The sequence below is a fragment of the Schistocerca cancellata genome, chromosome 1 (assembly GCF_023864275.1).
Source record: "Schistocerca cancellata isolate TAMUIC-IGC-003103 chromosome 1, iqSchCanc2.1, whole genome shotgun sequence".
Classification (NCBI taxonomy): Eukaryota; Metazoa; Arthropoda; class Insecta; order Orthoptera; family Acrididae; genus Schistocerca; species Schistocerca cancellata.
Window position 1 is genome coordinate 333,729,815 of NC_064626.1, and position 72,089 is coordinate 333,801,903.

General features: G+C 40.3%; 1 protein-coding gene across 1 annotated transcript; it reads left to right on the forward strand.

The window, feature by feature from the left end:
• Positions 1-902: 902 nt before the first annotated feature.
• On the forward strand, positions 903-29,076 carry LOC126173395 (G-patch domain and KOW motifs-containing protein). The gene is made up of 7 exons (XM_049920953.1): positions 903-1,632; positions 1,718-1,887; positions 23,070-23,155; positions 23,285-23,388; positions 25,069-25,225; positions 28,155-28,268; positions 28,797-29,076. Exons 1-7 carry the CDS (start codon positions 1,490-1,492, stop codon positions 28,860-28,862), a joined length of 840 nt encoding a protein of 279 aa, XP_049776910.1. The 5' UTR covers positions 903-1,489; the 3' UTR covers positions 28,863-29,076.
• Positions 29,077-72,089: the final 43,013 nt, after the last annotated feature.

The following is a 72,089-nucleotide window of genomic DNA, read 5'->3' on the forward strand; positions in this document are numbered from 1 at the left end:
TATTCAAAGTGGGGAAAGCAACTGCCAAATAGTGGCAGAAATATGCTTAAAACATTATAATGAGCTGATTCCATTACATTTCACGAAAAACCAAATATTTGAATAATTTTCAAACAATGTCTGTAGGCACTTTCCTTGTCCCATAATAGTTTCGCTCGATCTGCACATTCTGACACTTCATACGCTTTTGTAAGACATGAACAGCTGCACTTAATCTAACCACTTTATCGTCAAAGCACGTCTGTGGTGACGATTCGCACGAATCTGGCACTGATACATGGAGAGCTGAACTGGCTGCTTCTGTGTCATACGACTGTTTTACAGCTTTAGATTGACTGTCGAATCTTTGTGGGAGTTTCCTCTTCATCGTCAGTTGAGGTGGCTTATTTAGGATGTCAGTGTGGGTACTGCATTCCACACGAGTTTGTTATTGTCTGCGTTCATGAACTGGTTTTCTTCGAAATGTAGCGGACAAAACCTAATATTATTACACAGGTAAACTGGGTCTTTCTTCATAAGGTCTTCGCGTCTGCTATTAACAAGCCATTTTCTGCTCCTAAAACGATACATTCATCATTTATACACATATAGTTTGCAAGTGAATCCTGACGATACAGGTTAGTAATATGATGGTATATACCTCTCAGGATCCTTAGGAAACCTACAAAGAGACAGCTGTGGTGTCTTCTTCCTGTTGTTGCTGCAATTTATTGCGCTACAAACGCTCCCGATGGTAAAAACCATTGTATAAATCAAAATAATCAATCACTATTCGCTTTCACGATCGCGCCGAACTCACAGTTGAACCTACCAGCCGCTTGGGGCGCTGCTGGCGCTGTAGGCAACAAAATCGAGGCGAAGTGCCGCGACTGTTTATGTTAGACTGTGGTTCTAACCTTGATTCTAAACTCTTTGAATAAAAATGCTCCTACGAGTAGTGAGTGCATCTTTGAGTTATAAAGTATAAACAAACAAAAAGGTAAACACGAGTTACAGGACGTGTGTGTTGTTAGAAAAAAATGAGGAGAAACAGTGTTGCTTGTTTTGTGATTATGCTGATTTGCGTAAATGAATCATTATTGACAGGTATTTTGTCCCATCATTCTTAAGCCGATGACAGTGTTAAACACATTCGTTTGGGCGACAACCATCGTGAAGTTTCAACTAAATATTACTAATATCAGTGGAAGTTAAATAGCAGTACAGGTATTTACTTCTAACTAACTATACGCGTTAGAGCCTTTGTTCGTCTTGTGTATGTTGACACGTAGGGATTTGAGAAGATAGTGCGTGTCCCTACAGTTAACACCTGATGCTCATCGTTAATTTGCTAGTAAATAACAACCTTATGTCCAGTATTGCTTTCATCTCTCACCATGAGTAATTGATATTTAAGTGTTCACGAGGACTCCATAGACAAGCAGTGTGATAGTTTGCAATACACCACTTTGACCATCGCACTGTGTGTAGAATTAACACTACAATCAACATGGATGGCGCAGCTAAGAAAATATCTTTCGGATTTTCAAAACTTCAAAAACCGTCAGCGCTGAGCAAACCGAAGTTTCAGAAATCCGAAGACAAAGTAGAGTATATTGACTGTTTAGAAAGTAAAACGATCAAAGTGAAAAGGTAATTGTCCTTTCTTCGCTAGTTTAGAAACTTACAATTACGGGTTGATCTTCTGTACATATTTTTAAAACTCAGTATGTTTTAGTGGTACAGGGAAGTCAAGTGACGTCGATGATGTAGAAAACGATAAAAATGAAGTGAAAGTCATTCCACTTCGAAAAAACACCATCCGGTTATTCCCAAAACAAGAAGAAAGTGAGAAGGTGCCCGTCGATGACTCATTGGAAGGTATAGCGGCAAGGGAGATTTTAGAAGGTTTGTATCAGCAGCTTGCTTCACCCGTCTTTTCTTAGCTGAAGGAATTACATACCATAGAATGCTTTTTAGTTACAACTCTGTACATGGCATGGTGTGTCAAAAATCACAATTCTGTACTGTTCCCACTATTGTTGTATTGAATAGGGAATTTGAATAAGTGTACATGTGTCATTGGTCTCCTCTAATAAACTTAAAGGTTGCCATAACCTCATGTCTTTCTTAATGTGAATATCATACATGATCAGTTTATTTATATGACAGTAAGAACGCAAAATAATCAAATGTTGCATAGCCTCAGGCATCGATTTGTTGTCATCAATATTTGCTCAAAATATAATATATATCAGTATGACTTCATGTGAAACCTGCTTTGTGACTGATTCAACCATTGCTAATTTTAAATGTAACTCACCTCATTGCCATCATTGCATCTGTGCTTGATATGCTTTTCAGAAATGTTGTACCACAAACTATAAAATTCCCTGCTAACTATTTTCACACAAATTTTATATATTACCAAAATATTGATTATGAAAAACACCTGGAAGGGAGGGTCATAGTAACTTTTACTGTAGGGTGAAGTGGGGTAAGTGTAACCACATTTTGGCATAGTTCAACTTTGACACCAAATTGCCAACTTGTTATTGAAGATATGATTTTGAAATTTTTCATGCTTAAAGTTTAACTTATTGACTTTTAAACAATCTACATTTTGTTTTTGAAAAAATAAATTATATGGTCAATTAATTGTTTTCAAAATTTTGTGTTGTGAGGTTACACTTGCCCCACGGTTCGGGGCAAGTGTAACCCCGCATTGTTGTACCCATACAGAGCATTGTAAAAGAGACTTGGGGTAAGTGACTTGATTACCCAATTTTTACTGAACTTGAGGATTTTTAAATTATTAAAATATCTTAAATTTTACTCAAGATATGAACTTTTTTGCACACGCCTCTTTGTATATTATGAAATACACAGAAAATGTTAGCTAAACTAAAAAATAAGTGTTAGCCTAAACTGTAAAACACTAAAACAGAATGCTTCATAGATGATTTATTTTTGTTTTAGGCCAGTAATTTATTAGTTTAAATTCTACAAAAGTAATATTTTTTCTTTAGTAGGCAATTTAACAAAAATAATAAAATATCTAGAATCAAGAGAAAAGAAAAATTCACTTTACAAGTTCACTTTCTATTATTTTTCATGGTAATTGAACTCAAGTTGTTGGCAATTTGTGTTTAACACTAAACTGCCCTAATTCAACTTATTATATTCACACTTAGGCCCTAACTGTTATTTAGTCACTGAATCTTGTATGAATAAAATGTAACACCAAATGTCAGGTCTCCCCTGCGACTCAAAGTAGGCTCAGGCAGCACTGGAATGACGTCAGAGGATGGAACTTCCGTCTCATCTCTTCTATCAGGCCAGTAGAATGTGGTGCCATGCTTTGTCTTATTTTTGCATCTGAGGAAAATCACTTCTGCATCTCCTAAATCACTAATTTTGGTAACATGGCCAATAAAATGAACCTTCTTACATTTTGTTGCGAAAGCTACCAGAACATAGTTTCCAACTGTAATTTTATCTTTGACTTCAAAAAAGTTTGCCTCTTTCTCTTCTTCACAGTTTATCATTTCTTTCCTGAGATCGTCCAGTGTTATTATGGTCCCATTTTCTTCATATTTCTTGTTACCCACATGAGCAATCAGGGATTTTTTTCTACAACATTCCGAAATGCCATTTCAGATAAAGTAACAGCACTTTGTTTGGAAGATTTACTTTTCATTACCAAGCCCTTTTATATGTCGATAATGCTCTTTCATTTTGCTTTCTCCTTATTATTCTTGTTTCCTTTGAAATCTTTTTCTTTATAGATGGCATCTTGAAAAGTGATAACTTCAGCTCCTGGTGCAATTCTTTCCTTCTTTGTTTTACCAGTGGGACTACACTGTCGAACTGTGTCATATTTTATAAAAGGAAACGTGGTTTAAAAATATAGTAGACTTAAATAAAAAATAAAATATATCTCACACAAACTCCATATGTACAGGAAGGCCAGTTTAGTTGATCTAGTGTGATAGCAAAAACAAGGTTACAGCTTAATACAGCTTAAATAAATAAATCTGTTCCGGTAAGTTTGTTTGGGGCAAATGAAGTGTAACCTCCCCCCCCCCCCCCCCCCCCCCCCCCCCCCCGGTTACACTTGCCCCAGCTTGTTGGTTACACTTACCCCACATAGGAAAACGTTGGGGTAAGTGTAACCATGCCTGGCATATCAAGAGCTTTATCAGTAGAGTAAAATGAATCTCATATTTGAAATTTTCATGCAAAAGTTAGTTTGTAACCAGAAAATTGTGCAGTTATCTTTAAAACTGCAAGAATGACAGACTATCAAATTCTGAGCGTGTCACTCACTCGCAGAGTGAAAATGTAGATGTCAATTCAAGTCCAAAAATTAATTACCAATTTATGTCAGATTTGACAACTTATGGTTAAATATAACAAAGAAAGGAGTAAATTAATATGTGTGATAGATCAGAGGTAAAAATACAGTTTTTTAAGGCACCATAAGCCGTCGTTACACTAACTCCATGGTTACACTTACCCCACTTCACCCTACTTCAATGTAGTCAGTCATATACTTGCTGTGTACAGGTTCCTGCCACACTTTTCTGCCCATGACTGTGCTATCCATTCACTATTTCTCTTCAGTGTCTTTGTTTATGTTGTCCTTCCGTCTTACTTGGTGCGCTCTTCATCCCCTGCCATTATCCACTGCCCCCTTAAATGGGTTTAGCAGTGTTCTGGCTTCATATTATATGTAGCGGAAAAAATTCTTTTCATTGTCCTTCTAGTAACCCCACTGGATTTGCCAACGTGGGATACAGATGTATCAGTATGTGTCATGTCACATATCTGTTGAGGGCACCTGTGATGGGAACATGGCCGATATTGTATGGTGGTCATATATGCTTTTGTAGTGGTCAAATGTAAGGCCACCCTCTGAAGCTCTCTTCCTCAATTGCTGTTGTCTGACGTGGTTTCCAAAACTGTTTATCTTTATGGAGCTGTGATTATGAAATGCATGTTAATCTGCTAAAGAGTATATTCAACTAATCTGAAACCATCTCATATAATTTCTATCGTGGCTCAGATAAATATTTCACCAAGAGCTATTTCTTTTAGTTTTGCGGATTAATAGACAATTTTGTGTTGTTGTTGCAGAGTTGATTTTTGGTGAATAAACATTATTGGCCCTAGTAAGAGTTACAACAATCCTTATGTTACCTAATTTCTTGTGAGTGGTAGCACTTGTCATGCCCAGAGTCTGTGGGTATCTAGAATATTTTGTTATTTGTATATTATTGTTCACTACTTGATGCAGTCTGTAAGATTCTATCTCGTTTATTGCTAAACTGCTTGAAACCATAGACAGAAACTATAATTGATATTTATTAAAATTGTTTTTGCAGAAGTAGATCAGCTATTGACAATATATTTGCAGTCAGGACAATAAATGAAAATGTATTGGAACGTAAACAAAAAATACATTACTTGTTCATCAATTTTATGAAAGCTTATGATAACCAAAACAGTGTTTAGCAAAATGGGACAAAATCTGATCATTTTAAAAATAGAACTGGAGTAAGACAACCGGAATCTCTTTTCACTTACCTCTTTTATGTAGCCTTGGATCAAGTTGTCATGAAAATCAAATTAACACCTGCTGTGATCCTCCAAAGAAATAAAGTTAAGGTTTTACCATATGCACATGATATTGAGCTCATTGGAAAAATTGTAATAGAGGCTAGGCAGTGGCTTGTGGAGATTGTAGAAGAAGCATCCAAACTTGACCTAAAAGTAGACGACGACCAAAAAAGAAAATACTTGATAGTTCAAAGTTGTAGATATGCATGAAACAATCAGTCACATTTAATAATTGGCAAACATAAATTTGAATATGTTGAATAGTTCAAATTTCTAGATGCTGTCATAGATTAACAAAATCAGAGACAAACAGAAAAGTAAAAATGAGACTGCAAAATGCCAATGAGCCTACTACTCGATACAAAAACTTCTAGCACCACAGCTACTGCCAAGAAAAACTTGAATGAAGCTATATAGCACAGTTATCCAGCCAGTCCTAACGTATGGTGCAGAAATATGGAGTTTAACTAAAATGGTGGAACACCAGACAGAAGTAACTGAAAAAAAGTTTATAGGAAAACCTTTGTGGTTCATAGTATGATAATGATTCACAGAACAGGAAGAGGAGCTACAACACAGAAACCCATATTCTTCCACAACAAGCAACAGTAGTAAGCATAATAAATTGTACTGTAGCTTTTTATGAAAATAAAGTAAGAATAAGAATCTTTATTAGCCTTTCAGTATTTTCTTATACAAAGGTCTTATCGGATAACATTCTCTTTTAATTCCATTATACAGTGTGTGAGCATTATAGACTACATCCTTTGGGGCTATAGTTCCTAGTTTATTATAGTGTAGAACTTGTGAGGGTTTGAGTTCTCTAATTTATTGCGCAGGTCTTTTGTCTGTATATTTTTGTACATTCACAGAATTTAGCACATGCATGTGACTGTATTCTTGCTGCTATTACAGTGCTGCTCATCTTTTGTTACCTGCACACAAATTTTGTTTGCATCTGAATTTTAGGCTGCAAAAACAACTAATACCAGTAGTCTTTGTTGTGCTAACAGAATGAGTTTCAATTCCTTCCTTCATGTATTGGCTTCAGGCACCTATTTTTCCTACATCTCCCATTTTATGGATTTTTACATTGTGTTTACAAGTCCTAGCAGTGCTTTTCGAAAATACATTCTTGATTACCTCTCTATGTAGTTTCTAAACTCATCTGCCTTCGGCTACAGAACCTTGTTCCTAGTGTCCAATAATGAACTTATCAGACTGTCCCCACCACTGTGGTATTATGTGCATGAGAGACTGTTTGACACCAAAGTTGTCTTAAGTTACCTGGTGAAAATAGTGAGATCACAGATGCAAGCAGTGGGAGATGGACTCTGAACTCGTTTGACAAGGGAATAAGTTTAAATGTAAAATGTATAGATCTTATTGATTATCTGGTATTGCTAACAAAATATATAAAATAAACTTTAAAAATGCTGATTTAAAAGATATTCTTCTTGCCGTCTCAACCATCTGTGGGTGACACTCTTTCAACTCTGCTATTACATTTCCTTCCATCTGGACTTTGACTTTAGCCTAGTATTCCCACATTTGTTGTATATGGTGGTCCTTTCTCACATCAGTTCATGGTTTGAGAAATACAGAATGCAAACATAACAAAGAAACAAACAAACAGAGAGAGGCAAAGCTCACAAACAGAGAGAGAGAGAGAGAGAGGAGGGGGTGGGGGGGGGGGGGGCGACAGGGAACTGAGAGGATGGAAGTGATGTCCAGTTGTCAAGAGGAGTCTTTATGGTGGTAGGTGAAGGCATTACACCACAGTTGCCAAGTTGAGATGACTCATTTGGTCAAAATGTCTGATACCAAACAAGAAGTCAAGAAACTAAAAGGTGAAAAAAAAAAAAAAACTGTTAGATAAGGTGGCTAGGAACTGAAAAAGAAATAGTATTTTATGAACTAAGAGGGGAAAATGAAGATCAATATGTACCGACAGAGAAGATAACATATACAGGTCACAAGAGAAACCTGTACTTTATTGTGTACAAATGAAATAGCATGTACTGCTGAAGAAATTTTTTCAAGTGCATCCCATGCAGAAAGACCAAGAAATTATGAGCTGGAATATTATACAAACCATCAGGCTTTTTTGTCCATGCTCTTTGTAACCCTTGTGTAAATGTGAAATGAATGCAGAAACAGGTATCTTCTGCTGTATAATATAATGGAATAGTTTGCTTATACACATTTCATTTCTGGTTGGATCTAGAAAGATCCTCTAATTTACTACAGAGTAAATTTACCCACAATTTTCAATTCTCTGCGTGTACTGTGAACAACTCTTATGGTCTTTTCACTGTAATTTCCACAGTGACAGCAGGACAATGCAGAATTGTAAATTTGGCTGTATTGCCTCGAGTCTTTGCAACTTATTTGATGTCTCTACCATGTTTTATTTACAAAAGGGGTCAGCAGAAGAAAGTGCCAACCAGAAAGAGCATATTGTGGGTTATTGTGTGCTTGGTCAAATTCAAACTCACTTTTAACTCGTGTATCTCAAAAGGGTCTTAAGATACTACTTGCATTAACTATCACATGAAAGAACATATTCTTCTCAACAAAATATCAAATTTCCACAAACGCTATTTTTCCTTAAGGGTGTATAATTAGGCCTACACCTTAAAGCAGGGCCAGCCAGAAATTCTGCACGGGTGCGGTGCTCCTGCACATGTGCAACTTCCGGGTCACAGTGTGCATGCCGCAGCCGTCAGTGTTCATGTAGTGCATGTTTCTACCCACAGATGTCGCTTTATCCACTTGTTGGGATACTCTGTACTGGCTCATTCCAGTGCTCTTTCCACAGCTTGCAAGCCAACCATGGGAAGGTATTTCACGTATTAAACATTTAAAATACTGTCACAGTCTACTCATTGAAACGTCTAGTTTTATGTTAACAATTTAACCCAGTAAGACAAGTAATGCAGTTAACAACCATGGGTTTTTATTAAGCCAGCTTGACTGATGGCACGTAAATATGTGCAATGTTTTTGATCTAGTATTTAAGAAAGAGAGCACTTAGTGACTTCCAGTGAACCTTATTCATGATTTCAAATAACATTAAACTAATGCAAAGTTTCCTATATCTAATTCTCAGTGCCCTCAGTTACAGCCACACTGTCTCACTGACCTCTGAACAAAATGATAACCACAGATATCTCGATGATCACCTGTTATTTAAATACCATTATTGCTATATCTTTCATCAGTTCCATCTGGAATCTGCATAATAACTGACAATTAGTTGAATGTTATGTTTTATCGACTTCAGCTGAGCGTAGCCGTTCACACATTAAAAAAAAAAAAAAAAACCTAAATGTAAGTATACATTGGAACAATCGGTTTAATGATCAATTTTCCTGATAATAATGTAACATGGAGCAGAATGAGGCAATAATGCACAGTTAGTAAACAATAATTTTTAATTATGAAACGAATAAATCCAAACACTTTTATAACTGGTCATAAGAATTGATATGGTTAATATCGGGCTCAAAAGCACGGCTCATTGACAAACGCAAGCAGTTGCAAAGATTTTCATCACTTATGCTTGATTGAAACCTTGATTTATTCATTTTCATCACCGAGAAAAATCTTTCACAAACATATGTCGACCCAAACATGGACATAACTCTTGCGGCTTCTTGGTGCAGGCGTGGAAATTCTTGTTGTGAAAAATTTTGTAGAATTCTTTTGTACTTCACACTGCAAAGAACTTGTCCTTCAGTCTTGTACTGCACTGTAGGTCGATCAGTTCCATCTGTAGATCATTCGGAGCATCTTCAACTGACGACGAGAACGGTCGAGCAAAGAGGTGAATGACAGGAGACAAACTCGTAACATCTGCAAATTGTGCTCGAAATTGTTCCGTAATTTTTACAATTATTGACACGTATTTTTTAAATCTAGCACTTTCATGGACCAGTCCAAGAGTCGGGAAATGTGACCAGTCCAAGAGTCGGGAAATGTGACCAGTCCAAGAGTCGGGAAATGTGCAGTGTTTTCTGTCAAAAGCTGGCTCTCCCAAAGTGCAAGCTTCCTTTCAAAGACATTTACTTTTTCCAACATGACAGAAATTAAATTATTTTCACCTTGCAAACTGACATTCAAGCTTTTCATGCGAGATGTAATGTCCACGAGAAATGCAAGGCCTGATATCCAAGTGTCTTCCAACATAGGTTCACTTTTTCCCTTCTCATGTAAGAATGTTACTATTACCAAACGTAAATCAAAAAATATTTTCAGCATTTTACCTCGACTGAGCCAGCGTACTTCGGTACAGTAAGGTATGTCGCCGTACTCTGCTCCTAATTCCTCCAAGAACTGTCGAAACTGGTGATGTGTAAGCCCATATGTCTTCAGATAGTTTACAGTATGCACAAAAATTTGCATGGCGTTTTCTAATGTTACTGATTTTGCACAAAGCGCCTCTCGATGCAGAATGCAGTGAATTCCATACAACGTCTCGTCTGTGCGCCCTAGCTTTTTGCGCATCCATGCTATGAGTCCTCTCTGATGGCCTTGCATTGATGGTGCTCCATCTGTGGTCACTGAGATTAACCGATTCTAGTCCATACTGACACCATCAATCGCTTGCTCGACAGCTTGGAGTAAGTACGCACCTGTAGTAGTCCCTTTCAAAGGTACTAAGTCCAAAACGTCCTCTGCTACACAAAGTGCGTTATTGACACCTCGTATGTATATCACAACCTGGGCTGTATCTGTAAGATCTGTTGCTTCATCGAGCGCAACAGAGAAAGCAACAAAGTCTTTAGCCTTATTTATTAGCTGCATGTGCACATCACCGGCCATAGCACTGATATGTCTTGTCACTGTTTGTTTGGATGGACTAATTTCTTGAAACCTGCTAATGTTCGTGGGACACAGAAGTTCTGCAACATCAGTCAGACACCCTTTCACAAACTCCCCTTCGGAAAAGGGTTTCCCAGATTGTACAATTCTTAATGCGATTTTAAAACTTGCTTGCAGTGAAAATTTAGTGTGGTTGTCATTGTGGAAAATTGAAAACAGTACATTGTGCAGCGTACAGTAAAATAGACATAAATGTAACACAAGAAACTAAGAGTTCAAGTGCCGCGCAGGATTAGCTGAGTGGTCTCAGGCAGTGCAGTCATGGACTGCGCGGCTGGTCCGGCGGAGGTTCGAGTCCTCCCTCAGGCATGGGTGTGTGTGTTTGTCCTTAGGATAATTTAGGTTAAGTAGTGTGTAAGCTTAGGGACTGATGACCTTAGCAGTTAAATCCCATAAGATTTCACACACATTTGAACATTTAAGGTTCAAGAAGTATCAGTTATTTTGACGTACAGTAAAATCGAGTTGATGTGTCTCATCCATTTTCTTAAGGACATTTAATTTTGCTTGGTGTTCTTCACTGTTGAGTACACTACACTCGTCTTTATGATATGTATTGTAGTGTCTTTCAATTGAAAACTTACGCTGGCCACCTATTATTCAGCGCACAGCAAACACTGTGAGTTTTCGCCAATGGCTACAAAAAAGAATTGCAGTTCCCAGTCATTTTTAAACGACTGAGAGTATAGATCTCCCATCCTTTGCTTTTTCACAGTACCTGCTGTTTCTCAGTACTTCTCTGTTAAGTTTACGGTCACCAGGGGTAAACGAGACTGGGTATGTTGCACTCTTGCTTGTACCACAAAACAGGGATGTGGAGCCGCCGCCATTCATTTAGGACTCATGTGTAATAACAAATGTCGCACATGTGCACACATGTGCAGCACTTCTGCACGTCTGCACACTGTGCAGCGTTTGGCCGACCCTGCCTTAAAGGATCAGATAACAAAGGATTTTTAAAAGCAGTGGTCAATCATGGTATAATTAACAGCTTGTGTTGGTCCATGGTGATTTTTTGTCACTGTTGGTTTGTAAAACACTGGCATCAATATCACAGGGTCACACCCAATAGCCAGGCATGTTCAGTGACAAGTGGAGGACCTTTCCCATTCTCCCAAGCCTCACAATGGTTTGCTTAAATAAAGATTTTCAAGCCTGGGAGTGTGTTTCTTAAATAGTTCCCAAGCCTTTGGACAAATTAGCAGAGTTTCTCAAGCTTCATCTTTTGATATGTTTGTGGCTCTCAAGCTGACTTACTGACACATCAGAAAACAGCGTTAGTACTGTGTTGATGTTAATTTTGCTTTAATTTTAGTAACAAGTGTTTTTGGGGAACAGTATTGCTGACCCACTGTTGTTGTAGGTGCCACAGGTAGACTTGTGAGTGTGTGCTAATCAGAGATGTGGCGTGTATATTTTTCAAGCAGTGAGTGAAACAGTCTCTAAGGACAATAAGGATGTATGAAATCTATGTGCACCATTCTCCTGAGATTTCAAAGACATTGCCATAGTTACGGTTTTGAAACAACAAATTCTGGGGAATCATCAGTTGGTTCTGCTATTTTGGTAATAAATAACGAGAAAACCAGTGGCAACCTTTCCACTTTGTTTTCAATTTATTTGGAATAAACTGGCAGTATTCTCTTGTTCTGGCAACTCTTGAAAATATATATATATATATAATAGAGGGAAACATTCCACGTGGGAAAAATATATCTAAAAAGGAAGATGATGAGACTTACCAAACAAAAGCGCTGGCAGGTCGATAGACACACAAACAAACACAAACATACACACAAAATTCTAGCTTTCGCAACCAACGGTTGCCTCGTCAGGAAAGAGGGAAGGAGAGGGAAAGACAAAAGGATTTGGGTTTTAAGGGAGAGGGTAAGGAGTCATTCCAATCCCGGGAGCGGAAAGACTTACCTTAGGGGGAAAAAAGGACAGGTATACACTCGCACACACACACGTATCCATCCGCATATACTCTTTGCCTTTACAAATGTCTGCTTGTGTCTGCCAGCGCTTTTGTTTGGTAAGTCTCATCATCTTTCGTTTCATATATATATATATATATATACAGCCCGTGTTACTTTAAAATCAATTTCCTTGTTAGGTTAGGTTAATTTCTTATCAGTTAAGGTAGATTTTCTATCCTTATCTATCCCGTGAGATTTTTTTTTTTTAAATAAATGATCTTGAATTTTATATTAATATTATCTTAATTTTTTTAATATCTTATATATATATATATATATATATATATATATATATATATATAACTTTCTTCCTGAGAAGCTCTGGCTAATTCCATTTTGACATTTTCAGCAAAAATGAATTCAAGTTTTTCTCACAGTTTGTGTGTAAACACAAAAATGTGAGAATTTGGTATTCCTTTAGGCATTGTAGGCTAGTTTGCACAGCCAATCTCTTTCGAGTGGCCACAATTCCATAACTTGCAGACTTTCCTGGACTTGTTGCAAAAAAGTTTCACTCAGCATGTACACTAAAGTCATTGAGGCAGTAGCACTGGTTGATGAAAGTCTTGAAAGTTTGGTGCTGCGCTGTGGACCAATTGCTGAATTGTATTATTTTCTGCACGTTTGTCACTTGTAGTTCCAATAAACACACAACTGGTGATTTATCTGGTAATAAATATGCAACCATTCGCTTTTTTAATTCTTTGATACATTTTATTGAAACATAAACATGTTTTTGAGGCACTGCAGATCATCGTCAGGTGGAGGTTTTACAAAATGACTATGCTGTGGACCAAGTGTAGCTAGCTGCAGTGCTGACACTGCTGGTGTAAATGATGGAAATTTAGTAATCAGTGACAAACCGTTTACAAAACTGTTTGTTTCTTATATTTTAGGTACTTGTGGTGCACCGCCTTGTTGTATCTGTATCAAAGCACTTCCTATTATGTACATTATTAAGCTATGTGCACAAATATATAGATATAACTGTTAATGTACATTAAAATTATGTTGCCAATATAAAAACACTCCTGCAGCCATTAGAATTTACTGAAATATAATATCTGTACTATAATACAATGTATCTCATGCCAAACACCACAATGTGGTAAAGTGTAATATCTGTTGTGTCCATATTCTGTGTAAAAGCATCCTGTGTTTAGTTTCTGTGAATCAAGTAAAACCAAGTGCAGCTAAATACTGTGATATTTGCGCACATAGCTGAATGGTGTACATTATAGGAAGAGTTTTGATATGGATGCCACAAGGCAGCACATTGTAAATGCCTAAAACATAGAAACTTTTAGTTTCGTCACCAATTACTAAATTTCTGTCAATTCCACCAGCAGCATCAGCACTACATATAGCTACACTTAGTCCACGGCATAATGTTCTTGTAAGCCTCAGCATAATGTTCTTGTAACACCCCCATCTGATGATGAGCCTACAGTGGCTTGAAAATGTCTTTATGGTTGAATAAATCATATCAAAAAATTTTAAAAAATCAAATGGTTGCATATTTATTACTAAGTAAATCACAAATTTAAACCATAGTCGCAGTTCATAATCCACAATGGATATACTGAAACACACAATTTTTGTCATAATGACATGAACTGCACTTGTGCCATATCGTAGAGTACCACTTTTCTTCATCTTCTTTTTATTTTTCCCCTGGCATTCATCCAGTGTAGAATGCAATCCACTTTTTCAACATTTCGCAAATTATATGTTGTTATTTAACTTTATGGCCATATGCCATTCTTGACACCACAGTCATCCGGGTAACCTAAGGGTGAAGTAGTGTGCACTATCTGTCTGCGAATCATTTGTTCCAAGTATTATTATACAGTATGTTAACTGCTTGCATATTGTGTTCTCTGGGATGGAATTTGGGTACCAGATCAATAATTACCTAAATGAGCCTGGGAAACCACCTAAAAATCACACTCATGCTGGCTGCTGTACGAGCCTATGGCCGTCAATCCAGAATGCAAAAGCATCTGGCCCGCACCTCTGCTCACAAGCTAGCACACTGCACTTTACACTATATGGGCTGTATGTCTTAGGCTGTCACTAATTATGCAAAATCTTTTGTGTTGTATGTGCTCATTTTTGATAAAATGGACAACAATGGGATGCACAGTAGTTTGACCATATTCCCATTGAAAACTTTGGACAGCATCCTGGAAATGAAAGAGTGATTCTCTGCAAACTCAAGCGTTGCAATGATTTCACCAAGCTTAAAATTTTGCTTCATAGTTTTGAGATATTATGTTTGATTCTTTGAAACAAAGTATTGAATGGTGAGGTCAGAGATTTTTGATTCCATCTCTGTGATGAAATATTCTACCATCAGTTGCTTAGTTTCAAGTGATGCATGATCTGTTTGAATCCACTGTATGTACTCCACAGTTTCTTCAGGATCAGTGTCCTTGTACAGTTCAGTAACGCGTGATTCAAGTGCATTTCTTCAGGGCATCTGTCACATTGATGCGGCATCTAAGCTTTACTTGTTTGCAAACAGTTCTATGATCTTTGGATGGTAAAGGTCAAGAATAGGGCCAGTGGCATATTTAATGTGTTTTGTGTGGGAATGTTGTTTTGTATTATGCAGCCAATGAGAGAGCAACAGGCAGACAATGTGTTTTGAAGTAATACAATCAGAAGTAAAGGTGAAACATTGCTGTAAACTAGGATTATAAATTGCTCCTTGCTTGAGTCGCAGCTATTTAGACTGTGCTAGTATCTGCAAACCAAGGGCAGCTTCGCAAGCCATGATATTTAAAAAAGCAGTGAAATATTTCTCTGCTCTGTGTTGCTGCACAATCAGTCTGCACGAGCACACAAAGTAAGTGAATCAATGTTTTTTAATTAAATCATGGGAGAAGGTTGGTGGATAAATGTTTATTAATGTAACAAACATGTGACTCTATTATTAATAAACATTGATCCACTTACCTTCTCCCATGATTTAATTTAAAAAAACATTGTCCACTTAGTGTGCTCGCACGGGTTGATTCCCTAGTCATTTAACCACAACATTTGATACATTTGTGTGACTCTCCAATTAATTCATGAAACATGCACCAACATACGACATGGCTTTGCAGAACTAAATTGCTTAAATCAGTCCACTTTATAGCACTTGCTGCCATAATCACAAAATGTTTCTCTCAAAACTTATTAATTCCACTCAAAACAGCAAACAAAACAGTGGTTTCAATTTTGGTGCTAGAAACACATTGCCTGTCTATTTGCCTGTCATTGGTTCTGTTAAAGAAGCTTCCCATTGACCACGAGAACTGACGTGTTGCCAACCTACGAGCAAAACATAAGCACCACTGTGAATACTGCTAGCCCTGATCTTGACTTTAGCCTTTTTGGTGACCTCCGTAGCTCTTGGTCATCAAACAACATGCCAAAAAATTCTTGTTTCTAGGAGAAATTGTTAACAAAACAATAAAATGTAGAACTGAACAGTTAGTTTGATGTGAGACAAGACAAAGTGTGGTAAAAATTAATTTTTCATTTACAAAATTCCATTGCAATTTTAAATTTCTGAGAAACAGCAAATCATTTTATCTTTTGAATCTCACTGAATTTCAAAATCTACTTATCATATGTAGAATGATTTGTAATGCTACTTGTCTTAGATTTCCTCTGTTGTTGCTGGGATGAATACTTGTGATCTTGCTTTAACGCAATGCCATATTATAATTGCATTCCTTATGCCTGTAAGAACATTAAGGTAGCACTCTAATTACTGAAATGATGTAGTTACATCAATTTAAACAAAATATCACCTTACTGCTCAAAAACTTATTCCAACAACTTTGCACAAAGACTGTCTCATTCTAAAAACCCCACAAAGTCATTGCCATGCCACACATTATAATGCAGCAATAATGACATATGCTGAACTCCATTACTGATGTTGTTGTTGTGGTCTTCAGTCCTGAGACTGGTTTGATGCAGCTCTCCATGCTACTCTATCCTGTGCAAGCTTCTTCATCTCCCAGTACCTACTGCAAGCTACATCCTTCTGAATCTGCTTAGTGTATTGATCTCTTGGTCTCCCTCTACGATTTTTACCCTCCACGCTGCCCTCCAATGCTAAATTTGTGATCCCTTGATGCCTCAGAACATGTCCTACCAACCGATCCCTTCTTCTAGTCAAGTTGTGCCACAAACTTCTCTTCTCCCCAATCCTATTCAATACCTCCTCATTAGTTACGTGATCTACCCATTTTATCTTCAGCATTCTTCTGTAGCACCACATTTCGAAAGCTTCTATTCTCTTCTTGTCCAAACTAGTTATCGTCCATGTCTCACTTCCATACATGGCTACACTCCATACAAATACTTTCAGAAACGACTTCCTGACACCTAAATCTATATTCGATATTAACAAATTTCTCTTCTGGAGAAACGCTTTCCTTGCCATTGCCAGTCTACATTTTATATCCTCTCTACTTCGACCATCATCGGTTATTTTACTCCCTAAATAGCAAAACTCCTTTACTACTTTAAGTGTCTCATTTCCTAATCTAATTCCCTCAGCATCAACCGACTTAATTTGACTACATTCCATTATCCTCGTTTTGCTTTTGTTGATGTTCATCTTATATCCTCCTTTCAAGACACTGTCCATTCCGTTCAACTGCTCTTCCAAGTCCTTTGCTGTCTCTGACAGAATTACAATGTCATCGGCAAACCTCAAAGGTTTTACTTCTTCTCCATGAATTTTAATACCTACTCCGAATTTTTCTTTTGTTTCCTTTACTGCTTGCTCAATATACAGATTGAATAACATCGGGGAGAGGCTACAACCCTGTCTCACTCCTTTCCCAACCACTGCTTCCCTTTCATGACCCTCGACTCTTATAACTGCCATCTGGTTTCTGTACAAATTGTAAATAGCCTTTCGCTCCCTGTATTTTACCCCTGCCACCTTCAGAATTTGAAAGAGAGTATTCCAGTCAACATTGTCAAAAGCTTTCTCTAAGTCTACAAATGCTAGAAACGTAGGTTTGCCTTTTCTTAATCTTTCTTCCAAGATAAGTCGTAAGGTCAGTATTGCCTCACGTGTTCCAACATTTCTACGGAATCCAAACTGATCTTCCCCGAGGTCGGCTTCTACCAGTTTTTCCATTCGTCTGTAAAGAATTCGCGTTAGTATTTTGCAGCTGTGACTTATTAAACTGATAGTTCGGTAACTTTCACATCTGTCAACACCTGCTTTCTTTGGGATTGGAATTATTATATTCTTCTTAAAGTCTGAGGGTATTTCGCCTGTCTCATACATCGTGCTCACCAGATGGTAGAGTTTTGTCATGACTGGCTCTCCCGAGGCCATCAGGAGTTCTAATGGAATGTTGTCTACTCCCGGGGCCTTGTTTTGACTTAGGTCTTTCAGTGCTCTGTCAAACTCTTCACGCAGTATCTTATCTCCCATTTCATCTTCATCTACATCCTCTTCCATTTCCATAATATTGTCCTCAAGTACATCGCCCTTGTATAAACCCTCTATATACTCCTTCCACCTTTCTGCTTTCCCTTCTTTGCTTAGAATTGGGTTGCCATCTGAGCTCTTGATATTCATACCAGTGGTCCTCTTCTCTCCAAAGGTCTCTTTAATTTTCCTGTAGGCAGTATCTATCTTACCCCTAGTGAGACAAGCCTCTACATCCTTACATTTGTCCTCTAGCCATCCCTGCTTAGCTATTTTGCACTTCCTGTCGATTTCATTTTTGAGACGTTTGTATTCCTTTTTGCCTGCTTCATTTACTGCATTTTTATATTTTCTCCTTTCATCAATTAAATTCAATATTTCTTCTGTTACCCAAGGATTTCTATTAGCCCGCGTCTTTTTACCTACTTGATCGTCTGCTGCCTTCACCACTTCATCCCTCAGAGCTACCCATTCGTCTTCTACTGTATTTCTTTCCCCCATTCCTGTCAATTGTTCCCTAATGCTCTCCCTGAAACTCTCTACAACCTCTGGTTCTTTCAGTTTATCCAGGTCCCATCTCCTTAAATTCCCACCTTTTTGCAGTTTCTTCAGTTTCAATCTGCAGTTCATAACCAATGGATTGTGGTCAGAATCTACATCTGCCCCAGGAAATGTCTTACAATTTAAAACCTGGTTCCTAAATCTCTGTCTTACCATTATATAATCTATCTGAAACCTGTCAGTATCTCCAGGCTTCTTCCATGTATACAGCCTCCTTTCATGATTCTTGAACCAAGTGTTAGCTATGATGCTATGCTCCGTGCAAAATTCTACAAGGCGCCTTCCTCTTTCATTCCTTCCCCCCAATCCATATTCACCTACTATGTTTCCTTCTCTCCTTTTTCCTACTGACGAATTCCAGTCACCCATGACTATTAAATTTTCGTCTCCCTTCACTACCTGAATAATTTCTTTTATCTCGTCATACATTTCATCTATTTCTTCATCATCTGCAGAGCTAGTTGGCATATAAACTTGTACTACTGTAGTAGGCATGGGCTTTGTGTCTATCTTGGCCACAATAATGCGTTCACTATGCTGTTTGTAGTATCTAACCTGCACTCCTATTTTTTTTATTCATAATTAAACCTACTCCTGCATTACCCCTATTTGATTTTGTATTTATAACCCTGTAATCACCTGACCAAAAGTCTTGTTCCTCCTTCCACCGAACTTCACTAATTCCCACTATATCTAACTTTAATCTATCCATCTCCCTTTTTAAATTTTCTAACCTACCTGCCCGATTAAGTGATCTGACATTCCACACTGCGATCCGTAGAACGCCAGTTTTCATTCTCCTGATAACTGATATGTTTTACAATATGTTTTTCAGTTTGTGTAATAGTACAATTCTGATTGTGTTCAAGTCAGATTAGATGAAATGATCTTTAAACAATGATTTTACATCTGAATTACTTTACTAATTTTATAATTAACATTTTTTCAGTGTGTGTATGTGTTATGGATTCAGTTGCATACACATCTTGTGAGGTAATTTATGTCCTGTCCCAGAACTGTTAACATGTCAATAATACTAGAACATTCTGAGGAATGTAAAGCTGCATCATAAAAGTGAATATAAAGTCCTCAACCCAGTGGAAATACGAATAGACAAAAACAGCAGTTACTTAAAATATGTGAGGAGGACATACAACTATGGAACTGATAAGTCCCAGTCCACCACATTGCAGTCTTAACATTTTTCTCAGAAATGGCCTAATAGTTGTTTGCGTGAGAAACTTTACTAGTTAAAGTTGCCCTTTAAGGGGAGAAAAAAGTATTTATGAAAATTTGTTATTTTATTGAGAAAAGATGTTTTTTCAAATGCTGGTCAATGCAAGCCTGTATCAGGTATCTTTTCTTAGACACAGGGGTTCAAAAATCACTTACTTTGGCAGCAAATTTGTTTCTGGACAACTTCAGCCCCTAAATAATAAAGAGTGTGTGTGTGTAGCTGCTGGCTTGCTCCTTGTAGTTGAAGCTGAGAAGGTATAGGCCGTTCCTCCTATGGATCTGCCTACTGTTTTCCTCTGCTACACCTTATCCACTATTTGGGTATGTCACATCTTAATTTATCAGTAAACACAGCTACATAACTATATTCCAGTATAATCCACAAACTAATTCTTGTGAATGTGTTATCAAGGAAATAGGACAATTGTGTAAAACTTACTGCTCTACAAGGCACACTACCTGGGCACAACTAGTTCCAGAATTTCAAGTAATCCTTAATAAATGCAGGTTCGAGTCCTGTCACCAAATGAAGTTTTCTTTTTCTTTTTTAAAAAGATAGGTTTTATGTAGCTGCTGGCTCGCTCCTGCAGTTGAAACTGAGTCAGAACACTTCATGAGGCCCATCACCCAACGTAACATTTGACATATCTACCTTTTTGTTTTAATATAGTTATTGTAATTGCTTCTCTTGAAGCAGAGGTCCAGCTAATAAGTGCTTCTGAATCCCCATGTGTAGCTGAGGAAAGGCTTGACTTCTTCATGTTCTACAGCTGTTATTGGAGCAAATGTCTGCCCCCGGTAGCTGAGTGGTCAGTGCGACAGACTGTCAGTCCAAAGGGCCCGGGTTCGATTCCCGGCTGGGTCGGAGATTTTCTCCGCTCAGGGACTGAGTGTTGTGTTGTCCTACTCATCATCATTTCATCCCCATCGACGCACAAGTCGCTGAAATGGCGTCAAATCGAAAGACTTGCACCAGGCGAACGGTCTACCCAACGGGAGTCCCTCGTCATACGACATTTCATTTTTTTCATTGGAGCAAATGAAGGTAACTTCTACTCATATCATGAAAAAGCATGTCCTCTACTTTCCTTTTACAAACATATATTTCCTTGAATTGGTGTACCGGTCATTAGTGTGACTCATGAATTTGAGTATAACACAACTTTTCATACTACGTATAAACCTCAAAGGCTCAACATGACAATCCAGATTGCAGTATATTTCTTTTGTCTCAGAACCATACTGTCTTTAGTTCTCGTTCTTGGAGAGTGTGGTTGCTCTTTGATGGTCAAGCAATTGCCAAGCCGTGACACCAGAATGTAAAAGGCCCTGCACATAGCAGGTGAAGCCATTTATTTGTTCACACATTTGTCGTTTCCTCATATTCCACACCTCACGTTTAATGTCTGCATATACAAAAACAAATACCTATGCACAGTATACATTCCTTGACTTACTCCCTACTTAGTATTATTCTGTTATGATCATCTTTCCTTATACTACACAAGGAGTGTGAAATATCATTTGCCTCAATGATATTTAACACGTCACTGTTTCAAAAACTATGAACCCAAAAGTACAAAACTTACAGATTTTTATAAATAAGCTACTATCCAATAAGGTAATAAAAATAGAGATAGCTAATCCACCTACATAAAGAGATCAAATTACTTCAATTTGGGGGAAATTTTGTTGTGACAGAAATTATTGGCAATGTCGAGTGTCACTTGGAGCCAAAGTGGTGAGGCAAATGTCATAAAACTTACAGAATGTGCACAACACAAACTGTTCAAGTTTTGTAGTCTACCACAACTATCTGCTGAGTTACTGCACTTCATACAGAGCTAAAATGTTTGATATGTTGCTGTGACATTTGCACATCTTTCACTTAAGAGGCCCCTACTCACAAACTATTAACATTTGAGAGCTAGATATTTGTAAATTTTAAATTTGATCATTGAGTAAATGTGCATACCATGTTTGAAAAAAATACGGTTGAGTGGGAAACCCTAGGTCACCTGAGATAGAATCACCCCAAATTTTGTGTTATTTGTTGTATAACTCTTCACATGTGTTTTCATTGCAAGTGAAATGTTTCAAATATGCCATGCACATGGCCACAAATTTTTGTCTGGTTCACACAAATTATTAACCATGTTGTTGTTGTTGTTGTTGTTGTTGTTGTTGTTGTCGTTGTCGTCTTCAGTCCTGAGACTGGTTTGATGCAGCTCTCCATGCTACTCTATCCTGTGCAAGCTTCTTCATCTCCCAGTACTTACTGCAACCTACATCCTTCTGAATCTGCTTAGTGTATTGATCTCTTGGTCTCCCTCTACAATTTTTACCCTCCACACTGCCCTCCAATGCTAACTTTGTGATCCCTTGATGCCTCAGAACATGTCCTACCAACCGGTCCCTTCTTCTTGTCAAGTTGTGCCACAAACTCCTCTTCTCCCCAATTCTATTCAATACCTTCTCATTAGTTATGTGATCTACCCATCTAATCTTCAGCATTCTTCTGTAGCACCACATTTCAAAAGCTTCTATTCTCTTCTTGTCCAAACTATTTATCGTCCATGTTTCACTTCCATATATGGCTGCACTCCATACAAATACTTTCAGAAACGACTTCCTGGCACTTAAATCTATACTCGATGTTAACAAATTTCTCTTCTTCAGAAACGCTTTCCTTGCCATTGCCAGTCTACATTTTATATCCTCTCTACTTTGACCACCATCAGTTACTTTGCTCCCCAAGTAGCGAAACTCATTTACTACTTTAAGTGTCTCCTATACTAATCTAATTCCCTCAGCATCACCCGACTTAATTTGACTACATTCCATTATCCTCGTTTTGCTTTTGTTGATGTTCATCTTATATCCTCCTTTCAAGACACTGTCCATTCCGTTCAACTGCTCTTCCAAGTCCTTTGCTGTCTCTGACAGAAGTACAATGTCATCGGCAAACCTCAATGTTTTAATTTCTTCTCCATGGACTTTAATACCTACTGAAAAGGCTCCTGCCCCTCTTCAGGAGCCACACGTTTGTCTGGCCTCTCAACAGATACCCATCTGTTGTGGTTGCACCTACGATACGGCCATGTGTATCGCTGAGGCACGCAAGCCTCCCCACCAACGGCAAGGTCCATGGTTCAAATTGCTATTTTACTGTAGTCACTGTTTTCTGGAATGTTTTGAAGATGACGATAAGCTACATTGCCAAATCATGTTGTAATCTGTCTGATCTTAAGTGCTCATGGACTTGAGTGATTTGTACTTTTCTTTTCTACCGCTTAATGCTAGTGATAGCTTAGAGTGTATACAATTCTTAATTGAAAGTTCTCTTTCAGAGTCAAAGGGAAAGCAGAAGGAAGCGGCTCCTTCTACACTTGTAATCGATCAAAAAGAGCAAGAGACTGTTGATCTCCAGAAAGAGGTTTGTTGAAGACACCGTCTTTGCATTTCTAAGTTACAGTCATTGTATTTTGGAATATGCTGCATAGTTTTGAGTTGAAATCTGTGAAATTTTGAACTTACTGATGTAAGTTTTTTTCATTACTTGCAGCCTACTTTGGAAGATTATGAAACTGTACCTGTTTCCAGTTTCGGCATGGCAATGTTAAGAGGAATGGGTTGGGATCCTAACAAAGGTGTTGGAAAGAATGAAAAGTAAGAACACCATTGTTGAAATTTAATCAGTTGAACATATTACCCTCATTTTGTTGTTTCTGCTACATTTAGAAGCATTGATACTGACGGCAAATAAAAGTAGTCCTTAACAACAAATTATGTAAAGGATAGATTGCTACTCACCATATAAAGGAGATGCTGAGTTGCAGACAGGCACAGCAAAAAGACTGCTAACCATGTGAGCCAAAAGAACTTCTTCTAAAGTAGACAACACACACACACACACACACACACACACAGAGAGAGAGAGAGAGAGAGATAGAGAGAGAGAGAGGGGTGCGTGTGTGTGTGTGTGTGGGAGGGGGGGGGGGGTTTCGAAGTCTTTTTGGTGTGCATGTCTGCAACTCAACAGCTCCTCTATATGGTGAGTGTGTATTGCTTAGCAGTCTTCTTGGTGTGCCCATCTAGAACTCAACATTTCCTCTACACGGTGGGTAGCAATCTATTCTTTTCATAATTCTGGTATTATTCCAGCCTGGATTTTCCTTTGTTTGAAATATAGCCTTAGTTTTATTTATAGCAATTGACATATAGATGCTAGAATAATTTTCCAAATGTGAAAACATGTTCATCAGTAAAGGTAAACACATCAGTTGGAAACTTACCCAAAGCATGGACAAAGATGAATTGCCTCCCAAATGGAGAGTACTCATATTACTCAACAATTTATGATACCAGAAGTTCCTGCAAAGATCCAGAATGTTCAGGTATTAGTAACTGTTACTGGCTGAATCTTGAAATCAAACATGGCACCTGCACATCACCAGTCAGCAGTGGTAATTGCTGCAGCATGCTGGATGACACAGATTGTGGGATTGAGTCAGACCCTTAGGAAACAGTGCCGTAATGTTTCACAGAGAAGTTTATAGAATCTTCAAGAACATCTAAAATTAATTAACAAATACTGACCCTGTTGTCAACTGCAAAATGCTTGGAAGATCAGTTGAACAGTATGGATAGTATTGTGAAAAGGTTTTACAAAATGAATTGCTGCAAAAGTAGGGAAAGAATAATGGAATGTAGCTGAATTAAATAAAGCAAATCAGAAGGATTTATATTAGGAAATGAGGGCCTAAAAGTAGTTGTTGAGTTATTCATTTGGGCAGTCAAACTAACTGATGGCAGTGAAAGAAGGTAAAATATAAATGGAGACTGTCAATAACAAGAGAAGTGTCTCTGGAAAAGATAAGTTTCCAAACATTTACCTGCAAATTAAAATGTGGCATCACACACAGCTGAGCACAATATGCTCAATTTCAATAGCTGCTTCACAACCCATGCAATCTGGATCCTTCCCCCAATGCCAGCTTCTCTAAATTACATAGATGGGAGTTGCCTTTGCAGTACAGCCTTCTGTCCTTTAATCCTCATGGCCTCAAATCTCTTCTACCCTCTTCTCCAAATCCAACTCCACTCCTGCCCCATGACCTTATCTTCATTCATCCTACATCCACAACCTCTTCACTTCTTCCTCTGTTCTATCTACCCCTCCCAATCCACTACTGTGTGATGAGTCATTACCTTTACTTCTTACATTACGTATGCATTTATATTGTGGTTCAGGAAATATAAATTTAATTGATCGACTGACTGAGTGACTTTTATTCTAGGGATTTACGATCATTTCATTATTTTTATGTGTGTGAATTTTTGTTTTAGGCAGGTTAAATTATTTGAACCAACTCTTAGACCAAAAGGACTTGGACTTGGAGCAGGGAAACAGACTGGAAGCAATGGTGATGGTGAAGATAATAAGGTGGAGTTAGGTTGCCATGTTAAAATTTTGAGTAAAACAAATGCTGATGTCACTGGGGAGGTATGTGTCATTCAATTTTTCAGTTAACAAAAATTATTTACTATATGATTTCCTTTTATTTTCAGTCACTTACACAATCAATTTTTTATAATACTCCTAGAATTATGATGCAACACCACACTTGTTATAAAGTATAAAGTATTGCCTCTCTGTATACCCAAAGTACTTCAAGTATAGACCTTTTCCACTGGCACGTATTCTCCGGAAATAACTATCCTTCAAAAGTGTCGCATACTTGCATCTGGTATGCCTGCATAGGTGCTATGTGCATAAGAAATAGGTGTGGGAGTTTTCAGGATACTATCCTCATCGTTTTAACAGCAATACAAAGCCTGTATCAGATTGGCAGTGTGTTTGAGCCACTGTGATACACTTTTATAAGAAAACCTGCAGCATCACATACTACCTTAGAGTCGATGAAAATGGGAAGTTGTCTGTCGTAGTTGAAGTGTGTTGTGAATAATGGCAGTCCTTAAAGAAAGAGCAACAAAGGATAGCAAGTACTTCGACATACATTCCTGGAGGATTCATTCAACCTACTGGAAAGGCCATTCCAGCAGAGATTTAGAGCACTGAATGCTAAGAACATTATATTGTGCCCCGTATCAGAACAGATGCCTCTTATCTTGATCTTCATTGGAGTGTGCTAATGAGTGACAAAGAATGTTTAGGTATCCAACCTTGCTGTATTTTGTTTTGATGTTCATGGATTTCTCTTCTGTTTTGTTCATATGTACAGCACTGTGAAGATTATTTATGACTGAAACTGGTGGCGAATAAATAGCACTTAGTCATCACTCATTTTTCCAAGTACAGTATATCATTGCTGTTAATAATTACTTGAAAAAAAAAAGCTCTTCATCATCACACATTTTTCCAAGTACAGTGTATCATTGCTGTTAATAATTACTTGAAAAAAATATCCAAATATAACATAGATTGAATCAGGTACTTGGCTTTCTTTGACTAAGGTTAATCAAATTACTCCAACATGAGGTCTGTTCAAAGAATCCCAGGACATTTGTAATTTCATGTCAACAGTGTGTTGGGGTGCAATGTGGTTGACATCCTCATATCATGAAATCCTGATGCAGCATCTTGGAATGCATCATGTTGCCACCAAATTCGTCCCACTGCTCATGATTCAGTTGCGACTGTTGCATCTGCCTCATCTCCTGTACTCTCCAGACCTGGGCTCTGCAGACTTTTTTATTTCCAGAGCTAAAAACCCCATTGAAAGAATGAGGATGTGCAACAATAGACGAGATAAGAGAATATGCGCAAATGGCACTGCGTGCGATTCAGAAAGGGTGTACCAAGACTGCTTCTGGAAGTGGAAACAACATTGGTAACGATGTATCAATTGTGCAGGAGAATATTTTGAAGGAGACAATGCACAATAAGTACAGGGCTATTACAAATGATTGAAGCGATTTCATAAATTCACTGTAGCTCCATTCATTGACATATGGTCACGACACACTACAGATACGTAGAAAAACTCATAAAGTTTTGTTCGGCTGAAGCCGCACTTCAGGTTTCTGCCGCCAGAGCGCTCGAGAGCGCAGTGTGACAGAATGGCGACAGGAGCTGAGAAAGCGTATGTTGTGCTTGAAATGCACTCGCATCAGTCAGTCATAACAGTGCAACGACACTTCAGGACGAAGTTCAACAGAGATCCACCAACTGCTAACTCCATTCGGTGATGGTATGCGCAGTTTAAAGCTTCTGGATGCCTCTGTAAGAAGAAATCAACGGGTCCGCCTGCTGTAAGCGAAGAAACGGTTGAAAGCGTGCGGGCAAGTTTCACGCGTAGCCCGCGGAAGTCGACAAATAAAGTAAGCAGGGAGCTAAACGTACCACAGCCGACGGTTTGGAAAATGTTACGGAAAAGGCTAAAGCAGAAGCCTTACCGTTTACAATTGCTACATGCCCTGACACCCTATGACAAAGTCAAACGCTTTGAATTTTCGGCGCGGTTGCAACAGCTCATGGAAGAGAATGCGTTCAGTGCGAAACTTGTTTTCAGTGATGAACCAACATTTTTTCTTAATGGTGAAGTGAACAGACACAATGTGCGAATCTGGGCGGTAGCGAATCCTCACGCATTCGTGCAGCAAATTTGCAATTCACCAAAAGTTAACGTATTTTATGCAATCTCACGGTTTAAAGTTTACGGCCCCTTTTTCTTCTGCGAAAAAAACATTACAAGACACGTGTATCTGGTCATGCTGGAAAATTGGATCAAGCCACAACTGGAGACCGACAGCGCCGACTTCATCTTTCAACAGGATGGTGCTCCACCGCACTTCCATCATGATGTTCGGCATTTCTTAAACAGGAGATTGGAAAACTGATGGATCGGTCATGGTGGAGATCATGATCAGCAATTCATGTCATGGCCTCCACGCTCTCCCGACTTAACCCCATGCGATTTCTTTCTGTGGAGTTATGTGAAAGATTCAGTGTTTAAACCTCCTCTACCAAGAAACGTGCCAGAACTGTGAGCTCGCATCAATGATGCTTTTGAACTCATTGATGTGGACATGCTGCGCCCAGTGTGGGAGGAACTTGATTATCGGCTTGATGTCTGCCAAATCACTAAAGGGGCACATATCGAACATTTGTGAATGCCTAAAAAAACTTTTTGAGTATGTGTGGGCAAAGCATTGTGAAAATATCTCAAATAATAAAGTTATTGTAGAGCTGTGAAATCGCTTCAATCATTTGTAATAACCCTGTAAAAGGTATGCACAGAAAAATTTTGTGAACAAAGCACCAGAATTTTTTGAACAGACCTCATGTACATGAGCAACTAAAAGAGCCTCCAGTTTTTATCAAGTTCTTATTTTACATAAACATCATTGAAACATGGCAGTATTATGTGCAAACAAACACATGCAAATGAGTTTTTCTGTCCTTCCTTTAGGTTGTGTCATTTGATGAAGATTCTGGAAGATTAGTGGTAAAAACATCCGATGGAACATTTGTATCTGTCCATGAGATGATGGTGAAGGTTATAAAGAAGAAAAGCAGCAATGATGTAAGTGTGGCTTAGATCTGATGTCAGTAAAAATAATCTTTTATGAATGGTATCAGTTTTTAAATGAATTAATATGAATAGTGATTATACATCCAAGGTTAGTACAAATTTTAATAGGGCAAATTAATAATGAGAGTACTTTCAAAATTCTAACAGAAAAAATCCTGTTCTGTGTAATAATTGCAATAAAAGTAAGGCACAAAGATACTTCTTTTGGTTATGGTTTTTGTGTCAACTAGTTTTTTTTTTCCCCTCAAATTGAGAACAGGAGGATTTTCTACTAACTTTAGCTTTGGATCTCTGTTGTTTATAAGATTAGATATTGTCTATTACAAAAGGTGATTTTATCATGGGTTGAAGTGAATTAGCACAATGGTTAACTGTAATGTACCACAGATCCATGGAGCAGATAATTTATCCCGAATCGGAAGGTAACATACATTAAATTTATTTTATGGATATTGTTACCCTTTAATTTACTTGATCATGTGAGTCCGTTAGTTTCCTACAGGTGTGTTGCTTTTGCAGGCCAGTTCCGGTAAGAGGTCTTACGAGAATAATTCAGCAACCACAAAGAAGCACAAATATAGGTAGCAACACCTGTCATGAAGTGAAGTGAAGAAAATACAGTGACTACTTGTGTCCATTAAACAAATGACTGCAGAAATTGGAAGAACTAAATTTATTCAAATTTCCCTAGTGTTTTATTGACAGAGACTTAAGTAATTGTAATATAGGTTTTACTGTAATTTTACACAAATTTTTGTCTTATTTCAGAATAAAAATGGAACTACTTTTATACATGAAACATTCTGTGTGAAATATATGTAGAAATGGCCCTATGATTAACTATTACTCCCTCATCCAACAACAGGGTGTACTGTTACTTATTAGTAATTTAATGATATTCCTCTCAAGACTGTTAATGCAAAAGTAGTAGTAGCAGTATGCGATTCCTTAAAATTATCTGAAGTATGAACATCATAAAGGGACAGACATTACTTGGAAATATCGAATATGATTTATCTCTCTGTTCAGTTTTGCAGCAGATTAAATGAGACAAACGGTTTCAGTATGAAGGTTGTTCCCATATACGTATGTATACAGGTCGATTGTCGCTGAAAAATTTTTGATAGTTGTCAAAGAAAGTGTTTAATTAATAATTTTAATATGACTGAAGCTATTGCAAAGAAATGTTAAGAGGAGTCAGTGCATTTAACAAGAAATGTTGATCATATATGATTGCAAATAACTGTTATGATAATGGTGGAAATCCGGGTATTAGCCAGCTGCAATGATTCGTCTGGTCTGCTGGTCTAAATTCTCAATACAGCTCATGGAAAATTACTAAAGTTCCAGTGAGTAGCACTGCACTTAACAGCTTGGTTAACAGCACCTGCAATAACATATTTTATGAGTTTCATGTTTAAAATACAATGGAGTGAAATATTTGTAGAAAATCTTCCCTCCTGTCCTCTCGCACATTCCTTACACCAAAACCCAACACAATGAAAATTTCCTTCACACTCTTTGTGTAAAACAAGCATATAAAATAAGTACAAAAGATCTAAAATTAAAATAGAAAGTTTGGGGAATTCCTGGGAACTTGAAACATTTCTAATATCCTCTTGTGGTCAGATTAAGGAGAATGCGTACATCCTGGGGCAACCGGGAAGTCCAGGAAAAACCCAGGAATATTTTAGAATTCTGTGATTTTTTCATTGTTTTAGTTTTCAGTTAAATTTTTATAATTTTGACTGATAAGAACTGATGCTCTAACAAAGAATTTTTATTTATCCTATTGCTACGCAATGAAACATAAATGAGACAATGACACCAAAATAAAACTTCAGTAGCAAAGAAAATGTGTCATTTACAACAAAAGACTGTACACAGGCATCTACTGACAGCAAAATGTGTCAAAGCTTTCAGGATGAAGACTATACAAAATAAACTGCTTTTAGTGAGAGTGATTGTCACAATTGTTTACATTTCTAAAGGTTCCCACACAGGTACGACGAATCACAGAAATCCATCGCACGGGTGACTGATCACTTCGTAGATTATACGTATGTGGACATACCACAGCAACCGGTCACTGGTCATGGAGAAATCCCAGACAATCTAATGGATCATGTGAAATTTGTGCAATCAATATGGCAACGACTCGCCCCTCCATTTATTAAGCATGGTAGTGCAGTTTAATTTGTTTCACTTTGCTCACGGTGAGTAAGAAATATATGTTAGAATTTAAAGTTATCCAGGTACCATGAACTACTCTGGCAAGTGGATGCAATCTGGAGTTGCCATTTATAATAAGAAGTAATACAAAATACACACTCTGATTTGGCAGTGATTAACATTTTGAACCTTGTGCTATAGACGTGCATATAATTGATTGGAAGTTCATACTCTCTATACAGTTTGCTCCCTCTTATGACTTTGAGTTATTTATGAAATAATTATAAACATTATTTATGTTTTTAACTTCTAAGTGTGACATACGTACCTTCTGTGAAGTGAAGAGGACATTTTAATTTAAATGTTCAGGGGAAATATATTATACAGGTATACTCAAATATCTTGTCATTTCATATAAAGTAAGTCTCCTTCATACAATCTATAACAAGAGTTATGGCAATCATTAGTGCTGGTATTGACAGAATCTCTAATGACACATTGAGTAAATTGTGTAAATACTTACAGTTAAATTGTAAGACTAAATAAAAAGGAATTGGGGACTAATAAATGGAAAACAAATTGTTTTGGCACACTGGGAAGATGTGCGCAGCCTGTTTGTTACCAGTGAAGACTGTAATGTATTCTGTAAAATAACTTGCAGTTCCGAGGAAAAGCTCTTGAGAACAAGTTCAATAAATTATAATTCTCATTTATTTTAAATTTATGTTTTGCAAGTATTCATGGGGATATGGAAATCAGCTGCAAGTGCTGTTAAACATAGCAGATTGTTTTCCATAGCAGAACTTCTCGACACGGAGACATTCATAACACTGATTGAAATTGCTTGGCAAATTGCTCATGTGTGAGGTGTCATGGTGAGCAACTGATTGTAGGCGATAATTACGTCCGGTGGATCCCTCTGATCCGTCACTCATTTGTGGGTCCGTTAACAGGTCGCTTGAAAATATCATGAATCATGGTTTGAGAAGTGTTACTTTCAAAGTAAATTTCTGTTTACACATGATGAGTTATGTTATGTGTGAGAATACACGATGAATTTCTTAAGTCATGGAGTATTTGACTCTCATTCAAAACTTAAAAAACTATTAACTTCTACTATTTGTGTTTTCGCACTACTTAACACTGATGTTGCTACTGGTTGTGTGCATCTTGTGTCCAGTACTCAAAATATATGCTGTCATTGACTGGCGAGATCATGTGAGATGACTGGTTGACAGAAGCACATCGGAATCTCGATTTTAGTGCTTCTGAAGCTACCATGCTGTATTTTATGAAACTTGAATTTATACTTTTGTTGTACAAACAAAAGCAGTGTATGTGTTGCCACACATCAAAGAGCTTTCCTAAACACATTTGTTTTTGATAGGTTTCATTTAGTAAATTGCTGAGAAGTTGCATGCCGGTAAATAAAATCTTTATGATTCAAAGGGTTGATAAGTTTTACGGTTTCAAGGGAAAGTATATTGTCACCTAACATGGAAAAAACATACTTTCACCTGGAAAAAATGTGTATTTTCACCTTGGAAAAAGTGTAATTTTAGCCAGGAAATGTGGGAAATATCCGGGATTTATTTATTTATTTGTATGCATATACACTCTATTAAGTCTTAAACTGAATTTAACAATTGAACGATGGTGCTTATGAGAATTCACAGAACTAGCTCAAATGTGAGTATGCTGATGCAAGTGGTACAAAAACCACATACAAAACGTCACTCATATGAGAATTTATGTTTTATAAATGCCACAACACCGCTAATCTATGTTGAGGACTTGCAGTTAATGCCCTTTGCCACATGGGACTTACTGCAACTTGACAGGATACTTTGGAAAGCTGCAAATAATTAATAAGATATTCTTCAAGCTGAGAAATTCGATTAAATTATGAACCACCACCAAGAGGTCATCAGCAACAACACTATCACAACAGCTGGGTGGTTAACAGCTTAACATTTAAAATGCGACCCAATCAACACACTTAACCATGTGACTGGGTCTCGTCTTGTGCATTTGTGAGTGTTACTCATTTCCTCTGCTGCGTAAATCTTGGTGCCCTGAGATACTCCATGCTGCTGCAGGATTGCTATCTACTTAAATAATCAGGCTGCACACAGGCTTTAGAATTTTGAAAATGTATATTTCCCGAGTGAAATTACACAGCGAGACAATACAGACTTATCTCAGAGAATTGCACCAATGCTGCTGGCTTCAACCATGTCTCTTGTATAATATTTCAACAATGCATTACACTTGTGTAAATGATTGATTTGATACTTTTCATAAAAGTACAATTACTGTTCAGTTACTCTGAATTGAGAGATGAAAATAAGACTGTTACTTTCCAAAGCTCTTTATGAGGCAATAATTTTATGAATCCATTGATGTTGTGGCACTTAATTGCATAAAATTAATTACATTAACAATGCTTGTATTTAGATATGAATTACTACATCACTATTGTGAATAAAAGATTGCTGACATGTTTTCAGGAATTTTACAGTAAATATTTTTTTGCTGTGCTATTGGTTTTTTCATAGAAAGGTCATCATATATAGGTTCCTGAGTTTGTTTATGTTCTGACAATGATGAAACATTGTCCAATCTATACTTTATAAATATTTTATTGTTTTCATTACTTAATACCCTGACAGAAAAAAATCACAACACCAAAAAATAATTAACGTAGAGCAACAAAACTGTGGAAATACATTTATCTAGGTAACATATTTAAATGATTAACATTGCAAGATCACAGGTTAATGTAAGCACAAGGTAAGCCACTGCAAATGTGAAATGCTGCTGGTACATTTATAATTGATGTAACTGCCAGAATGTTGAATGCAAGTATGCAAATGGGCATACATTGGGTTGCGCAGGTGCCTGATGTTGGTATGTGGGATGGAGTTCCATGCCCGTGGCACTTGGTCTGTCAATAAGGGACGGTTAATATTATTAATACTGGCTGTGGACGACGCTGGAGTTGTCGTCCAATGATTTTCCATAAGTCCTCGATTGGAGACAGATCTGGTGATCGAGCAGGCCAAGACAACATGTCGACACTCTGTAGGGCATGTTGGGTCACAACTTACAACAGCATCATGTGGGTGAGTGTTATCCTGTTGGAAAACACTCCCTGGAAGACTGTTCATGAATCGCAGCACAACAGGTCGAATCACCAAAGTGACATACAAATTTGCAGTTAGGGTGTATGGGATATTCACAAGAGCGCTCCTCCTGGCATATGAAATCACATTTGGTCTACCGTGTCAAGCACACAGAAAGGTAGGATGCAGGCCCTCATCTGGTGTCATTCTTACCAACACTCAATCGTCACTGGCACTAAGGCAGAATGAGCTTTCATCAGAAAACACAACAGACCTCCAGCCTACCCAAGATGAGCTCTTGCTTGACACTGCTGAAGTTGCAGATGGCAATGGTTTAGGGTCAGTGAAAAGCCAATTTAGTGCTGTCCTTGAAGTAACTGATTTATTTTGTAACAGTTTGTTTTGTTATTGTGGTGCCAACGGATGTTCAAATTGCCACTGCAGATGCATTACAATGTGAAGAGCCCCACACCAAACATGATGGTTGTCCCTCTAGGTAGTGCCACATGACTGTCTGGAGCCTGGTCTTCTTGCGACCGTACATTTTTATGACCACTGCTGTAAGCAATTGTGTACAGTGTACAGTGCAATATCGCAGAAGGAACGTCCATCTTGTCATAGCCCTATTACATGACCTCGTTCAACCTCGGTGCGATGTTGATAATGGTGTCTTTGAGGCCTTTAAAGGCATTCTTGACTAACATCAGCCTACCACATCCACTCTGAAAGGTAACTGATGCTCACTACAGCAGGTATTGAAAGCAAACTTGATTTTCATCCTCATAGTGGTGTTACTAGCGCACCTCTTATGCGGTAGGTGTGAAATTTGGATAGACATCATGTTTCAGATGTAGAAACACATATACCAACTTTCTATTATATGACTCCTTCTTAGTGTCACAATTTTTTTCTGTTAGAATTGTTTGATACAAGATATTATGAGTCAAGGTGTTTTACTTTTAAGTAAACATTGTCTCCTGTGAGTGAATACAGTATGTTATATGAGTATTGTAATCTCTGAATGAAAGAGATATTGATAGATTCGTTTTGTCCACCCCCATTCTGCTACATTTTACACTTAATGTTGCCCAGCCTACCTTCACACTTGGGGAATGATGCACTATGCATGACATAAGCTTTGTTCATTAACTACTTGTGTTTACAAATATACTTAAAACTTTCGTAATGTTCACTGCCTGTGTGGTTTTACTTAGTCACTGTCAGTAGCATAGTCTGAACATTAGCAAAGCTTATTGTTAAATCCTGACGGAGCGACACAGCACACATCCATCTAGTCAAGCCTCTAAGATGCAACTCCCCTAACAATGGTGTGTCAACCTACTGCTTCCGATTCTTGGTGGCAGTGACGTCATACACTGAAGTTTACCAAGTATTAACCCTGCTTCTAATTATATCATTTTCTACAATTTGCTGATATGGAGACACTCTAAACATTTGTGTAACAAATACTGTGAATTCTCTACTGTGTGCCACAATAAAATGTAAGATGCACTATTTTTCCTTTGGTCTGGGTCCGCTGATGGGCTTGTCCGCTAAGTGGTATCTGCCCCTGGAAACTACACTCATGCTCATAAATTAAGGATAATGCTGATACATGGTGAAACAATGCTCTCGTGGGCAGTTTGCCGGTTTAAATCACCTCAGCACATAACCATGCAGTGCATTTGACCTGTGGTCATCACACAGTGGTGCTGACAGCAGTCCACATACGCAGAGGAGTGTTGGTGCATGTCAGAGTACGGTGCAGCGAATAAGTGTGCAGACATTTTCAGACATGCTCGTGGTGACTGTGTGTTGAAAATGGCTCAAAGAACACATATTGATGACATTATGAGGGGTAGAATACTAGGGTGACTGGAAGCTGGTCAAACACAGCAGGTCGTAGCACGGGCCCACCATGTGCCACAATGTGTGATCTCAAGATTATGCCAATGATTCCAGCAGACAGGAAATGTGTCCAGGCGCTACAGTACAGGATGTCCACAGTGTACGACACCACAAGAAGACTGGTAACTCGCCATCAGTGCCCGCAGACGGCCACGGAGTACTGCAGGTAGCCTTGCTCAGGACTTTACCACAGCCCCTGGAACAGCTGTCTCCAGACACACAGTTTACAGACGACTGAACAGACATGATTTATTCACCCGGAGACCTGCAAGGTGCATTCCACTCATCCCTGGTCACAGGAGAGCCCATAAAGCCTGGTGTCAAGAACACAGTACATGTCAGTGGAACAGTGGTCCCAGGTTATATTCACGGACGAGTCGCCGGGTTTTCATCTGGCGTGAACCAGGAACCAGATACCAACCCCTTAACGTCCTTGAAAGGGACCTGTATGGAGGTCGTGGTTTGATGGTGTGGTGTGGGATTATGATTGGTGCACATACACCCCTCCATGTCTTCCACAGAGAAACTGTAACATGTCAGGTGTATCGGGATGTCATTTTGCACTGGTATGTCCGCCTTTTCAGGGGTGCCATGGGTCCCACCTTCCTCCTGATGGATGATAACACGCGACCCCACCGAGTTGCCATAATGGAGGAGTACCTTGAAACAGAAGATATCAGGTGAATGGAGTGTGCTGCCTGTTCTCCAGATCTAAACTCCATCGAGCATGTCTGGGATGCTCTCGGTCAATGTATCGCTGCATGTCTTCAAACCATTATGGCACTTCAGGAGCTCTGAAAGGCACTGGTGCAAGAATGGAAGGCTATGCTCCAGCAGCCACTCGACCACCTATTCCAGAGTATGCCAACCCGTTGTGTGGCCTGTGTACGTTTGCATGGTGATCATATCCCATATTGATGTTGGGGTATATGTGCAGGAAACAGTGGCATTTTGTAGCACATATGTTTCGGGACGATTTTCTCAACTTATCACCAATACCATAGACTTATAAATCTGTGTTGTGTGTGTTCCCTATGTGGCTATGCTATTACCACCAATTTTGTGTAGTGCCACATTGTGTGGCACCACATTCTGCAATTATCCTTAATTTATGAGCATGAGTGTACTTCTTAACTTCTGCTTCAGGTTCTTTTTCAGCATCCCTGCACCTGTGCCTCCACATTCCAGACCCTATTGGCTAAGTGTATCATGCTCACTGGCAGTATTTTAGAGCTGCCAACTGTGCCTACCCCAAAACATGCTATCAGGCCTCCTGGCACTCCAGCTACTGCTGACCATGATAGACTCACTGAATTATAATTTACATATCTCCAGTATACATGATGATTCGGCTGCCCCTACCTATCAGTTTTATGCAACATGCAATATTTCCAGATACCACGAGCGAGATTTTCGTATTCTGTTGTTCGCAGTTCGCAAACTATTATTCCTACAGAAAAAAATGAACAGGATCTTTTTGTAGGAAATCTGGTGCAGTTAAATTTTGTATTGACATAAATTTTCGCTGGGTGCCATGGTTTACCAGTTATTCAAATAAAAATAAATAAATAAATTTATTTTCTATGTTTTTCGTGAATAATTCGACAATTACGGCCTTTAGGGAACACTTATCTCAGTGCAGAGTTTAACTACATTAAATTTCCCACAGAAAGGTCCTGTCATTTTTTTCTGTAGGACTAATAGTTTGTGTGTGGCAAGGGAGAGAACATAAAAACCTTGCATGTGTATTTGAAGAAGTTGTGGTTTGCATAAGACTCATAGGTAGGGATAGCTGAATCATACTGTAAATGCTACAATTGTTATGCTGTCTTCTCAATTCTTAGTATAATAAACTGTTGGGCCAATTAACATGTTGTCCAGCTAAATATTTTTCTTAATTATTATGCTTAATTGTTTAATTCACATAATTATTAATTACAGTGTGCGCAGTGTTATTACAGCATATTGTCATGTCTCAAGCATACTTTCAAATAATGCAAATCGCACAAGCAACTCTGAGGGAGGTGGATAAACACTAAAATCACCAGTTTTGCAATCTAGAGAGTGAGTTCAATATTATATAGAACAATGAAATTATATAGTATAGACTTTTAATATATTGCTGATGAATAATATTTCAGACTACTTATTTCTAAGGTCAAAATAAAGTGCAAGTGCAATGAAGTCGTTTTTCTGTGTTGATCTGGAAGGAAGTGTCTCTAGCATTGATTGAGTGATGCCTTTGCCAAAATAACTTTCTCCATAGTTGCACCAAAAATTTCAGTATGAAGAGTTAGAACCCTAAGACATTTTCACCACAGATAGCACAGTGAGAAAAAGATCACATGAGTAGAAGTGGAGTAAAGCAGCTTGCCCTGTATCTGGTGGGCAACACAGAGGCCTTTATGACAAGTAAATCATTGACTTATGTTGAACACTTGAAATAAGTTCAGTGTGACTCTAAAATAGTACAAACAAGATATATTTAATTAAGATGTTAAACCTACTCGCTCTGAGGCAATTCACTGTTGTACTTTCACAGAGATGTACCATGTTCCGGGTGATCAAAAAGTCATTATAAATTTGAAAACTTAATAAACCATGGAATAATGTAGATAGAGAGGTAAAAATTGACACACATGCTTGGAATGACATAGTTGTTTCATTAGAACAAAAAAAAAAAAAAAAACAAAAAAAAAAAAACAGAAAAAAAACAAAATTCACAAAATGTCCGGCAGATGGCGCTGGACAGCAAAACATCAGTGACTGCGCATGACAATCATGTATAAAAGGGGCTGTAATGAGAAAGAATCAGATGCGTCAACAGTCGCAGCATGTTGACGTTACCTGAAAAGGCGCTTTTAGTGAAGCTGCATTATCAGAATGGGGAATGTGCTAGTTCAGCGTTATAATCCTATCGCCAAAGGAAGGGGATTCGAACGGGTCAAGGTCCGTTGACAAATGCAGCTGTGGCGAGAATGATTTTGAAGTTCGAAGCCATGGGTTGTTTAGACGATAGACCCCATAGTGGCCGACTGAGCACAAGGCGTAATGCTGCTGAGAGAGTTCAGGGAGAAATGGAGACTGTAGCGGGTTCGTCTATGCACGGGGAAGTTAGCGCTTGTGCAGTCACGCGTTGCACCGGCATTCCATACACTACTGTTTGGTTGGCACTTAGGCGTACCTTCAGATGCTATCCGTACAAAATCCATCGGCATCATGAACTGTTACCTGGCGATTTAGTGAAGCGGAGGGCATTTGCGGTGTGGGCGTTTCAAAAGATGGCGATTGGTTGAGTAACATGTTGTGGACTGACGAAGCTCATTTCATGCTCCGAGGGTCTGTCAACGCCCACAACTGCAGAATTTGAGCTACCAAAAATCCTAGAACTGTCGTGGAAACTCCATTGCACGACAAGAAAGTCACGGTATGGGTTGGATTTACCACATCTACTGTTATCGGCCTTTTTTCTTCGAGGAAATGCATGATTCTGGTTTTGTAACTGCTACCGTGACGGGTGAGAGGTATGCCAATATGTTACAGAATCGCATTATCTCCAGCCTGGCTGATAAACACCTGCTGGAATGTACGATGTTTATGCAGGATGGTGCTCCACCCCATATTGCTAGATGCATGAAAGATCTCTTGCACGCGTCGTTTGGTGATGATCGTGTGCTCAGCCGCCACTTTCATCATGCTTGGCCTCCCAGGTCCTCAGACCTCAGTCTGTGCAATATTGGCTTTGGGGTTACCTGAAGTCACAAGTGTATCGTGATCGACCGACATCTCTAGCGATGCTGAAAGACAACATCCGATGCCATGCCTCACCATAACTCTGGACATGCTTTACAGTGCTGTTCACAAGATTATTCTTCAACTACAGCTATTGTTGAGGAATGATGGTGGACATATTGAGCATTTCCCGTAAAGAACATCATCTTTGCTTTGTCTTACTTTGTTATGCTAATTATTGCTATGCTGATCAGATGAAGCGCTATCTGTCAGAAATTTTTGAACTTTTGTATTTTTTTGGTTATAATAAAACCCCATGTCATTCCAAACATGTGTGTCAATTTGTACCTCTCTATTTACATTATTCTGTGATTTATTCAGTTTTCAAATTTATACTGCCTTTTTGATCACCCGGTACAATTCCCTCCATAAACATATGAATATGAGCTAGGGCCTTATCTTTCATTGGGAGAGTCTGCTACACATTGATGAACTGTGCACTAAGTAAGTGTGCTGAGATGTTCACTTTGGTTTCCAGATTCAGCAAAGAGCTCATCTTGGTCAATGGCGGATACATATGAGGGGCATGCCCCTCCTCCTCCCCCCCCCCCCCCCCAAGCGGGGCTGCCCCCATTGCCACCCGCACCTCCCCCGCCAGTTAGCCCACACGCTATTCGTTCTTGTCTTTCATCAGTCGACTTGACTAAATCGAGTTATCGAGTAGTTGTACTTTCCTACATAGCACGCGCGTCCGCATCATCGTATTTTATACATTTCTGTCTGGCGCATAGATAGCTTTACAAAATATTTGCTTGGTTACCTGCCTCTATTGCTACGGTAGAAAGAAGTTTTTCAACATTGCGGCATACAAGGACATGGCTGAGGTTGACAATGAAGGAGGATCGAATTACTGGCTTAGCTCTGTTGAACATGCACCCTTCCTTTGAGTGTTCTATTGACGATTTAATTAACCAATTTGCCAGGTAGAATAGGTGCATAAAATTCATCATTTAATGAAGAGAACCACAATTGTAACTTTTTTATATTATAAGATGGTATTGTCTTGTATATGTGTATAATAAGTTCAAATAAAACTTTCTTAAACTTCGCATGTGACTTGATTGTTTTTTTATTACGGTAAAAGTAAAGGTAGCTCAAGATATCTTTAGTGCCCCCTCCTTGAGGTTTTTCTGTATCTGCCACTGATCTTGGTGGCTGTGGAAGGGGGATGCACTAGGGAGAACCTTGTGAATTATCTTTCGAGTGTGCAAACTAGCTGTGGCACCACTTTCTATGATTGCTGACATGCACCATTTTTAATTAGGAGTAAAAGATACAGGAGACTATAATGCTTCATGGCACACTATCGATCTGACATCAGGCTTTGACAGTAGTGTGGCAAAATCTGCACCTAACACAACTGTAACAAGCTCACAAATACATTCAACTTTAGGCCCTTTTCTTGAATTCGAGAGAGACCACTCACACAAGAGAGAAGAAATCTCCCTTGTCCCTAAATCTTCTGTGTCAATGCAGGTCTGTTACTGTGACAGAGGCAGACATGTGCCCCTCCCACCTTTCCAGAGGCCAAAACCACACCAGTAAAATATCTTTAAGATTCTACAAACATTATGCAAAATAACTTGCTCATCTTCTAGCAGCAGTTGCTGGAGCAATGGAGGGTACCTGGCGACTCGAAAAAAGTGCAGTTCATTCCAGTTTTCAAGAAGGGTCATAGGACAGTTACACATAATTATAGGCCTATACTGATGACATCAGTCTGTTGTAGAATCATGGAATATGTTTTAAACTTACATATTATTCAGGAGAATAGTAAATTCTTCTATAAAGATCAACCACACTGCTGTGGACATCAGTGCTCACACTGGTGCCATGTTCCTTGACTTTAGGAAGGCATCTTACACTGTCCCATATGGCTGTTTAGTGAAAAAAATATGAGCTTACTGAGTAGCAGACCCGATTTTCAACTGGGTTCAGGACTTCCTTGCAGACAGAATTCAACACATCAGTCTAACCAGAAAAAAATCTACAAATCTGAAGGTCAATTCAGGAGTGCCCCAAGGAAGTGTGATAGAACCGGTACTGTTTAAAATATATGTAAATGATCTATTAGAAATGTCGGAAACACTATGAGGCTGTTCATAGGTGATGTGGTTGTTTATAAAAAGGTAACAACACTAGAAGATTAGCGATTTGCAAAAGGACCTGCAGAGGATTGATGAATGGTGTAGGAACTGATAGTTGATGCTGGACGTAAATAAATATAACATATCATGCACACATAGGAGAATAAATGCACTACTGTACAACTGCACTATTGATGACAAATTCCTGGAAACAAGTGGCCTACAAAACACTTGTTCAACCGATTCTTGAATGTCACTCATCACTCTGGAAATCTTGCCAGGTAGAACATATATAAGAGAGAGAGAGAAGATCCAATGAAGAGCAGCATGCTTCATCACAGGAGTGTATAGTCAGGACGAGAGCATTACAGAAAATCTCAATGAACTCTGGCTACAAGAGAGGCATATTACACCCACAGACAGATTTACTATTGAAATTCCAAGAGAGTACATTCCTGGAAGAGATGAAGAACATATTACTTCTTCCCACATATGTCTCGTGCAATTACCACAATGAGAAAATTCAAAAATTTGAGGTATTACAGAGCTTCACTGACAAGAATTCTTCCCACATGCCACTCGACAATGGAATAGGGACAGGGAAATCAAATAGTGGGACACGAAGTATTCCCTACCAGACAGTCAGGTGGCTTGTGGTGTAGACGTATGAGGGTGAGTCAAATGAAAACCTTAAATATTTTTTAAAACATTATTTACTGTGCAGAAGTGGTACAAAGCTTTATCAATTTTCAACATAATCTCCCCCACACTCAATGCAAGTCCTCCAGCACTTACAAAGTGCATAAATTCCTTTACAAAAAAATTCTTTTGGTAGTCCGCGCAACCACTCATGCACTGCGTGGCGTACCTCTTCATCAGAACGAAACTTCTTTCCTCCCATTGCATCTATGAGTGGTCCAAACATATGGAAATCACTTGAGGCAAGGTCTGGTGAGTATGGTGGATGAGGAAGACACTCAAAATGCAGGTCTGTGATCGTTGCAACTGTTATATGGGCAGTGTGGGGCCTTGCATTGTCATGTTGCAAAAGGACACCTGCTGACAGCAATCCACGTCACTTTGATTTGATTGCAGGCCACAGATGACTTTTAGGAGATCTGTGTATGATGCACTGGTGACAGTGGTCCCTCTAGGCATGCAATGCTCCAAAATGACACCTTTTTCGTCCCAAAAGAGAGACAGCATAACCTTCCCTGCTGATGGTTCTGTTCGAAACTTCTTTGGTTTTAGTGCTGAGGAATGGTGCCATTCCTTGCTCACTCTCTTCATTTCCAGTTGGTGGAAGTGAACTCAGGTTTCATCCCATGTAACGATTCTTGCAAGGAAGCCATCACCTTCTCGTTCAAAGCACCAAAGAAGTTCTTCACAAGCATCAACATGTCGTTCTCTCATTTCAGGAGTCAGCTGCTGTGGCACACATCTTGCAGACAGTTTGTGAAACTGGAGCACGTCATGCACAATGTGGTGTGCTGGCCCATGAATAATCTGTAAACATGCTGCAATGTCATTCAGTGTCACTTGGCGGTTTTCCTTCACTATAGCTTCAACTGCTGCAATGTTCTGTGGAGTCACAACTCATTGTGCCTGACCTGGACGAGGAGCATTTTCCACTGAAGTCACACTATTTGCGAACTTCCTACTCCATATGTGACGTTGCTGCTGTGACAAACATGCATTGCCGTACTGAACCTTCATTTGCCGATGAATTTCAACAGGTTTCACACCTTCACTATGCAAAAACCGAATAACTGAACACTGTCCTTCCCTGGTGCAAGTTGCAAGTGGGGTAGCCATCTTTATACTGACACTGCGTCGGTATGTGTGCATCTGCACTATGCTGCCACCTACAGGCCATTCTGCACACTGTTTGTAGCACGCTTACCAAGTTACAGGATAATGGCGTGAAATTTCTATTTGTTATTACAAATTTAAGGTTTTCATTTGACTCACCCTTGTAGAATATATGAAATGTGCGGTGAAGATCCAGGCTGCCCCTAATTCATCTCCACTTGAGTAAAAGGAAACTGCTGTATGTGATGGAAGTGCAGTTGCTACTGTCATCACTCCTCTTGAGTTCCAATAACTAACTGCAAACCAGCCTGCTGTCTTTGTGGTGTTACAAGAGGCGAGGATCACAGGTCCTTGTCTTTTCACTAGAAACTGTAATGTCTACTGTAAGAACCACATGAATGCTGGCTGTTTACAGTAGTGTCTGCATACTGATGCACTTGGGTATTTTTGGTGAACAAGTGCATCTAGATGCTGAACAGAAATTAAGTGTTTATATACTCTTGCCTGTCAAGTTAATGGTATGGAATGTCTTTCCACTACAATGGCAGATTACCAGTCAAGATGTAACAGGCTTAATGGAGCATCTGCTTACACCATTCTACACTCCTGGAAATTGAAATAAGAACACCGTGAATTCATTGTCCCAGGAAGGGGAAACTTTATTGACACATTCCTGGGGTCAGATACATCACATGATCACACTGACAGAACCACAGGCACATAGACACAGGCAACAGAGCATGCACAATGTCGGCACTAGTACAGTGTATATCCACCTTTCGCAGCAATGCAGGCTGCTATTATGCCATGGAGACGATCGTAGAGATGCTGGATGTAGTCCTGTGGAACGGCTTGCCATGCCATTTCCACCTGGCGCCTCAGTTGGACCAGCGTTCGTGCTGGACGTGCAGACCGCGTGAGACGACGCTTCATCCAGTCCGAAACATGCTCAATGGGGGACAGATCCGGAGATCATGCTGGCCAGGGTAGTTGACTTACACCTTCTAGAGCACGTTGGGTGGCACGGGATACATGCAGACGTGCATTGTCCTGTTGGAACAGCAAGTTCCCTTGCCGGTCTAGGAATGGTAGAACGATGGGTTCGATGACGGTTTGGATGTACCGTGCACTATTCAGTGTCCCCTCGACGATCACCAGTGGTGTACGGCCAGTGTAGGAGATCGCTCCCCACACCATGATGCCAGGTGTTGGCCCTGTGTGCCTCAGTCGTATGCAGTCCTGATTGTGGCGCTCAAATGCACGGTGCCAAACACTCATACGACCATCATTGGCACCAAGGCAGAAGCGACTCTCATCGCTGAAGACGACACGTCTCCATTCGTCCCTCCATTCACGCCTGTTGTGACACCACTGGAGGCGGGCTGCACGATGTTGGGGTGTGAGCGGAAGACGGCCTAACGGTGTGCGGGACCGTAGCCCAGCTTCATGGAGACGGTTGCGAATGGTCCTCGCCGATACCCCAGGAGCAACAGTGTCCCTAATTTGCTGGGAAGTGGCGGTGCGGTCCCCTACGGCACTGCGTAGGATCCTACGGTCTTGGCGTGCATCCGTGCGTCACTGCGGTCCGGTCCCAGGTCGACAGGCACGTGCACCTTCCGCCGACCACTGGCGACAACATCGATGTACTGTGGAGACCTCACGCCCCACGTGTTGAGCAATTCGGCGGTACGTCCACCCGGCCTCCCGCATGCCCACTATACGCCCTCGCTCAAAGTCCGTCAACTGCACATACGGTTCACGTCCACGCTGTCGTGGCATGCTACCAGTGTTAAAGACTGCGATGGAGCTCCGTATGCCACGGCAAACTGGCTGACACTGACGGCGGCGGTGCACAAATGCTGCGCAGCTAGCGCCATTCGACGGCCAACACCGTGGTTCCTGGTGTGTCCGCTGTGCCGTGCGTGTGATCATTGCTTGTACAGCCCTCTCGCAGTGTCCAGAGCAAGTATGGTGGGTCTGACACACCGGTGTCAATGTGTTCTTTTTTCCATTTCCAGGAGTGTATTACTGAGGACTTCAAAATCCGCAGTCCACTGTGGGCTTGTACATACATATTCAACATTGGTCAGCTAAGTTAGCGGACAATTGTTTAGTCTGATCTCTGTCCTTGTGGTACTGAGATCTAAAAACTTCAGCGACATAGACCTCACAATGTATATAGTTCAGTTCTCACCATCTTCCTTCTATGGGATGTCCAATACAGATTTCACAATGTGCACAATTATCACTCCTTGTTCCTATGGGATGTCCAATAAAGAGCTCTGTAACAGTGCCCATGTTTCACATTATCCATCCTTTCCCAACCACCAGCCAATGGAGAGTCCACCGTGTAGGATGCTCTGGAGCTAAAGGCTTTCAGAGTAGTGATTTAACATGAGAAACAGCCTTAAATTGGTGATTTCATAAAGGTGGTCACTTGGACAATTTTATGCACTGGAGAAGAGGCAATTCTTTCCTCCTTGGGTCCTCACTGTCAGAAACTTGTGTTTTAGTAGCCTGAGAAGATTGTAGCAACTATCAGAGAACACTGGTGGACACTTCAGTAGGAAGAGGGCATGGCCATCTTAGTTATGTTTTAAGACTGTTTTGTTTATATATTTGTATCAAAACCATTATATACAAAATAGACAAAAAGAGAAAAAACAGGATAAATATATAAAATTAAAAAGGAAATTCAGGTTCAATGTGAGACAGTTAGAGACATATAATAATAGTTATATATAAACAGATTACTAACACTGAATGTAATGAGACCAAAAATTGTTAACCTTGATGGCGTTCTCCCTGGCCCACAATAGGTCTTAAAGCATGCAGTAAAATGGGCACTGAGGCCAATTGTACAGATATATGGTGATTTATTTGGCTCCACATTCGCATAAATGTCATGGGTCCCCAAGACAGTTCCATCTGGCCATATTATTCTTTGTCTTACCCACCCCACTTCTTAGTCTTTGAAGGACTTCCACGTTTTCCATTGCATATTTTTATCTGGGTGAGGGCCTTTGAAAGTGGGATCCATGATGTGATATCTGCATTTCTGGTCATCCACATGTACTTTCGTGCCATTGACAATGATGCACTGTCATTGACAGAAGTTTTTAAATAGCTCTTCCTGGATTTCAGCCTGTTTTGGGGAGGCTGGTGTCTATGCAATGTGCGAGCAGTGTTTAGTTCCACTTTGTGTCTTTCTTTGTTCATGGCAACTTCCCAGCTTATACATGGAGGGGCTATCCCTGCCAGACTGTACGGTTTGTTGTTAGATGTTGCCCTCAAGCATAGTGATGTTATTCTACATGCCTTGTTGAGGGCAGCATCCACATGCCTGGCATGAAACGAACTGTAACAAACAGGTGTGGTGTATTCAGCAGCAGAGTAACATAATGCAAGTGCTGATGTTCTGAGTACTGCCAGTTGGGCACCCCATCCACTACTTGTGAGCTTTCTAATGATGTTATTGCTGGTGTATACTTTATGTTTTGTGTTTAGACAGTGCTTCCTAAATGTCATCACATGTCCAGCACGACCCACAGATAATTTGGATGATGACAGTGCCCCAGCTCCATACCATCCCATATGACTGTTAATCTTCTGTTTGCGTCTTTGTTTTCTAGATGAAAAGCACATATTTGAGTTTTAGCCAGATTTATTTTCAGGTAGTTATTTTGGTAGTAAGTTGCAAGAGAGTGAAGTACATTTGCTAGATGCTTCTCTGCTGTTTTGAAGTCTTTGGCTTGAGGTATTGGTGCCAGATTGTGAACATAAATGAAGCCTTTTTCGTTAAGAGGCTGTGGCTGATTGTTACTATAGATGTTAAACAAGGTTGGTGCTAGGACACTACCTTGAGACAGACTGTTTTTTCCATTCTCCATTTACTTTTCTTGCTATCTAGTTCAACAGAGAATCTACAATTCTAAGTGAGAGTTCCTATGAAGGGGTAAAGTCGTGTCTCTTGGTAACTGACATAGTTTGTGCAACATGATATTGTGCTGCACGTTACCATATGCTGTGGAGAGATTCATGAATACTGCTCCTTAACCAAACCCTGCTCCATACCATCCTTGATATTCTGTGTCAGACTGAGGATTTGAGCCATGCAATTTTTATTTGGTCTAAATCTAGCTTGTTGTGAGGATTTTATAAAGATGGCACGAAAGAGATATAGGGCAAAAGTTCTGGGCATCACAAGTTGGCTTCCGAAGTTTCAGTATGGTGATGATCCTTGTCCTTCTCCAGATTTTAGAAATCTACTGTCAAGTTAGGTAGTTATTATAGAATTGCAGCAGCCCTTGCATAGTCATAGGCCCAAAATGCTCTGTCTGCTCCATCAATAAATCATCAAGTCATGGCGCCTTGCCGGATTGACACTTTTTCTAGAATATTTACTTCGTATTCTTTCATGAAGGAATTATGGAAAACTGTATGTAGTATCTCCGCTTTAGTGGCACTATCATCGGTAACATTTCCTTTGCTATCACGCAGTGACGGTATTGACTGTTTTTTGGAACTGGTGTACTTTACATACAACCAGAATCTTTTTGGGTTTTCTACCATATTTTGAAACATTGTCTCAAAATATGGTAGAAAACTCAAAGAGGGTTGTATGTAAAGTACACCAGTGGCAAAAAAAAAAAAAAAAAAAAAAAAAAAAAAAAAAAAAAAAAAAAAAAAAAAAAAAAAAAAAAGTCAATACCGTCACTGTGTGATAGTGATGGAAATGTTACCAATGACGGTACCACTAAAGCGGAGTTACTAAATACAGTTTTCCAGAATTCGAAACCAGAACAGCTGTTAGCATCAGTGACATAAAAGTAGATATCTTAGGTGTTACAAACAACTCAAATCACTTAAGAAAGTCAAGTCTTCTGGTCCAGGTGGTATACCAATCAGGTTCCTTTCAGAGTATGCAGACGCAATAGCGCCTTTCTTAGCAATCATATACAACTGCTCACTTGACGAAAGGTCTGTTCCTAAAGACTGGCAAGTAGCACAGGTCATACAAATATTCAAGAAAGGAAATAGGAGTAACCCATTGAATTACAGACCCATTTCACTGACCTCAATTTGCAGTAGCATTTTGGAGCATATACTGTACTCGAACTTTATGAATCACCTTGAAGAAAATGACTTATTGATACATAACCAACACGGATTCAGAAAATATCATTCTTGTGCAACACAGCTAGCTCTTTATTCCCATGAAGTAATGAGTGCTGTTGACAAGGGATTGCAGATCAATACCATATACCTAGGTTTCCAGAAAGCTTTTGATACTGTTCCTTGAAGCGACTATTAATCAGATTGCATGCATATGGAGTATCATCTTCAGTTGTGTGACTGGATTCATGATTTCCTCTCAGAGAGGTCACAGTTTGCAGTGATAGACGGTAAATCATCGAACAGAAAAGAAGTGATATCTGGCATTCTGCAAGGTAGTGTCATAGGCCCTCTGCTGTTCCTGATTTACATAAATGATGTAGGTGATAAGGTGATAATCTGAGCAGCGCCCTTAGATTGTTTGCAGATGACGCTGTAATTATGGTGCAAAAAGTGGCAATTGGCACTAAACAAAGAAAAGTGCGAGGTCATCCACATGGGTACTAAAAGAAATCCAATAAATTTTTGGTATACGATAAATCACAAAAATCTAAGGGCCGTCAATTCAATGGAATACTGTTGTTTTTGTTGTGGCCTTCAGTCCAGAGGCTGGTTTGATGCAGCTAGGAATTACAATTACAAACAACTTAAATTGGAAAGACCACATAGATAATATTGTGGGGAAGACGAAACAAAGACTGTGCTTTGTTGGCAGAACACTTAGAAGATGTGACAAACCCATTAAAGAGAGGGCCTGCATTACACCTGTCTGTCCTCTGCTGGAATATTGCTGTGTGGTGTGGGATCCTTACCAGGTAGGATTGACAGAGGACGTCGAAAAAGTGCAAAGGAGGGCAGCTTGTTTCATGTTATCGCCCAATAGGGGTGAGAGTGTCACTGATACTATACGCGAGTTGGGGTGGCAGTCACTGGAACAAAGGCGGTTTTCTTTGTGGTGAGATCTATTTACAAAATTTCAATAACCAACTTTCTCTTCCAAATGCAAAAATATTTTGTTGACACCCACCTAAGTAGGGAGAAAAGATCATCATAATAAAATAAGAGAAATCAGAGCTCGATCGGAAGGGTTCAGATGTTCCTTTTTCCCATGCGCCATTCGAGAGTGGAATGGTAGAGAAGTAGTATAAAAATGCTTCGATGAACCCTCTGCCATGCACTTAAGTGTTAAATGCAGAGTTTCCATGTAGCTGTAGATGTTCAATAGAGCTTCCGTTCTTCCGAAGTAAACTTAACAAACAGCACATTTGTCTTTGGGTGTTGCCGGGTTATCTCTATTTTTTTTTCTTTCTTCCTTCAGTTTTCCCGTTCGGCAGCACATTGTGGGGAACTTAATTTTCAGTACTGTTGATTCCTACTTTGGGTATAGTGGAGTCATTACTGAGTTTTGAGCAGTTGCCAAGCTTTTCTGTTACTCTTAGACAAGTCAATGCCCTCTACTGGTTCAATCCTTCCATTCTCTTTGGCTTTTGCCAATTCCTGGCACAGTGTCTGCCCTCATTTTTCTGCATCCATACTAAATGGGTCTTCATCAAACAATCTAAGGTATTCTCTCACTTTTGATGTTACTTCTTCATTCATACCTCCAAGAAGAGTGTGTGTTTTGGACTTTACATACAATTGGGTGTCCCCTCAACAGGCTGATTTTTCGAATACAGAAGCATTGTGATGTACAATGGGCCTTTTTGTAGAGGGATGTTAGCTTTTAAGGAAAATGAGTGTTGGAAACAGCTTGTGTCATCCATGAGAGCTTACATTTTATCTTCACAAGTATCACATGGGCTTCATAGCATTGTGGTCATCAATTTTCTGCAATAGCAACAGGAATCTTCATTAATGGCGGTGGTATTACCTTCCAGTGCTGGACACTTTGTATTCATCATCATCGTCATCAGTGTTCTGCCTAAAGGTAGGTTTTCACATGGTAGTTCTCCAGGCTGTCCGGTCTTCTGCCATCTTCTTCAGGTCTGCATAATTTCCTGTTCCCTTTATGTCATCTATCACCTTGTATCTCCTTCTTTCTCTCAGTCTTCTCCCACAAACCAATCCTTCCAAAGCATCTACTAGCAAGCACTCCCTTCTCAATGAATGTCCCAACCAGTTCTTTTTCCTTTCTCTTACAACCTACAGCAGACATCTTCTCTCACCAACCCTTTCCAATACTCTTTCATTACTCACTCTTTCCATCCAGCTTATTCTCTCCATTCTCCTTCACATCCACATCTCAAATGCTTCTTACCTTTTTTCATCCTCTCATCTCAGTGCCCATGTTTCTGCCCCATATAGTGCCACACTCCAGACAAAACATTTGCCAACCCTTTTCCTTAGTCCTTTATCTAATTTGCCACATAAGAGTCTCCTCTTTCTGTTGAATGCCTCCTTTGATATGGCAATTCGATTTTTCACCTCCTGGTGACATCTCAAGTCTTCAGTTATTGTGCTTCAGAGATATTTAAATTCACTTACTTGGCTAATGGTAGATTGTCCTATTTTAATATTGGACAGTCTGCGTCTTGTACTGATGACCATACTCTTTGTTTTTGCTGTGTTTATTTGCATCCCATATTCCACACAAGCTTCATTCAGATCTTTGAGCATGTTATTCACTGTCCGCTCACTTTCTGCCACTAATACCATGTCATCAGCAAATCTTATACATTCTATTCTCTTTCCACCAATACATATTCCTCTTTTCCCATCTAAACTTTTCGCAATAATCTCTTCAAGGTATATGTTAAACAACAGTGGGGAAAGGCAACAACCTTGTCTAACATGTCGTCCAATACTGCTTCCTTCTGACATTTCATTTCCAATCCTTATCCTTACTTTCTGGTGTAAATATAGATTCTGTATCAGTCGTCTCTCTTTCCAATCTACTCCTTTCCTCTTCAAGATATCCATCAGCTGGTTCCACTGAATTCTGTCAAAAGCCTTTTCTAAATCTACAAAGTGTCCAGCAAAGATTTCTCTACCCTTTTCCATATATCTTTCCCCTATAGTTCTTAGCAGGCCAATAGCATTTCTTGTTCCTTTTCCTCTTCTAAATCCGAACTGCTCCTCTGCAATCCCTCTATCTAGCTTGCCATATAACCTTCTGTTCAAAACTCTCAGCAAGACTTTAGTTGCATGAGAAATTAGATTGATGGTCCGGTGCTCTTCACATTTTTTAGTATTTCTCTTTTTGTCTACTGGTATCATAACTGTTGCAGCGAAGTCCTCAGGCCATTCCCCTTTGTCATATATCTCGTTACAGAGGTAGACTATTTCTTTCCTTGCCTTGTTTCCCAGACTCTTCAACAGTTCTGTTGGCAAATCATCTATTCCACATGCCTTCCTATTCTTCATCTCCTTCAGCACCTTTTCTACTTCTGCTTCCAAGATGGTAAATCCCTTTCCATCTTCCGGCACATATTGCTCCTCTTCAACCTTAATTTTGCTTTGCATTTCATCCCCCTTATACAGGCATTCAATATATTCTTGCCATCTGTTCAAAACCTCCTGTGGTTCTTCTGCTAGAGTACCATCCACTCTTTCTATTTCCATGTTATTCCTCTTTCTTTTACGTTCAAAAACTATCTCACTAGTCAATCTACACATAATTTCATATTTTCCCTCTCTCTCCATTTTCCCTATTTTGTTGCATTTCTGTTTCATCCATTTTTCTCTTGCTTCTTCAGTTTCTCTTCTTAATTCATTATTCAGTTTCCTGTACCTCTTTTTGCCTTCTTCAGTTTCTACACTTTTCCACTTTCTGCGCTCTTCCATCTTTTTCAACATGTTTTCTGTTATCCATTCTTTCCTGGTGCTTTGGGATACTCTAATTCCTAGTACTTCTTTGGCAGAGTCCATGAGTCCTTCCCTCATTTTTATCCACTTGTCATTAACATTTTCATCAACACTACCTCCGCCATAGCCAGTCCCAAGCCCAGTTGAGAAAGGAGGAGGGGGAGGAGTAACACCTCGTTAAAAAAACCATGGTTCACCTGGCCCGGGTGATAGTACCTCGTGAGGGCTCCTTGCCAGGGATATGGTGAAGACCTCAACGGCAGCGAAGGTGGAGAAGATGGGCTTCGGTACGGCGGAGCTGGCGGAAGAGGCACCTTTTCTCTTTGGGTACAAAAAGAGTACAAGTAGTGACTGAACCCCAGAGGGGCAGCTACAGACAGCGTCTGACTCGTGGTGAGTGGCTTACTTTAGGCTGGGCATCCTACTGCCTATGTGGAAAGTAACGGGAAACTACCACATTACATTCCCAAGCAGTACATGGTATGTCTCTCCATGTGAAAGATTCCAGAGTTAAAACTTCCCCTCATTCGGATCTCCGGGAGGGGAACACATTGAGAGTAGACATATTTGAAAGGAAGAAAGGGACAGTGAAGGGAGGAAAGATACGGATTGGAACATGGAATGTGAGGACACTTCTGCAAGCAGGAAAGCTAGAGAATGCAAAACAGGAGATGAAAAGGAACAGATTAGATGTCCTCGGTTTGTGTGAAATGAGATGGGGAGAGAATGGGGAGATAGAAAGTGGAGATTATAAACTCTTTTACTCAGGGGAAATCAAGAGTGGTGAAAATGGAGTAGGAATAATGATAGGGAAAAAGTTGAAAAATAAGGTAATGAAGGTACAATATATTGATGGAAGACTGATGATGATACGACTGAAGGGTAGTTCAAAAGATTTGGTATTAATACAGGTATATATGCCAACCAGCCAGCGCAGAGATGAGGAAGTGGAAGAATATTATGAGAAAATACAAGAACTCATCGAGAAAGAAAATAGAAATGCCTGCATTATCATCATGGGGGACTGGAATGCAGTGGTGGGTGAAGGAAGAGATGAAGATACAGTAGGAAAATCTGGATTAGGAATAAGAAATGAGAGAGGTGAATGACTAATTAGTTTCTGTAAAGAAAATTCATTAGCAGTGGGTGACACATTATTTGAGCACCACAAAAGGAGACGTTACACATGGATATCAAATTTGAATAGGGAAAGATATCAGCTGAACTACATCCTGATACAAAAAAGGTTTAGGAATTGTTTGAAGAATGCTAAAGCTTATCCAGGAGTGGATATAAATACAGACCACAACCTAGTGATGAGAGAAATACAAGTGAAGTTGAAAAAAGTCTGGAGAGGTAAAGCAAAGGAAAGACTAAACATAGAAAGATTCAAAGAGGTAGGAAAGGCATCAGATTTGGAGAACAGATTTATGGAAAAATGGCAAAAAAACTTTGTATTGCACTTCATTAAAGTTTGTCTGGCAGCTACCATCCTACATTCCTATCCCGAAATTTCTGAATAAAAATCATGGAACCTAGTTTACTTCCTAATGTCCATTGTCAGCTTCAAAGGGATGGATGATAGTATGGGATGATTTAACACTCTCCCATTGTTGGAAATACTACTGGAAGCCCACAGGCTGTAGTGTGCCCAGAATTTCATTTTCAGGTGGCTATGTCAGGCAAGTTGATTGGGCACCATGCAATGGTCATGTTATTCTTTGACTGAAACAGCTGTACCAGAAGTGAGCTGTATGCTAGACCATTATCCAAATGAGAAATCCATCTTTGTTCTTCCAACTCTTAGGCTGTTAGTGCTGCACATTTTTGCTTGAGTCTCCGCAGTAGAAGTTTCTTGTGATGGTGTGAACATTTTGAACAGGGATCTTATGGAAAATTTTATAAATGCATCATCTGAATTTTCATGTAATTACTATCTTCCCTAAAGTTTGTCTTCTCTACAGACTTTCAAATTTGTTTGATACACTTAAACCTTCATACACTCCTGGAAATTGAAATAAGAACACCATGAATTCATTGTCCCAGGAAGGGGAAACTTTATTGACACATTCCTGGGGTCAGATACATCACATGATCACACTGACAGAACCACAGGCACATAGACACAGGCAACAGAGCATGCACAATGTCGGCACTAGTACAGTGTATATCCACCTTTCGCAGCAATGCAGGCTGCTATTCTCCCATGGAGACGATCGTAGAGATGCTGGATGTAGACCTGTGGAACAGCTTGCCATGCCATTTCCACCTGGCGCCTCAGTTGGACCAGCGTTCGGGCTGGACGTCCAGACCGCGTGAGACAACGCTTCATCCAGTCCCAAACATGCTCAATGGGGGACAGATCCGGAGATCTTGCTGGCCAGGGTAGTTGACTTACACCTTCTAGAGCATGTTGGGTGGCACGGGATACATGCGGACGTGCATTGTCCTGTTGGAACAGCAAGTTCCCTTGCCAGTCTAGGAATGGTAGAACGATGGGTTCGATGACGGTTTGGATGTACCGTGCACTATTCAGTGTCCCCTCGACGATCACCAGTGGTGTACGGCCAGTGTAGGAGATTGCTCCCCACACCATGATGCCAGGTGTTGGCCCTGTGTGCCTCGGTCATATGCAGTCCTGATTGTGGCGCTCACCTGCATGGCGCCAAACACTCATACGACCATCATTGGCACCAAGGCAGAAGCGACTCTCATCGCTGAAGACGACACGTCTCCATTCGTCCCTCCATTCACGCCTGTCGCGACACCACTGGAGGCGGGCTGCACGATGTTGGGGCGTGAGCGGAAGACGGCCTAACGGTGTGTGGGACCGTAGCCCAGCTTCATGGAGATGGTTGCGAATGGTCCTCGCCGATACCCCAGGAGCAACAGTGTCCCTAATTTGCTGGGAAGTGGCGGTGCGGTCCCCTACGGCACTGCGTAGGATCCTACGGTCTTGGCGTGCATCCGTGCGTCACTGCGGTCCGGTCCCAGGTCGACAGGCACGTGCACCTTCCGCCGACCACTGGCGACAACATCGATGTACTGTGGAGACCTCACGCCCCACGTGTTGAGCAATTCGGCGGTACGTCCACCCGGCCTCCCGCATGCCCACTATACGCCCTCGCTCAAAGTCCGTCAACTGCACATACGGTTCACGTCCACGCTGTTGCGGCATGCTACCAGTGTTAAAGACTGCGATGGAGCTCCGTATGCCACGGCAAACTGACTGACACTGATGGCGGTGGTGCACAAATGCTGCGCAGCTAGCGCCATTCAATGGCCAACACTGCGGTTCCTGGTGTGTCCGCTGTGCCGTGCGTGTGATCATTGCTTGTACAGCCCTCTCGCAGTGTCCGGAGCAAGTATGGTGGGTCTGACACACCGGTGTCAATGTGTTCTTTTTTCCATTTCCAGGAGTGTATATTAATTATTAAAGCTTTTTGACTAGAAGTATCCTTTAGCATTTTGTCATTTTTGCCTGCACATTTTGCTGTCATTATTTTTTAAGCCAAGTAAGGGGTTCAGTGACGGTACCCATCATTTGCTCTTTGGAGAAGGATCTTGGAAAAGAAGAGTGAGTAATATTAGAAAGGATACAGGTAACAGTTTGTGCAATAACCATAATTATGCAACTGTGGATGACATCAGGTACATCCCTGAGAATGTGCCTAACACTAGTGTAACTTTGTGCCACTCTTTGAGTGATATGATAAGCCATGGATGAAACATTCTGTGGAAAATACTAATACATCTCAATGCTTTTGGTAAGAGGCCACTGCAGAGCTAATTGCCAGAAGCATCTAGTTTGACAAAAGCAGTATCTCAGCTATCACAGTGATTTCCAATGTTTTCACTGCGTCTTTTGTTAGGCTCAGTTATCTGAAAAACTGAGCTGCAGAATAAATATTGTTACAGTTGAAACATCAAAATACTACAGGTTATTAAAGAAAATGATTTCAATGTCTTCCATTAAAACACCAAAAGCCTCATAAACAAAAGAATGAATTTGTATCCACTCTAGAATATGACACAATAGATGGTATTTCAGAAGATGTGTTGTGCATATCAGCACATCACATGGGAATCACTGAAGTTGAGGAGACTCATCTTGATGGATACAAGCAATTATCATACTACTGTAGTGCCAATAAGAGGAAAAGCCTGGAAGCGGAGCACTATATATCCAAAACATGGAGGTAAGTTCCAGGTTCTTCAGGTATCAGTTGTCATGCTGAACAACTTTTTGAATGCTGTTCAGGTTACACAATGGCAGAACAGTAAACACACCAGCTTGGAGTACTGATATTTTATATGTCACCAGCAGGAAGTGTCTTATGCTTCATAAATCAGCAAGAAACAGGTTGTTAAATAAAGTTATTTAAGGTTACCTGAAGGGTAATTGTTTGTGGAAATTGTAATGCTGATTTTATGGCTGATAGTACTGACTGAGGGCATTGAGAGTTGTTGATCACCAGCATTATTTTCCACAGTAAAATTCCCAATGAGGATTGATGGTCATATTGCAGCGACAATTTGGTTTTAGATCCAGAAACCTGCAGTAATTTAGTTGTAAAACCAATAAATAGTCAATGATTTGTCTGAGCATGACGGTCACATGCTAACAATAAAATTAACTGACAAGTTAGACCAATTAGGTACAGATCATAGAAGAAAAGTATTGTATCACAGAATCAAAGACATTGACTCAATTATTGTGTTTAGGGAGAATTTTGTAAGACAGACAATGTCGATGAAAAATTTAATTCTTCTTAAACATATTCCTGCAGCACTTTGATACTTGTTTTCCCCCAATACAGATAAGGGCAAAATTGGAAAGAAAGGACAGAATTGGAAAGAAGCAAAGATAAGGTGTGGGTAACTCCTGGGATTAAAGTATCTTGTGCTAGGAAGAGAGAGCTCTACATAATTCAGAGAACGAGCAGAAGTCAAGGTTTGAAACTCTATTATCATTGGTATTGTTGAATCACCCGCTCTGAGATAAAAGTGAAAAAGATTTTTGTTTTATGCTAAAAAGGCTCTGGCAGAAATGGTGACACTTTTGAATATCTGAACAAATTCAATGATCACCTCCTTACTGTGGCTGCAAACACTACACCCAATAATAAACAACCAAACACACATCCTTTGCATTTATTTGTGCAGAAACTGCATGCACCACTGCATGCATCTCCTTAGGAGATTACAAAATTCACCAGGTTACTAAAAGATAGTTATAATTCTGCTGAGTTATAATTCTGCTGGCTACGATGGAGTTTCTAGCAGAATATTAAAATCTGTTTCTGACTTGATTGTATCACATTTAAGCTATATTCATAATCAATCAGTAACTCAGGGCATATTTTTCTGGAGGACTTAAATATGCTGCAGTGACAACCATCTACTAAACAGGAGATGTAGATACCATCTCTAATTACAGACCTATGTCACTTCCTTCAGTCTTTTCAAATGTGTTGGAGAAAATGGCATACCTGCTGTTACATCTGCATACATACTCTACAAGTCACGATATGGTGTGTGGCAGAGGGTACCTTTTACCACTGCTAGACATTCCCTTTCCTGTCCTACTTGCAAACAGAGCAGGGGAACAACAATTTACGTACAGACTCTGCTTCCTCTTATCTGTTCTTGTGGTCCTTATGCAAGATATGTGTTGGTGGCAATAGAATTATTCTGCAATCTAATAGAAATTCCATTTCTCTAAACCTTTTCAACAGTGTTTTGCAGAAAATAACACCTTCTTCTCTCCAGGGATTTCCATTTGAGCTTAAGGAGCATTTTCATAATACTTGTGTGTTGATCAAATCCACCAGTAACAGACCTGGCAACATGCCTAGGAGCCGGCCAGAGTGGCTGTGCGGTTCTGGGCGCTACAGTCTGGAACCGAGCGACCACTACGGTCGCAGGTTCGAATCCTGCCTCGGGCATGGATGTGTGTGGTGTCTTTAGGTTAGTTAGGTTTAATTAGTTCTAGGTTCTAGGCGACTGATGACCTCAGAAGTTAAGTCACATAGTGCTCAGAGCCATTTGAACCATGCCTAGGAACTGATTTAGTCTCTTCCCTTGCTCTGACCTATATGGGAATCCCAAATGCTCCAGCACTACTCAAAAATGTGTCACAAAGGTGGTCTGTATCTGGTGTCCTTTCTAAATAAGCTACACTTTCCTACATTTCTCTCCACTAAACTGAAGTTGATCTAGTATTTAGTCATTGTGACACTGTCAAGCAACACACAACTTATACTGTACTCAGACATTACAGGATTGTTTTTCCTACTTATCTGCAGTAACCTAAATTTTTCCACATTAAGAGAAAGCTGTAATTCAACAGGTTAAACAAAAATTCTGTCTAAGTCATCATGTATCCCACAGGTACTCAGTGATGATACTTTCCCTGTACATTGCGGCATCATTAGCAACCAACATATTGTTTATGTATATACAGAACAAGAGTAGACCAGTTACACTAACCTGGGACACTATTGTCAACACTTTTGTTTCTGATGACTACTCACTATCCAGGACGACATTCTGAGCTCTATTATTTAAAAGGTCTTCGAGTCACTCTCTTATCTGTGAACCTATTCCATATCCTTGAACCTCTGGTGTGATAATGTCTACTGGTTCCCAGAAATCTATAAATATGGAATCTGCCTGTTGCTTTTGTATGTACAGTGCTCTGCAAAACTTAACGACCAGATAAGTAAAGCAACTACTCAGTGGAAATGAATGAAAGTGCGGGAAAATGTTGCCAGAGATCTCCCAGTTGTGAGCAGTCTCATAGTGTGAGGTCAGCAAGACTATACTGCCAAATGGGACTGGCTCCATATGATGGAGCAGTTAAGTGAATGGGAAAAGGCAGTGTGCATGTCAATCAGCTAGCAGTTACAGTGCACTGTGATGGTGTTCCTCGTTACAACATAGCCTGGAGACAACATTTGGATCACTTCCCACAGGGAAGAAACCTTGGGAAACTGGCTGTTGGCTCTGAGCACTATGGGACTTAACTTCTGAGGTCATCAGTCCCCTAGAACTTAGAACTGCTTAAACCTAACTAACCTAAGGACATCACACACATCCATGCCCGAGGCAGGATTCGAACCTGCGACCGTAGCGGTCACGCGGTTCCAGACTGAAGCACCTAGAACCGCATGGCCACACCGGCCGGCTCCTTGGGAAACTGGAAGACAGACGAATTGAGACAATGCGGTATTGCTCACAGCATTGTTTTATTTCCATGCGGAACACTCCAAACCACAGGCACTGCTACCCAAACGAGAAGAGGTGGTCAACTACAGCACTGGATGACCGGTACATTGTGCAGCAGGCAAGAAGGGACCCACTTAAAATACCAGATACAATTTCAATTTAACAAACAGGACTGCAAAGCACAAATCTCACTCTCCTCAGTGGCACGGTGACTGCATTGCAGTGGTCTCTTTGCACGATAACCAGTATGGTGTGTTCCATTGACACCTGCACATTGGCAGCACCGTTTGTGATAGTGCCAAGGACATAGTGATTGAACCAACAAGGAGTGGGATTGTGTGCTCATCTTTGATGAGAGCAGATTCAGTCTGAGCAGTGATTCTGGACATAGCCTCACTTGCCAAGAGGTAGGAATGCGTAATGCACTCAGGAACATTGTTGAACATAACGGTTTTTGTGGTCCAGGCATTATGGTGTGGGAATGTGGAATATTGCATGGTGTACTAACCTCCAAAACTTCGAAGATGGTGCACTCATCGGTCAACGCTATTGTGCCATTCTACTCTTTCCTCATGTGGTATATTTCAGGGATGCGTTCAGACCTGACTTCATTTTTATGGATGATAATATGCGACTGCTTTGATTGGCGAAAGTGAAGGAGCTCTTGAAATCAGAAGATATTCAGCAAATGGAAGGGCCTGCCTGTTACCCCTTCTGAAATCCCATCGAGCACGTGTGGGATACGTTGGGGAGACATATTGCAGTACGTCCGCATGTACCAACGAGCATCCAGTAGTTCTGAACCACGCTTGTGGAAGAATAGGGACATGAACTCCTTACCAATCTTGTGGCCTCCATGGGAGCGCGTTGTAGAACCTGCGCTACTGTCCATGGTGGTCACACACCCTATTAAGAGCCATGTCCCGCCTTTAGTAGTGACTAGCGGACCATCATAACTACTGTCTTTGAAAAGCTGGTCATTTATATTTGTCGCATTGCGTATTTCTTTCAGTTACTTTTTGTAGTACATTGTAGCAATTTTCCAAAGTTGCAACCCCATTTAACTGGACTGCAACGCACGCAATCTCTCTCTGCACAGTGGTACAGTGACTGCCTGAGGGTGGTCTATTTGCCCGACGACCAGTACAGTGTGTTCCAATGGTGTTGAGAGCTTAGGGACAAGAGCCAACGGGTAGTACGATAGCACGTTCTTCTCAGATAAGAGCAGATTCAGTCTGGCAGTGGCACTTCATGCGAAAATTACTTTCGTTCTTAACTTTTGCACAACAGTGTAGTCCGTGGGATATCGTGCGAGAAAATGGCAAGCTGAGCTTCGCATACTCGTGTTCTGCATATGGGAAGCAGTCTTTCCCTCAACACGTGATTGTAAACGCACGACACGTCTACTCGCTCATGTTCAACTATGAAGTTTTTGCTGTGTGTCGCTGAGCGTTGCCAATTTAGCGACTATATTATGCGACATTTTGACATCAAACGTTTTAAACTACTTTTCTTCAACTACTGCATGCAACTTCTCTTGAGAATGTATATGCTCTAACTCTTACTTCTGCTGGAAAGCGCCAACCAAACTCGAGAAGAATAGCTGCTTGATTTTTCAAAGAGTTAGAGCCAGGTACTCTGGAATTGGATTTGTCTCGTGCAACTCGGAAACTGTTCGGGTAGCTTGGAATCGATAGTTGTCTCGTACCTTTTCAGAAGTGGCGGTACCTTGGGTGGCATTGCTAACGCTAAGGGTAGGCTCAAGCGTGTTTTTGCACATTTTCGTTTCTTTGTGTTGTGCCGAGTATGGTGAAAAGGCACTACACTCAAAAATACAAGAAAGAATGGGAGAATAAACCCGAATTTAAAGGATAACTGACACCAGTTCCTGGAAATGATACTATAGATATATGTCGCTACTGCCAAAATGGGTTTAATTCTGAACTGAGATATATGTGGTGAAACCAAGCAACATAAAATGAGACCTGACATAAAATCGGCACAGAAGACCTTGCCAGTACATAAAACGGATAATATTAGACCTTTTCGTAAAGCAGAATCATCACTTGCATTATTCATTGTTTAACATTGTTCGGTTTTGATTGCGGGACATGTAGTAGAATTGTGTGAAAATATATTTTCTGACGCTGAATCTGCCACGAGTTACAATTAGATGGAAAGAAATATTCAAACATAGTAAATGAAGTGGTGGGTTCACATTTCAAGGAAATACTGCGAGCTGATATCGGTGACCAAAAAGTTAGTCTGCTGGTGGACGAATCCACTGACATAAGTGTTTTAAACCATCTAGGAACTGCAATAAGATATTATAGTGAAGCACAAAAAAATCTATCGACATTTCTATCGCTTACTCACGTCGCAAAAGCCGACGCAAAGGGTCTGAACGAAGCAATCGTAATCACTTTAAAAGATCACAACCTGGATACTGAAAATTTAGTTGAAATAGGTACAGACAATGCATCAGTTATGATAGGAGTGAACAATGGTCTACACAAAATATTAAAAATTGATTATGGACTGCCAAATCTCGTACTTGTTGCATAGGCTGCCCGTGTTGGCCGAGCGGTTCTAGGCGCTTCAGTTTGAAACCGCGCGACCGCTACGGTTGCAAGTTCGAATCCTGCCTCGGGCATGGATGTGTGTGATGTCCTTAGGTTAGTTAGGTTTAAATAGTTCTAAGTTCTAGGGGACTGATGACCTCAGAAGTTAAGTCCCATAGTGCTCAGAGCCATTTGAACTTGTTGCATATGCCATTCTTTACAACTGGCAGTAAGTCGACTACAACTGATTTTGTCTATCTCCAAGTAGTCAAGACGAATAAAGAAAAATATGTGAAACAATAAATTGCAGCAAAGCATCATCGAAAATATTTTAAGTAAGTGCGATGCGATGGCTTTCCGTCTATCCAGCAGCCTGTCGTATTTTACAACAATGGGGTGAAATGAAATTGCATTTCTCTAAATGTAACTAGAGAAAATTGTTACACCGCGGAACTGCTCCATTCTATGTTCTAAGATTCAAACAGTTTCTATATTAAACTTATTTACAGAGTCTTTTAGGCGAAGTGCAAACAGCCACGAAAGCATTTGAGAGTGAAAACTCCGATCCAACAAAACTGCAGGATACGCTTACTTAAATTGTTTTTGTTTTCTTTTCTTCTTTTACTTTAAAAGACACTTCTAAGTGTTATATATATATGAAAAAAATTCTGAAATAATAAAAGTATATATAAATATTTTTGTGTTTCAATTCGTCTATTCCACCAAATTATCTTAACAACACCTAGCGACGTTCCACCTTCAGTCTAGCGACATTTGGTTCATTATTGTTGACAACACTACTGGTACTTTGCTCCAGTACTGTAGGAGCTCCAGGATAGGTGGACGGGTGCTAAATCAAATGTGCTATTTGACTAAAGACCCCATTTATACCCATTTCTGGCGTCTGAGGACTGGAACGAGACGTGACTGACTATGGAGGCAGCAAGCAAAAATGTGAATAAGACACGTAATTTACATGGCTCTCCGTCCAGTACTTTTGCTGCTCCCGAATTTCTATTGATGTGATGTGCTGTGCGAATAAAAAAGAACTGACGAATAAGCATTTTGTCGCTGATTACTCTGTTCGACTATGCGGAACCCTCATTCACACAAACCTGTGTTCTGTCATTGGCCACGGCTGCAGTGAACATCTGGAGTCGTAAGACGACTGAAAGCATCCCTTATGTATCAGGTATTTTGTTGTTGTTCTATTGCGAATGAAACTCTGCCACATCGAAAAACATCGAAAATCTTAATATGGTATGATAAAAACTTTGCTAAGCGCTTAACCGATGCAAGTCGTGTGTCAAATCTGGGGCAGGTTTAAGGCCGAAACGACATACGATGCCGCTTCGGGTGCCAAATTGAGAGACTCCACGACTTTTAAGATTTCTACATAGGACATATCATAATTAGTAGCAGCTGCTTGGGGGGCCAAACTGAGAGGCACCCAAGTGTGAGATTTGTATACATCGTGTATCAAAATTAGTAGCGAAAAATGAAACCGTAAAAGTGTATGGGGTTGAAAGGGGGGGGGGGGGGGCGGCGCCAAAGGATAAGTCGCTCGTGTGGAAAAATGTTGTCGAACCCATCGGTTTCGCTGTGCTTCATTTTCATGAGGCCTATTTACAAGATTATGATTAGTTAAACACGGGTAGAAAAAATTACAGAAAGGCAGATTTCTGTGTGTGTGTGGGGGGGGGAGGGGGGGGCGGGGGCATTTTGGTAGCAGTTCTGGCAGCGGCTTAGAATGCCATAGGTACGGTTCTACAAACGGCAGTTACCTGCTCTTTTTCCAGAGGCTTGTAACTTTGCGTTAGGCAGGGGCGTAACATTGGGGCGTACAATACAGACGGGCTCTATGTTTAGGAGCCTGCAGAAAATCAAATCAGATATTTATTTTATTGTTATTAGGATAAAAAATGAATATAAAAATTAAAATATATGCAAATGAAAATACAAAAATATGTATAAGATAAATAGTCAAGTCAAATGCAAATGCCAGTCTGCCCAGAAATGGTCAGATCAAAACAGTCTTGTTGTCAGTTGAATTCAGATTAGCACAACTGTAAGGTAAAGGAGCCAAATTTCGTCTCCGTGCCTAATTTCGTCCCCCGAAGGTTCTCCGTTCTGCCGGTAGGGACGTCTTCAATGATATTTTTCGTTAGTTGTGCCCATGGCCATCAATTAGTTGTGAAAGTTTCATGAGCCCAGTCCTCTGCGTGGATGATCCTATTTTCGTCCCCCCATCTGTTTCTAAATTCATCCAGGGCACGAAATTTAGAACATATTTTTTCATTTTATTTCAGATGCTGCCTAGGAAGAAGTGGGACAGAGAGGCTATGAAATCGGCAATAACTGCGGTAAGAAACAGGGAAATGGGACATAAAGCTGCGAGTAAGACATTTAGTGTGCTTAGGGTAACTCTCAAGGATTATACAAAAGGAGAAGGTAAAAGTGCTGAAGAGTTAATCGGAAAAGCTATTAGTAGAAAATCGGGTTTTTCACGTGAGTTAGAGGGTGAGTTAGTGTCTTATTGTAAGGACATGGAAAAAATTTCTGTGGCCTTACTCTGAATGATCTTAGGCGAATGGCCTTTCAGGGTGCTATACCCAGTAATGTTGCTCACCCATTTTCAGTTGGACGAAAGAACAGCTGGACGGAAGTGATTGCGTCTGTTTCTTCAGAGACATCCAACGCTTTCTGCACGAACACCGTAATCCTGGTCACTAGCTGGAGTACAAAGTTTCAACGAGGAAAGTGCTAAGCTCTTTTTCCCTATTTTGAAGCCCCGGTTGGTGAAAATACAATTTAATGCTCTTAACGTATTCAAAGTAGATGAACCCGGCATCACAGTGGTACGACACAAAGCAAGAAAGATTGTTGCTGAAAGGGATGAAGTCTGTGCACAAACTGTCGTCTGCAGAGTAAAGCTTGTTTTGTGCATGTCGGCATCAGGTACATTTGTGCCTCCACTTATGATTTTTCCCAGAAGGCTAATGAAGAACGGCTTCATGGATGGAGCTCCACCTGGGTCAATAGGAGCAGCGAATGAGTCTGGGTGGATCACAAGTGATCTTTTTGAAAAATGGTTTCGACATTTCATTTCAATTGTGAAACCATCAAAGGAAGATCCTATTGTGTTGATATTGGACAGACACTACTCACATTCTCGCAATGTGAATGTCATTATCATTGCTCATGATAATGGCGTTGCCGCGCGGGATTAGCCCAGCGATCTAGGGCGCTGCAGTCATGGCTGGTCCCGGCGCAGGTTCGAGTCCTCCCTTGGGCATGGGTGTGTGTGTTTGTCCTTAGCATAATTTAGGTTAAGTAGTGTGTAAGCTTAGGGACTTATGACCTTAGCAGTTAAGTCCCACAAGATTTCACAAACATTTGAACATTTTGATAATGGTGTTGCCATAGTCTGCTTGCCTCCTAACCCCACTTCAAAACTGCAGCCTTTCAATGTGTCGTTCATGTTTCCTTTTAAAAATTTTATGCGCAGGCAATAGAAAATTGGCTGTCTAACCATCCTGGCTTATTGTTGGTAACCTGGAGATTGCACAGCTATTCAATGAAGCCTATGAAATTGCAGCAGTTGTAAAAGCTGCCGTGAACGGCTTTAAGAAAACTGGGGTTCTGCCTTACAACCTGAATGTGTTTGGCCTAGAAGACTTTTCGGCGATTGCTGATGCCTCCTCTGCTCCTGACCCACATCCAAAAAATCAACCCTCAACAAGCACAACTATACAGCCGGCCTTTCCAGCCGCTGAACCTTAAAGCACCACCCAGATGCCACAGTTAACAGCAGTTAGCCCAAGAGATATCTAGGAGTGCCTGTTATCCATTGATCTTCATCTAAGCGATGAGGCAGTGCTTCTCTTATTACAGGCTCACCTTACAAGATGAAACTACAACAACCGAGCGTAATGCGAGAAAACGGTTAGATCTAATTCCGAAGACATTGCCAGGAAAGGTAAAGAATCCGTTAGAAAAGAAAAAGAAACTGGAAAGTCCAGAGACACCGATGACGACTGCTATGTCCTATACCAAGATTCAAGTGGAAGCGAGGATAATGAAGATGACGCGGAGTGCCCCATTTCCTTAAAACGTTTTTCTCAGGACCAATTATGAGGAAAAATGGATGCGTTGCACTCAATGTTCCGTGTGGTAACACGAAATGTGCTCAGGAGCAACGAATATATATGCGACGCTTGTTTTGAAGGGTAAAAAATAATCGTACAGTTGCTAATCAATATCTTTTGTTTCAAAAAAGAACGTTTGTAACCTATATCTAATATAAATAAGTATTGTAACATATCTTTATTATTATTATATTGTTTTTAAACTGTTAATACCTCTTTTACAAGACGTATTAGTGGGGGACGAAAAAGGGCCACTTTTTCAAGTTTGGTAAAAGTACATGTTTTGGAAGTTTTTTTCTGTCAAGATAACAAATCGTTCCTGATATATTTTGAGCTAAGTACCATGTGTAGGCTTAGTTGGTGGTGTTATCTATATTTTTTGGAATAATTGACTTAAAGATATGGTATTCAGAACCCAAAATGAGAAATATTCGAAATTTGTGGTAAGGTTCTGTGGGACCAATCAGCTGAGGTCATTGGTCACTAGGCTTACACACTAACTAATTTACATACACCCATACCAGAGGGAGGACTCGAACCTCCGATGGGGGAGGGGCGGGGGGAGCCGCGCGAACTGTGACAAGACGCCTCAGACCGCACGGCTACCCCGCGCAGCGCCAAAAACAGAACGTGGGACGAAATTTGGCGCCTTTACCTTAGGAGTGTTTGTTCTTGCCGCCACTCTTAACACTTGGTCTGCAGCACGTTCCTTAGTCCACACAGCAGAGCGGCTCCAGTTAGTTATCACAAAACAGTGAACAACAATGAAAATGAATACCAAAATATCACACTTAATTAGGAGATAATTCTTTCTTGATGTACAATGCACGTGAGATTATATTATGCACATTTTTTTCCAAACATTTAACTTTTGTCACAGATTTATTCGACAACAGTGTCAATAATCGAATCAAATGTTGTGGTGTAGTAACGACCAGTCTACAGCCAACTAAGTTTCAGACGAGCTCTCGCCGCGGGATGTTAATAATAGATGTATCGTTAAGTGATGTGATGAAACTTCCTGGCAGATTAAAACTGTGTGCCGGACCGAGACTCGAACTCGAGACTTTTGCCTTTCGCGGGCAAGTGCTCTACTGACTAAGCTACCCAAGCACGACTCACGCCCCGTCCTCACAGCTTTACTTCTGCCAGAACCTCGTCTCCTACCTTCCAAACTTTACGGAAGCTCTCCTCCGAACCTTGCACAATTAGCACTCCTCAAAGAAAGAATATTCCGGAGACATGGCTTAGCCACAGCCTGGGGGATGTTTCTAGAATGAAATTATCACTCTACAGTGGAATGTGCGCTGATTTGGAACTTCCTGTCTCCGCAATATCCTTTTTTCAGGAGTGCTAGTTTTGCAAGGTTCGCAGGAGAGCTTCTGTAAAGTTTGGAAGGTAGGAGACGATGTACTGGCAGAGGTAAAGCTGTGGGGACGGGGCGTGAGTCGTGCTTGGGTAGCTCAGTCGGTAGAGCAGTTGCCCGCGAAAGGCAAAGATCTCGAGTTCGAGTTTCGATCCGGTACACAGTTTTTATCTGCCAGGAAGTTTCATATCAGCGCACACTCCGCTGTAGAGTGAAAATTTCATTCTAGAAACGTCCCCCAGGCTGTGGCTAAGCCATGTCTCCGCAATATCCATTCTTTCAGGAGTGCTAGTTCTGCAAGGTTCGTAGGAGAGCTTCTGTAAAGTTTGGAAGGTAGGAGACGAGGTACTGGCAGAAGTAAAGCTGTGAGGACGGGGCGTGAGTCGTGCTTGGGTAGCTCAGTCGGCAGAGCACTTGCCCGCGAAAGGCAAAGGTCTCGAGTTCGAGTCTCTGTCCGGGACACAGTTTTAATCTGCCAGGAAGTTTCCTATCAGCGCACACTCCGCTGTAGAGTGAAAATTTCATTCTAGAAACATCCCTCAGGCTGTGGCTAAGCCATGTCCCCGCAATATCCTTTCTTTCAGGAGTGCTAGTTCCGCAAGGATCGCAGGAGAGCTTCTGTAAAGTTTGGAAGGTAGGAGACGAGATACTGGCAGAAGTAAAGTTGTGAGGACGGGGCGCTAGTCGTGGTTGGGTAGCCCAGTCGGTACAGCACTTGCCCGCGAAAGGCAAATGTCTCGAGTTCGAGTCTCGGTCCGGCACACAATTTTAATTTGCCAGGAAGTTTCATATCAGCACACACTCCGCTGTAGAGTGAAAATTTCATTCTAGAAACATCCCCCAGGCTGTGGCTAGGCAATGTCTCCGCAATAACCTTTATTTCAGGAGTGCTAGTTCTGCAAGGCTTGCAGGAGAGCTTCTGCATAGTTTGGAAGGTAGGAGACGAGGTACTGGCAGAAGTAAAGCTGTGAGGACGGGTCGTGAGTCGTGCTTGGGTAGCTCAGTCGGTAGAGCACTTGCCCGCAAAATGCAAAGGCCTCGAGTTCGAGTCTCGGTCCGGCACACAGTTTTAATCTGGCAGGAAGTTTCATATCAGTGCACACTCCGCTGTAGAGTGCTAGAAACATCCCCCAGGCTGTGGCTAAGCCATGTCTCCGCAATATCCTTCCTTTCAGGAGTGCTAGTTCTGCAAGGTTCGCAGGAGAGCTTCAGTAAAGTTTGGAAGGTAGGAGACGAGGTACTGGCAGAAGTAATGGTGTGAGGACGGGGCGTGAGTCGTGCTTTTGTAGCTCAGTTGGTAGAGCACTTGCCCGCGAATGGCAAAGGTCTCGAGTTCAAGTCTCGGTCCGGCACACAGTTTTAATCCGCTAGGAAGTTTCATATCAGCGCACACTCCGCTGTAGAGTGAAAATTTCATTCTAGAAACATCCCCCAGGCTGTTGCTAAGCCATGTCTCCGTAATATCCTTCCTTTCAGGAGTGCTAGTTGTGCAAGGTTCGCAGGAGAGCTTCTGTAAAGTTTGGAAGGTAGGAGACGAGGTACTGGCAGAAGTAAAGCTGTGAGGACGGGGCGTGAGTCGTGCTTGGGTAGCTCAGTTGGTAGAGCAGTTGCCCGCGAAAGGCAAAGGTCTCGAGTTCGAGTCTCTGTCCGGGACACAGTTTTAATCTGCCAGGAAGTTTCATATCAGCGCACACTCCGCTTTAGAGTGAAAATTTCATTCAAGTGATGTGATGTTTTTCAAACGTAACTTCAACAGTTTAAAATTTAGCATTTTTCGTATTTATGTGTGTGATTTTACAGAAAAACAAAATCTTTTGAACTTAAAACGAACATTCATGTGGTGCACAATAAACAAAGAAGGAGAACCCTGAAGTAGATAAAAGAAACAAACAAATTAGTGAAAAATTAAAAATATTTTTTTCTTTTCATAGCTCAACGATTGCAGAAGTTTTGCAGTGTTGACGAGTCAGCGCCGTTTGGATGTGGTAAGTGATAACAGCAACTGTGAAATAAGTCTATTAATATCACCATGAGCCATGGACCTTGCCGTTGGTGGGAATACTTGCGTGCCTCAGCGACACAGATAGCTGTACCGTAGATGCAACCACAACGGAGGGGTATCTGTTGAGAGGCCAGACAAACGTGTGGTTCCTGAAGAGGGGCAGCAGCCCCATCAGTAGTTTCAGGGGCATCAGTCTGGATGATTGACTGATCTGGTCTTGTAACACTAAACAAAACGGCCTTGCTGTGCTGGTACTGCGAACGGCTGAAAGCAAGGGGAAACTACAGCCGTAATTTTTTCCGAGGGAATGCCGCTTTACTGTATGGTTAAATGATGATGGCGTCTTCTTGGGTAAAATATTCCAAAGGTAAAATAGTCCCCCATTCGGATCTTTGGGGGGGATTACTCAAGAGGACGTCGTTATCAGGAGAAAGAAAACTGGCGTTCTACGGATCAGTGCGTGGAATGTCAGATCCCTTAATCGGGCAGGCAGGTTAGAAAATTTAAAAAGGGAAATGGATAGGTTAAAATTAGATATAGTGGGAATTAGTGAAGTTCGGTGGCAGGAGGAACAAGACTTTTGGTCAGATGAATGCAGGGTTTTGAATACAAAATCAAATATGGGTATCGCAGGAGTAAGTTTAATAATGAAGAAAAAAATAGGAGTGCGGTTAAGCTACTACAAATAGCATAGTGAACGCATTATTGTGGCCAACATAGACACGAAGCCAACGCCTACTACAATAGTACAAGTTTATATGCCAACTAGCTCAAATGGTTCAAATAGCTCTGAGCAATGTGCGACTTAACTTCTGAGGTCATCAGTCGCCTAGAACTTAGAACTAATTAAACCTAACTAACATAAGCACCTCACACACATCCATACCCGAGGCAGGATTTTACCTGCGACCGTAGTGGTCACTCGGCTTTAGACTGTAACGCCACCCCGGCCGGCCCAACTAGCTCTGCAGATGATGAAGAAATTGATGAAACGTATGATGAGATAAAAGAAATTGTTCAGGCAGTGAAGGGAGACGTAAATTTAATAGTCATGGGTGACTGGAATTCGAGAGTAGGAAAAGGGAGACAAGGAAACATAGTAGGTGAATATGAATTGGGGGTAAGAAATGAAAGAGGAAGCCGTCTGGTAGAATTTTACACACATCATAACTTAATCATAGTTAACACTTAGTTCAAGAATCATAAAAGAAGGTTGTATACATGGAAGAAGCCTGGAGTTACTAGAAGGTATCAGATGGATTATATAACGGTAAGGCAGAGATTTAGGAATCAAGTCTTAAATTGTAAGACAATTCCAGGACAGATGTGGATTCTGACCACAATCTGTAGATTAAAACTGAAGAAACTGCAAAAAGGTGAGAATTTAAGGAGATGGACCTGGATAAACTGACTAAACCAGAGGTTGTAGAGAGTTTCAGGGAGAGCATAAGGGAACAATTGACAGGAATGGGGGAAAGAAATACAGTAGAAGAAGAACAGGTAGCTCTGAGGGATGAAGTAGTGAAGGTAGCAGAGGATCAAGTACGTAAACAGACGACGGCTAACAGAAGAAATATTGAATTTAATTGATGAAAGGAGAAAATATAAGAATGCAGTAAATGAAGCAGGCAAAAAGGAATACATATGTCTCAAAAATGAGATCGACTGGAAGTGCAAAATGGCTAAGCAGGGATGGCTAGAGGACAAATGTGAGGATGTAGAGGCTTACCTCACTAGGGGTAAGATACATACTACCTACAGGAAAATTAAAGAGACCTTTGGAGAAAAAAGAACCACTTGAATGAATATCAAGAGCTCAGATGGAAACCCAGTTCTAAGCAAAGAAGGGAAAGCAGAAAAGTGGAAGGAGTATATAGAGGGTCTATACAAGGGCGATGTACTTGAGGACAATATTATGGAAATGGAAGAGAATGTAGATGAAGATGAAAAGGGAGATACGATCCTGCATAAAGAGTTTGACAGAGCACTGAAAGACCTAAGTCGAAACAAGGCCTTGGGAGTAGACAACATTCCATTAGAGCTACTGACAGCCTTGGGAGAGCCAGTCCTGACAAAACTCTACCATCTGGTGAGCAAGATGTATGAGACAGGCGAAATACCCTGACTTCAAGAAGAATATAATAATTCCAATCCCAAAGAAAGCAGGTGTTGACAGATGTGAAAATTACCGATCTATCAGTTTTATAAGTCACAGCTGCAAAATACTAACACGAAATCTTTACAGATGAATGGAAAAACTGGTAGAAGCCAACTTCAGGGAATATCAGTTTGGATTCCGTAGAAATATTGGAACACGAGAGGCAACACTGATCTTACGTCTTATCTTAGAAGAAAGATTAAGGAAAGGCAAACCTACGTTTCTAGCATTTGTAGACTTAGAGAAAGCTTTTGACAGTGTTGACTGGAATACTATCTTTCAAATTCTGAGGGTGGCATGGGTAAAATACAGGGAGCGAAAGGCTATTTACAATTTTGTAACATCCGACCCGTCACTTATCTGGTTTTGGCGTGTGTTCACCCCAGCTAATTGATTAACTGATCAACAGAGAGTGCAATATCGGAGAACGCAAAGAAAGTATTAAGACCCTGTGACTTCTGATTGAACTGCGGTGGCAGTGTTGACATTAATTGATTGAGAATTGATCACTTTTGATTAAAAACGGGTGCAC

Coding starts and splice junctions, on each gene's coding strand:
- LOC126173395 (XM_049920953.1), top strand. CDS start 1,490: ATGGATGGCGCAGCTAAGAAAATATCTTTCGGATTTTCAAAACTTCAA. Junction 1,633..1,717: donor AAAACGATCAAAGTGAAAAG/GTAATTGTCCTT, acceptor AGTATGTTTTAG/TGGTACAGGGAAGTCAAGTG. Junction 25,226..28,154: donor ATGCTGATGTCACTGGGGAG/GTATGTGTCATT, acceptor TCCTTCCTTTAG/GTTGTGTCATTTGATGAAGA.